The following is a 72,089-nucleotide window of genomic DNA, read 5'->3' on the forward strand; positions in this document are numbered from 1 at the left end:
TTCCCTCTTACTCTTTCTTTCTTTCCTCCCATTTTCTCCTCTTTTTCTCCCTTTTCTCACTTTCTTTTTTCTCTTTTATCCCCCCTCCCTTCTTTCCTCCCAACTTCTCTTTTTTCCTTCCTTCCTTCCTATCAAGACACCTCCAAGACATAACTGAAAGAAGATCACTAATTAGGATATGGTCTATACTGGCATACAGTATGGTTATACCCCTGGCACACAAACAAGTTTCATGTTAATACAGTTTTACTGATTGGATCGAGTTGAAAGAAGACTCGAGATTTGTAAATAACCATTCAATATGATGAGTTGCCATGAGGTGACCACAAAAAGGGCGGATGAAAGATCTGTTTAAAGAAACACTCTGTCAGTGTGGCATCTTTTGTACTGCTGCCCACAAGAGCACGTGCAACAGCTCAAAATAAAGCAGTCCAGTATAAGAAACTCTTGAATAAGAAGAATTTTAAGGAATTAGACCATGGCTATAAATGTAACTAAGACAATTCATTTAGTTCTTATACTGTATATGATGAGTGATGGTGGGACATGAAGATGGCAGAAGCAGCTTCAGGTTTCTTGCAATACAGTTGAATGAATAATGTACAAAGTCACCCTTGATGTGAGACTAGTTAATATACAACAGTTAAAATGCTCGCTACACTGAACACAGGACTAAGGTATGCTTGGGGGCCCATGTAGTGGGAAACACAATACAACCATGGATGAAAAAGATTTTTGTTAGCTTTTTGCCAGGAATATATTACTTTACCCTTCTAATCCCACTGGAGGCACAACAGCTTCCTTCCAACTGTCACAGAAAGAAATTCAATATTGTGTGTGTGTGTGTGTGTACGTATGTGTGTATGTGTTTGCATCTTCTGAGGGGTCACACAGGGGACTCACATCTTTTACAGATCCTGAACTACAGCCACGGTTGTATAGAAAGGTATAGACAATGTCAATGAAAAGCGGTCTTCCCAGAACGGAGAAAACCAGACAAGGGTAACATTAAATGGCATCTTGAGTAGGCACAATAAAGACATAAGGAGGAAGAAACAGTTTGTGTCGTGTTTATTGAGTACCAGTTTTGCTTTTGGAAACCAGACTAACACTGTTCACAAAAGTTCACCTCATTAGTCTAAAGGGGTGAAAAAGCTTCCTATGTTTGGGGGAATAAAGGTTTGGTGGTGGTTTCATTGTTAAGTTGTGTCCAACTCTTATGACCCTGTGGACTGTAGCCTGCCAGGCTCATCTGTCCATGGGATTCTCCAGGCAAGGATACTGGAGTGGGTTGCCATTTCCTTCTCCAGGGAATCTTCCCAACCCAGGAATCGAACCCAGGTCTCCTACACTGCAGGCAGATTCTTTGCCATCTGAGCTATGAGGGAAGCCAAAAAGAAGCCCAACATGGGGCTTGAACCCACAACTCTGAGATTAAGTCTCATGCTCTACCGACTGAGCTAGCCAGGCACACATGAGGCTTGGCTGTACAGTAAATCCCGTACTTATGAACTTTCACATTGTGAACTTTCAAAGATGTGAATGTGCCTCTTGCTCCAGCAAGGAACCAGAACCTGTACCAACAATGTCAGGCATGAGTAAAATTGCAGCTTGTCCTTCGTCTCCTATTGCTGATGATCCTTCAGCTCTACCATCTCCCACCTTCCCTCCCTCCTCCAGTCAAAAACTCTTCTTGCCTGTTCACTTGATGCCAACTGCTGTGTTCCAGCTGTTTTACTGTAGTACTAACTTTTCAAGGTACTATACTGTAAGAGTAAAAATGTTTTATTTTTTGTGTTTGTTTGTTTTATAATGTGTTATTTATGTGAAAAGTGTTATAAACCTATTACATGCATATGTGCTAAGTTGCTTCATTCCTGTCTGACTCTGTGCAACTCTATGGACTGTAGCCCGCCAGGCTCCTCTGTCCATGTGATTCTCCAGGCAAGAACATTGCATTAGTTGCCATGTCCTCCTCCAGGGCATCTTCTGGATTCAGGGATCAAACTCACATCTCTTACATCTCCTGTATTGGCAGGTGGTTTCTTTACCACTAGGGCCACCTGGGAAGCCCATAAACCTATTAAGTACTGTACTATTAATATGAAGGTGATTGTGTTAGTTGGGTATCTAGGCTGACTTTGTTGGCCTTATCAACAGATTGGAGCCTACTCATGTAGAGGAGGTACTGTAGTAGATATGTTTTTATATCTCATCCTTTCCTGCCTTCCCTCAGTTCAGTCATTTTAAAAACTACCAAAAGTTGATTTTTTTCTACTCTCTAGTTATTTTAAGGCAGCTTTGCTCTCCTCTGGCATAGAAATCAAGACTGGAATTAACAGCTCCACCTGCTTCACAGGGATGTCCGTAAGTGTGTTTATCTCATGCTTTCCCTAGTGAGGCTTTACAGTCATTTCAAACCACTGTCACTTCCCTGTCAACACTTGCTGCGCTCTGAACCCAGGCTAAGAAACAGTGCAGTTTTCAAGGGCATTCATCACACAGACACACGGGTCCTGAACTAGAGGTGAGCTGCGTATACTCCTTAGATAGATGATGCAGTTTACTCTTCTTAAAGAAAGGGCCACGCCAACAGCAGGAACCTGGGCGCCTAGGAGCTGGGTTATTTCAACAAATTAAGCTAGGGTGGGGACAGTTACTAAGACCAGGACTGGGAGTGAGTGTCAGAGAGACCAAAATGTAGAGAGAGTCAGATGGAACACCTACCGGTTCCCCAATTCTTACTCCTATAGCAACTGCTTAAGAAAATTGTGAGTAGTTAGCACAATGGAAACCCTCCAAGTTTAAAGACTTAAAAAGATGAAGAACATGAGAGTGGCTGTTCTGGAAATTCTAATATTGTCATTGAAACAAAGAAATGTCTGGGAGAACACAGATTCCCTTTGAGGTGTACAAGTACATATCTGAGGTGGGCAATAAAAAAAAAAAAAAAATCAACGTGATGGATGAAGTGAAGAGAGAAGTCAAGCCCAGTAACTTCTGGCTAAAGACTTCACCACTATCTAACTTAAATTATAATCACACGGAGCCTGCATACTATTCATAATTAACAAAACATTTGTATATACTTACAGACATAGTAGCTAATAGATAGTAAGTGAAAATCATAAATTATGTGTAAATTGGGTTGATAGTAACCTTGCACATAGTTTTGTTACATGGTTTACTTTCTTCTCTGTTTTCTTTTGATCACATTAACCTATGAATTAAAAACATCCTTTTTAGAGAAATGGCAACCCATTCCAGTATTCAGTGTCTGAAAAGTCCCATGGACAGAAGAACCTGGTTGACTACAGTCCACAGGGTTGCAAAGAATTGGACACCTCTGAGCAACTAATCATTTAGAGTAAATCAATCCAATATTTGCTATTTCTCTCCCAAAGAGAACCCTGAGTGAGTTGATTAGACAAGCATGCCCTTGACACTTTGTGCTTGGTTATTGTGGATATTCAATAAATAGTTGTTCAATAAGATCCATAGGCCAGAAGGATGAGGAAGAGTGGAGTGATCAGTTGTGTTTGATTCTTTGTGACCCCAAGGACTGTAGCCCACCAGACTCCTCTGTCCATGGGATTTTTCTGGTAAGGATACTGGAGTGGGATGCCGTTTCCTCCTCAAGAGGATCTTCCTAACCCACGATCAGACCCGCATCTCATAACTCTCCTGCATTGTCAGGCAGATTCTTTACCATTAACACCAACTGAGAAGCCCAATAAGCCAGAAGTCTACATGCTATCGGAGTTGAGAGGAGATGTAGAAGCTATAAATATTGAGAGGTGAGAAATTAACTTTTCACTAGTTGATCAAGAAATTTTCCAGAAGGTGGTGATGGCCTTTCACCTGAGCCATGCAGGAGAGGTACATATGGACATGCAAAGATGCAAACAATATTCTGGGTGGTGATCCCACAGAAGCAAAGGTGTGGAGTTGGAGTTGTAGATAAACAAGGTCCAGGGCATTGATTAGTGAAGGATAGAAACAATGGGGAATGAAGTGGAAAAGGTGAAGTCAAAAAGAATGTGAAAGTATCTAGATTTTAATATGTAGGCAATGAGCATTCAATGAAAATTTCTGAGCAGATAAGGGACAAAGTAAATGTCATGATTTAAGAAAATTTATATACCTGTGGTGCTGGAGAAGACTCCTGAGAGTCCCTTGGACAGCAAGGACATCAAACCAGTCAATCCAACAGGTAATCAACCCTGAATATTCATTGGAAGGACTGATGCTGAAGCTGAAGCTCCAATGCTTTAGCCACCTGATGTGAAGAGCTGACTCACTGGAAAAAAATGCTGATGCTGGGAAAGATTGAGGGAAGGAGCAGAAGAGGATGACAGAGGATGAGATGGTTGGATGGCATCATTGACTCAATGGACAGGAATCTAAGAAAACTCTGGGACATAGGGAAGGACAAGGAAGCCTGGAGTGCTGCAGTCCGTGGAGTTGCAAAGAGTCAGACACAATTGAGAGACTGAACAACAAGAGTATGCTCTGTCTTAGAGAAAATAGATAGTAACTTCTCCTGGTAGCTGGAAATCAAAGTTTGATTCTCATACATGCATGGTATTGATACCCACATTGCTTTTGCCATATGTTCATATGTGTGAAGGTACAAAAGAAATATAAATTATCAATATATATGTGTGCAATTTATGTGCTCAAAATAAATTATCACTCATCTGAATGTTGCTATCGAACATGTACATAAACATGTGCATACACACATGCCTCTACTGGGAAAAATTAGATGTAAACTAATATTTATTTTATATACATTTTATGCAAAGATGGGTTCAATAAAGGACAGAAATGGTAGAGACCTAACAGAAGCAGAAGATATTAAGAAGAGGTAGCAAGAATCTACAAGATCTACAAAAAAGATCTTCATGACCCAGATAATCACGATGGTGTGATCACTCACCTAGAGCCAGACATCCTGGAATGTGAAGTCAAGTGGGCCTTAGGAAGCATCACTACGAACAAAGCTAGTGGAGGTGATGGAATTCCAGTTGAGCTATTCCAAATCCTGAAAGATGATGCTGTGAAAGTGCTGCACTCAATATGCCAGCAAATTTGGAAAACTCAGCAGTAGGCACAGGACTGGAAAAGGTCAGTTTTCATTCCAATCCCAAAGAAAGGCAATGCCAAAGAATGCTCAAACTACCGCACAATTGCACTCATCTCACACGCTAGTAAAGTAATGCTCAAAATTCTCTAAGCCAGGCTTCAGCAATACGTGAACCGTGAACTTCCAGATGTTCAAGCTGGTTTTAGAAAAGGCACAGGAACCAGAGATCAAATTGCCAACATCTGCTGGATCATGGAAAAAGCAAGAGAGTTCCAGAAAAACATCTATTTCTGCTTTATTGACTATGCCAAAGCCTTTGACTGTGTGGATTCCAATAAACTGTGGAAAATTCTGAAAGAGATGGGAATACCAGACCACCTGACCTGCCTCTTGAGAAATCTGTATGCAGGTCAGGAAGCAAGAGTTAGAACTGGACACAGAACAACAGACTGGTTCCAAATAGGAAAAGGAGTACGTCAAGGCTGTATATTGTCACCCTGATTATTTAACTTATATGCAGAATATATCATGAGAAACACTAGGCTGGAGGAAGCACAAGCTGGAATCAAGATTGCCGGGAGAAGTATCAATAACCTCAGATATGCAGATGACACCACCCTTATGGCAGAAAGTGAAGAACTAAAGAGCCTCTTGATGAAAGGGAAAGAGGAGAGTGAAAAAGTTGGCTTAAAGCTCAACATTCAGAAAACGAAGATCATGGCATCTGGTCCTAACACTTCACCGCAAATCGATAGGGAAACAGTGGAAACAATGGGTGACTTTATTTTTCTGGGCTCAAAATCACTGCAGATGGTAATTGCAGCCATGAAATTAAAAGACACTTACTCCTTGGAAGGAAAGTTATGAGCAACTTATTAAAGACAGCATATTAAAAAGCAGAGGCATTCCTTTGCCAACAAAGGTCCGTCTCGCCAAGGCTATGGTTTTTCCAGTGGTCACGTATATACGTGAGAGTTGGACTATAAAGAAAGCTGATTGCCAAAGAATTGATGCTTTTGAACTGTGGTGTTAGAGAAGACTCTTGAGAATCCCTTGGACTGCAAGGAGATCCAACCAGTCCATCCTAAAGGAGATCAGTCCTGGGTGTTCATTGGAAGGACTGATGTGATTGAGAGCAGGAGTAGAAGGGGACGACAGAGGATGAGATGGCTGGATGGCATCACCAACTTAATGACATGGGTTTGGGTGGACTTTGGGAGTTGGTGATGGACAGAGAGGCCTGGTGTGCTGTGGTTCATGTGGTTGCAAAGAGTCGGACACGATTGAGTGACTGAACAGAACTGAATATTTATTTAGCATTAAGTGTCTACTACATTCCAGGTACTATTCTAGAAGCTGAGACAAAGATGAGAAAGGTCCCTGCCTTTTAAATACACCGTCTATGTGGAGAAAGACCAACAAATGTAACAGCGTGTGAAGAAAGTTCTGCAGTTGTGTAAACACAATGTTAAAAAAACAAATGGAAGGTGAACAATAAATACTCCTCTAGGAGTAATAAAGCAGGGACCTTTTAGTAATTTGTCCAACATCTTAATTTTCAAACTAGGCCTGACAGAACACTGTTTTGAAGAATCCAGTGAAAAATGCCCTGTAGGAAATCAGCAAAGCCTAGAAGACATCTTACTTTCTTCCTTTGGCTACTATTACAATTGTGTGTGTTTACATTATGCTAATTATTTTCTGCAGGTCGATGCTTCACTGTTTTCCTAACATTCACAATGGGTAGCAGGTAAGAATAGTCAGACTGATGCCCGTGCAAGACCGAATGATAGTTTGGTGATTAAGCAAAACTTTTACAGGAGGACTCACCAAAATGAATATGTGGGATCCTAAAAGTATTGATAGAAATAATGATATATATAGTAGAAATAATAAAACCTCTTCTTTAATAAATTGTCCTCTCGACTTTAGAAAGGAAAGGAACAAAATAACATCTAATTCTCATTTCCTCCTTTCTTTCAATTTCATCCTTTCATGGAACATACGTCTCAGATTAAGGCTTTTGAAGTTAGAGGAGAGCTAGGATTCATGGGAAGGAAGGCAGAAGAGTGGAGGAAAATTTCCTGGAATCTGGGTGCATCGAGATTACAGACAACCTGCTCTCACAAGAACACTCCTCCGGGGGTTTGTCCAGTAAAAAAAAAAAAAAAACTATGACCGAAGCCACCAGAAAAACAAAGGCAGGTGCAATCTGTAGAAGCAAAAACATTGGTGTAATTTAGGGCTATTTTGAAATTAGTTCATTAAGGGACCCAGCAAATCCATCCTGCTTCTAGTTGCTGCTGCTGCTGCTAAGTCACTTCAGTCGTGTCCGACTCTGTGCGACCCCATAGACGGCAGCCCACCAGACTACCCAGTCCCTGGGATTCTCCAGGCAAGAACACTGGAATGGGTTGCCATTTCCTTCTCCAATGCATGAAAGTGAAAAGTGAAAGTGAAGTCGCTCAGTCGTGTCCGACTCTTCGCGACCCCATGGACTGCAGCCTACCAGGCTCCTCCGCCCATGGGATTTTCCAGGCAAGAGTATTGGGGTGGGGTGCCATTGCCTTCTCCGTCTGCTTCTAGTTACTGAGTGGATAAAAGATGCTTGGATTCAGTGTCAAGCAGGAGAGCCTCAAAAGTAGAAAATATATCCACTTAGATGACATTGACTTGCATAATTTTGAATTGGCAGCAACACCATTATTTACTTCTTCAGCTTTCTTTTATATTTGCTGGCTCATGTGTTTTTTGTTTTTTTTTTTCCCTCAGCAAAATAGTTTTGTTATGCTTGCTTTTACTGCAGAGCTATCCAGGTCATGTCTTCAACAGATGAATAAGATTTGTGAACCAGTTATATTGTAGTGCTATTTATATTGCCAAAGTACAAAATTCTGCAACTCATCGAAGAGAGGCTCTATTGAATTAGTGCCCCAGAATAAAGCACTAATCTGATGATGCAGGAACAATATAGTTAGTGTATATTTACAGTTGTCTAATATTTTTTTTTAAAACATGTGGGAAATGACCTTATTATAATATTGTCTAAAATGATACTTTTTTTTTTTTGCAGGGATTTTATTTGTAAACTTTGATTTCTTTCCACTGAGGGAGATGGGATATTTTCAAACATCTTCTCTTGGGTTGTGACTGATTTATAGCAATAGGTAATGTGCAAACACTCTGTATTGTTATAAAAATTCCCTATAAAAAGTTAAGTTATTACCCTTTTAATTCCACAGCTTGTATAGCAAATGTAAACACTAGACAAATTTAACCAATGAGCATAAACCTTCTAACTCAGCTTTCTCTTACTATACATCATTTACTTTTGACGGCATAATCCGTGTTACATTTTAAAGTTAAAGTGCTCAAATACATTATTAACCTGAATACTGCTGTCATCTTGAATAAGCCTTTAGTCTGAGGCTTGACGAGCATGGTACTGAACAGGAATCTTCATGTTAGTGGCATTAGTATGAGCAACATAGGCTTTTTTCTTTCCTTTTTTTTTTTTTTAGCATTAACTCTCATTATACCTGGTGATCCTCAAGCAAGAACAAATCCCTCAGGTGAGAAGACATCAGAGAGAAAAACCCAGAAATCCATATCAAGTTTATTTCACTTTATAACTCTCTGTTCAGATGGCACAGTATACAAGCCAGGGTATAAAACTGTAAGAGGGAACTGCTGATGTTTTTAGAGGAGATAGGAAGCAGCTATTTATTTTCATTGACGTACTCTTTGGGGAGGCTGTCTTGGATAATAAGAGCCTTTGGAGTGCAATGACGCCATCAGAACAACTTAATGGAAGAGGAAAAGAAAATGAAGCCAAGGCAAGAAAGGAAGAAAAGAGAGAAGAGGACAGGAGGGAAGAAAAGAAAAGAAACTCAGGGGAATAAGAAGGAATCCCTGTTTTGCTCCATGGAGTAAAGCAAAGCCTTTCAGTGGTTTTGCTTTACTTTACAACCCCCATCCCAGCCACTCCCACCCTACAACCCCTGCCACCAGCACTGGGGCAATGAACTGAGAAAACACGGCTTGCTTAGAAACTGTTTTTATTTTTCTTAAGAAATTTTAAGTCTCTGTCAGTTGAGTAGATTAAGAATGTTGGAGCTCATGTATACAGAGAAATCCAACGAGGAATTCCACTTGACAAGCTTGGCTCAGTAAATTCTATGAAATAAGAGAACTCCATGTCAGGGGATTATGGGTGATACAGCTAGGATAGATTATATGATAGACACGATTTCGGGTAGATAATCAACAAACCTTTTTGGAAAGGGCCATGTGTATCTGGTCAGTATCTCCAGGAATGACATTTAAGAAGTACCTGGTTGCACGTTCACCACTGAGCTTTTCTAATTTATACCTGCCAAGTTGATTTCCTTAACAATCATAAAGCATAATTCCCTCCAATCAGAACCCTGGTCAATTTACTCTAGTTTATAATTGTCCTAATCATCTGCTGAAATCCTAGGTGGGCAGGATTAGAGGCTTGGCTCGGTCTCCTTCCAGGGCAAAAGTCTTCAAGAAGTGCTTCATGGAACCCAAGTTCTGTGAAAAGTTAATAGATGTCTCGTAAAGAGAGGTCATGTGTTTAAGTTATCTTGGAAGGACTTGGGTTAATCAATGACAAGCAAGGGTTTTACTGTGGGACTTCTCAGAAACTTTCACAAGTATTCCTATTTTCTCAGCTGGGGATAGATGATGGAGAATTTTCAAAGTGATTTTTTTTTTTCATGAAGCATCACATTTTCCACAGAAGATTAACTGTAGAGCACCATTTCAGGTGGCTCCATGCTGGTGTTGCTTGGGCTTCCCTGGTGGCTCAGAGGTTAAAGCGTCTGCCTGCAATGTAGGAGACCTGGGTTCGATCCCTGGGTCTGGAAGATCCCCTGGAGAAGGAAATGACAACCCACTCCAGTATTCTTGCCTGGAGAATCCCATGGACGGAGGAGCCTCGTGGGCTATAGTCCACGGGGTCGCAAAGAGTCAGACACGACTGAGCGACTTTACTTTCACTTTACTTTCAAGGAAATTTGCAAGAAATTCACAAATCTTGTCAATATTCTAGACAAGTGCTGTGTGATAGAACTTTCTGCCATGCTGAAAATATTCTGGGTTGTCAAATATGATAGCCATAGTTATGGAATACTTGAATGTTGTCAGTATGGCTAAGAAACTAATTCTTAATTTTTCTTAATAAATAAAAGTAAATACATATATTTAACTTTACTTATTTAAAAATTTTATTGGAGTATAGTTGATTTACAATATTGTGTTAGTTTTAGGTGCACAGTGAAGTGAATCAGTTACACATATACATATATGAACTCTTTCTTAGATTCTTTCCCAGATAGGTCATTACAGAGTAATGAGTAGAGTTCCCTGTAGTAGACAGTAGGTCCTTATTAGTTATCCATTCCCTTGTAGCTCAGCTGATAAAGAATCCGCCTGCAATGTGGGAGACCTGGGTTCGATCCCCGGGTCAGGAAGGAAAGGGCAACCCACTCCCGAACTCTTGCCTGGAGAATTCCATGGACAGAGGAGCAGGACAGGCTGCAGTCCATGGAATCGCAAACAATTGGACACAACTGTGTAACTTTCAACTTTATACATAGTAGTTTATGTATATCAATCCCAATCTCCCAGTTTATCACTCCCCTTACCTGTTGGTAACCATGAATTTGTTTTCTACATCTGTGATTCTACTTCTGTTTTATAAATAAGTTCATTTGTACCTTCTTTTTTTAGATTCTACATATAAAATATATTTACTTGTATTAATTTAAATTCAAACAGCATATGTCTGATGGCTACTGTACTGGACAGCACAGGTCTAGAGAACGACACATACCAGCCAAAGGGGGCTTAGCAAGACATGCAGGTTTCCATGAGGCCCTAAGCCTTGCAGTGGTCAGTGATCTGCCAGGCTGGGAAGTGGACTTTTTGCTGACACAGCATGGAAATCCAAACTTTTTCAAGCATAAAGTGATTTTTCAAGCATAAAGTGATTTTTCCTAATCAATGTTGCTCTAAGTTATCTTTTCTTTTTTTTTTAAACAGCAATTCCCAACATGGGCATTTGTTCCTGCCTGCTTTCCTTCCCCTTTTTCCAGATGTTTTGATGCACAAATTACAGGGAATAACAGATGTTTCAACCTGCTCTGAAATCTTGAGCCAGGGATGGTCAGCATCTACCTCATCTTTTACGTACTCCATCCAAGATGAATGTGCTTCTGTGGCTGAGCTCCATGTGTTCTCCACATACCTAGCCCATTCATCAGAGAAGCCTGTTTCTACATTTTTGTGTCCTCTTCTGTCCCTGAGGCTTCCTCCCACTTGGCCACGACTTTTTTCCTGTTTGAGCCTGGGATCACAGTGCATCTGCCGGTTGGCACCAGATTAAGCTGTTACTTGCAGTCAAATGAAAGGAAAACTTGAACACTTTGGGGAACTTTTCCCAGTAAAGAGGACAACACTTCTGTTCCATTTATAAGGAGAAAAAAGGGAGTCAGGGCGGTGTTCCACTTTGGTTCCAAGCCCTGTAAATGCGGAAGGTATAAGGAAGATGATTTTCAGGGAGAATATTTTCCCTTCTCAGCTCAGGCTGTGGTCAAATAGCTTAGAAGCTTCACAACTGTTCTTTCTCTTGTTGGCTGATTGGGTTCCAGAACATTGCAAAAGATTTATTTACAATCACCCAAAGAGCCAGAATAGCCTCACCTTCATCTAGGAAATAATAGCTGTTTTGTGCTATTTCTTTCAACAACAGTGATTCATTATGTAGCGCTAGACCTTCCCTGATACTTGTAACTGTCAGGCAGATTTCCTATGGTTTGTTCACACACAATAGACCTATTTTGTCAAATTTAACCTGGAGATGTATAATTATCTGCATGTGTAGATACGAGTGAACTGGCTTATACATATATAAGAATGCAGATGTATTTATTAACACATGTTTCTACAATGATGTCATTCTAAAATGTTTCTCATGGCCATTGTCAGAGTACTCCCCTGAGGACCCTTCCCCTGGTCATCTGCACATGACAGACAGACAGAGCTTGAAAGGACTGATGGCTTCTAGTTGAAATGTACATGTTTATTCCTCTTCAGGGCATCGAAGTGAGTTGCACTGTTCTGTGGCTAAAGAAGAGAGAGAGACAATCTAGAGTTTTCAAATTTCTGATATGGAGGTTAACTAAAGGAAATGTTTTCACATACAACTGTTACTGTGAAGGTGTTAAAAAAGATACCTAGAAGTTTATCAGGGCTTCCCTGGTGGCTCAGTTGGTAAAGAATCCACTTGAAATGCAGGAGAGCACCTGCAATGCAGGAGACCTGGGCTTGATGCCTGGAAGGAAGATCTCCTGGAGAAGGAAACGGCAACCTACTCTAGTATCCTTGCCTGGAAAATCTCAGTGACAGAGGAGCCTGTTAGGTTGTTCAATTGTGAGGGTTAATTCCACACTCTCTTTTGTATGTCTTTGTTTTCTCTTCTAGGTACACGTCTGAATCCCATGAAATGCAGGAAGGGGGGTGTCAATCACCCTCCCCATGTATAGGGATTTATAGATTTCTCTTAACTCATTACATGGGTAAGCCTTGGACTCAGTATTTTTAGCCAAATTTTATTTTAGAATTTGTTTCACTTAATGTAAAAAATCAATAAGACCACCATCTTGATACTCATCTTCTTTTGAACAAAAGCAGGAACATGCATATGATATAAAATAACAATGTAAGGCACCAATTTCCTAATCATCATTTGTAAAGAAATGTTCTTCAAAGTTTAAGAAAAATGATCTGTTGGAAGCAGACCAACAAATCTGTCTTCAAGCAAAAGCCTATCTGAAAATTCCAAATCAATTTTAAACCACTTGCTTTATACCAATTTGGTTTAAACTTTATATAGTGCTCAGGGCTTCCCTGGTGGCTCAGCTGGTAAAGAATCCACCTGCAAAGAGAGAGACCTGGGTTCGATCCCTGGGTTGGGAAGATCCCCTGGAGAAGGGAATGGCTACGCACTTCAGTATTCTGGCCTGGAGAATTCCATGGACTGTACGTATAGTCCATGGGGTTGCAAAGAGTCGGACATGACTGAGTGACTTTCGCTTTCACTTATATAGTGCTCAAGGCTAACAACAAAATTTCGAATGGCTTATAGATTCCCAACAGTCCTTAAAACTTATTAAAACCATTTAGTAAATGGGAAAGCTAGCTTGCAAGACATTCTGTGGCCTGGATAACAAGACATTCTGAGTTGAAGACAGTGATTTGTCTAAAATAATTATCTAAATAAGGTCAGGTATAAATGAAAAGTCAGAGCCAGTATAGATGCCATACATAAATATAAACCAGATAATTTCTTTTCATAAACTTGAAACGCAAGATTAGTCTAGACCTATGTTTTTAAAAAATCAGCTTTAACTATAAAAATCATCTTTCCCTATTCTCTTCCTGCTCGAATGTCATCTACTACTTAGGCTGCTATTGGTAAGAAAGACATATATTATTTTCAAGATCTTTGCATTTTTGCTGGTATTCATTCACTAATTTGTTCCAGCTGATGGACTAAAGTGAATGTAGTAACCCAGAAGCATGTATAATAAAATACCTCAAGGTTTAGCTCAACTGGAAACTTGGTGAGTCAAGTGTGTAACACACAGTCAAAAGAATTAATGCAATCACAAGTTGCACCCAAGAAGGTGTCTGGAAGAAAAGTACATAAAATTCTCTGCACAGATTAGGTCAGACCTGGAAAATTGAGCTTATTTCTAGGTGACACAGTTTCAAAAGGATGCTGACAGACTGATTATACTCAAACAGAGTAACCAGAATTTTGAGAGACGTGACAATCATGACATATGCAAACTTAGGTATTATCATACACCAAAGAAATGATTCAGGGTTGGGGATTTGTGTTTCTCTGACTGGGTAAGTGTTTTCAAATATTTTAAAGGCTTATGTATATAAAAATGTCATTCTTACAGAGCGTAGAACTAGTACCAAACACGATGACCGCCAGAGAGTCAAATTTCCTTGGACTGTAAGAACTTTCTAACTATACTTTTTAAGAGCATGTGGAACAAGGTGGAATGAACTGCCATTTTCCTTGAGGAATTATAGGGGAAACTGTCCACAAATCCCCTATGAATTGCAATTACAAATGACTCGTTGGATGTGGCAAGCAATTGGCTTAGCTGTCTGGAGAGGTTCTTCCTGTCTTACATTCTTTGAAATAATCACTGAGTATCCGCTGTACTTTTTCCTTTTTAAGAAATTACTTTAGCAAACTAGTTCAACAAGGGTGAGAAAATACGTTTGTCAATGGTTCTTGTGGCTGACATTGTGAACTCAGAGTATGCCAAGACCTCTGAAAGTTCAGTGACAAAAATCAGAGATGTGTGACTACTGCTTAAACAAGCAGAGAGAAATTATGCAGAAGAAAATGCACTTCATTTATTCCCACAGTCACAGTGCAGAGAAAGAAACAGACAGGAAGAAAGAGGAGAGACACTGGAAAGCCCTGCATCTGTCGCTTTCCCTTTAGACGAGCGCTGGGTCATCACCGATATTCTGGGGACTTACAGATAATTGGGGAAATGTGTATCAGTTTGGAAGGATCCTTTAAGCTCTGCTGACTGGATTTCCACCATAGCTTTCACTATAGCCTGGGTCAGAAGCAGTCCAATAAAGGCAGTTGCCTTCTTTCAGCTGACTTTGAGTCCCTGAGTCCTGTTCTGTTGTCCCCTTCTGTCAGTGTTCATGCCTGCTGCAGCAGGAATATCATCCATAGCTCCCTGTCTGAGTCAGGGCTCTGCTGGGTTCAAGGCTGCTGTTTCCAGAGCCACTAGTCTTGCACCTACCTGCTTTCTCGACTAGGCCCCTTGCTCATTCACTGCATGGCTCCCTTCACTTTTTAAAATAGCTTTGTTGCGGTATAATTCCCAAACAAAAACCAGCAGAGACTTAAGGAATGCAATTTGATGAGGTGCCGGTTTTTTCATCCTCCGCTCTCTGTCAGCCTTGGGACATGGGTTTTATTCTAGTTTGGGGAAGTTTAACTTTTATTAATAACTTTGAAGTCTTCAACTTGTTTCTTCCCATATTCAGTCTTAACCTGAGTTCTATCCATCTTTGGCTGTACCCTAGCTTCCCTAATCCACTGTTGTTCTCAGCATGGTTGTAGCTCTTCCTGGAGACTATCAGATGCCCTAGGTTTTGTTTTGTTTTATTTTTTTTAAGTGAACAGCATCTCAACCAAATGCACTGTCCTTTCTGAATACCTAGAAGAGTTGAGGCTCATCTCTGATGACAACATACAGTGAAGGTGTGGTTGAGTGCTTCAGGAAAATGCACACTGGTTTACTCAACAAGTGTTTCATGAACAGACAGCGTGCTAAGCTATATGTGGCCTGAACGCTAAGTCACTTCAACCGTGTCCGACTCTTTGCAATCTTATGGACTGTAGCTCACCGGGCTCCTCTGTCCATGGATTTCTGCAGGCAAGGCAACTGGAGTGGATTGCCATTTCCTCCTCCAGGGGATCTTCCCAACCCAGGAACTGAACTCCTGTCTCTTACTGCACTAGCAGGCAGGTTCTTCACAACTAGAACCACCTGGGAAGCTCTATGTTAGTTACTAAGAATAGCACGTTGGATGAGGAGAGTTTTCTCTTCTTAAGGAAAATCTCACACTGGGTTCACAATAGCATGTAAGTCCTTCATTTCTCTCCACCCAGTTTACTAAAATTCTTGTGATATTGTATTGCTTTAGCTCTACGTGCACTAAACTATCCTCATTTTTCTTTTTCCTTTTATACATATCTGAGAACTCTGCCATTTCTTCTCACAATTTTAAGGATGCCTCCATTCTGACCTTCCAAGTCACTTCTAAAAATGCATTTGGAGGTTAGAAAAAACATCTTAAACTCAGATTTAAATATGGGGGTGGGCGGGTGGTAAATCACACAGAAAAAGCATTTAACAAAGCAATTTATCACTTAATTTTTGAAGACATATATGTTTCAAGAGAATTTAATTTGCATATTTCTGACTCATTTCCATTCCATTATCATAAGCTCTTTTTAAAGAGTTGCACATTTTTGCATTTTCAAAGGATGCATTTGTGTCATCTATGACTTCCTAACCTCTGCTTTCTGGAATTTGACTATCGTGAAATTCTTCTTTTGTCAAATCTCTGTGCCCCTTAGCTGAGATGGAACATTCAGCCATCTTCTGGAACTGTAAGGAAGGGGAGAATGTCAAATTCAACTGGGTTTCCCATCTGTATGAAAAGCCACACTATTGCCTTTGACATTTGGTTCTAGGGTTTTCATTAAAATTCTTGCATCATTTCAGCAGCATCTCTGAGTTCTTCACATTTACTGAGTTGTGAAAATAAAAACTATCCTCGATGCTTGGTTGGTTAGGTTATAATAGGTTGTCCAGTGGCGACACTGAGGTATTCCTTCTACATCATTTTATAACTTGTCTATTGATTCATCTCAGCATCACGCTCTTACTAATAAGCACTATTGCTGACTTGGGTCTTGGAAGGAGTCTGTCAAAACTCATGTCCCATTGTACTTTACATAAAAAATGTCCATGTTGAAATAATGAAGTGTCATAAGCTACATTTAATTCCAAGACAGCATTTTAAAACAATTGGACTGAGGTTTTTTGAGCAAGGATACCACATTGTATGAAATTAGCCCAGTGCCTGGCACAAAGATAGTGAGTCATGCTACTAAATGTTAACTTCATTGAATGTTTACTGTGTGTTAGGCATTTTCCTAAGTTCTGCACATGGACTATCTCATTTAATGCTTCCCAAACCTCCATAGTACAATTATTATCTTCAGGTTACCAAGGGAAAAACCCAAGCAGAGGGAATGCAGTTCAAGTAATACACACACACAATTATGCACATATATGAATGACACACATTTAAACAGGAGTCAACTTTGAGTTCCAGGAAAAATAGTGACCAGATCAAGAACCTGTGAACTGCATTTCTTATCTTTTTAACAACAAATACCCTTAAGTAAATGACCTTACTGCTTCCACGCCTTGGTCTTCAGCAGGAAACTAAGTGTTGAACTAGACAGAAAAATCATCTTCCATGACTATTGGTTCCGTGAAAGAGTGCACAGCTGAAGGTGTCTGAAGGCGCTCAGGCCTCTGGGTTGGGTGCTGAGCCATGACTGAGAACAGAACACAGAGCTGGGGTCTGTTCAGCCTGTTGGTCTTAAGGCTGGGTATGGCTTGTCAGCTGCTGCTTATTTTCCTTACTCAATCTTTTCTTATCAGAAGCAGAAGGCATAAAGGATGCCATCTGGGATTGCTTGTTTAGATACAGCATGGTGTTAACAAGTTTTTCTCTCTCCTCACTCTTTCTTGTTTATTGCTGCTTGCAAGGAGCAGGGATACACATGTCCAAATGCAGCCGTTGCCCAGGCTCTGTTCTTCATCATGAATCTGGGGGCCGGAGGGATGTGGGAGATACAGACTGTGAGTAAGCGGAAGGGAAGGCAAGTAGCTTGGGGGCAGGAGTGGACATTAGGTTCTGATGCACTGAGAGGAGCTCTGAGATTAGGTCGTCTTAAGCCATGAAAGAAAAGGCATGAGGTTTTATTGACACTTTTCTGGGAGTCACGATAAGATATTGCATATTCCCAGGAAATTGGAAATTGACAAAAAACATGGCACTTTTTAACCCTGTTAAGAAATTCTGTGTTTACAATTTAGCACTGTTTTAAGAACCTGGGTTTTCGAGTCACACAGGATTTGAAGCCAAGTTCCTCCACATGTTTACTAGTAGTGGATGCTGCGTGGCCACATCGAGATTCCATTTGCACCCACAGCACCTGCTATGACTATTGGCTGCCAGCTGAGGTTACAACCACCCCGCACTTTGGAGAAATGCCTTGGGCAAAAATGTGAAGGCCTCCTGAGAGCCAGGGGCTGACTCTGATATGGAGACCTCTTGCCTCAAGGTGGGATCAGCTCCAGAGTGTGCCTTGTGGTTCAGAGCTCCATGTGGGACCCGAGTAACAGTGGACTCTGAGGTTCCAGTCTTCCCCTAAATAAATGACTACTTCTGGCTCTGCTTCTAAGGGAACTGACTTGTGACATCAGGTGAATTTGGGAAATAACAGCCTCTCTGCTTCTCGTCTCTCCTCTGCTAAAACGAGACTGCTACTGTCTCTGACCTTATCACTTTGTGGTAGATAGGAAATGTTCTGGAAGCATTTAGCATAATACCTGGCACAGAGTGTAGCTCTATTAGATGGCTAGACTATTTGTTAGCTTATTTGTTATGTTGATTGGGGATTCTGGTAATGTGATGCTTTCTCAAACATTTGGAAGCACCAGAAAGAAGAGGTTCACCTCCCCTGCTATGGAATGAGCGCGCGTGTGTGTGTGTGTGTGTGTGTGCACACGCATGTGTGCACACGCACGCACACACAAGCTAAGTTGCTTCAGTCGTGTCTGACTCTTTACAACCCACCAGGCTTTGACTATAGCCTGCCAGGCTCCTCTATTCATGAGATTCTCCAGGTGAGAATACTGGAGTGGGTTGCCGTTCCCTCCTCCAGGGGATCTTCCCTACTCAGGGATGGAACCTGAGTCTCTTATGTCTCCTGCATTGGCTAGAGAGTTCTTTACCATTAGCACCACCTGGGAAGCCCAGTTCAGATTTAAACAAACACAGGAACAGACTACACCAATCACAGGAAAGACCTCGAGGTCCCAGTGCCCAGTCTCATGCTGCAGAGTGATACATCTGTGGGTTGTGTCGCTCCGTGCCTACTGGCTGTTGGCAATCGTCTGTATTTGTGCAACAGAACACTGCTCTCCTCAGACAGGGGAAAAAAAGTATATGTATATACATATATGTCTCCATACTGCTCGTGTCTAAATTAAGACATGTAAAAGCCAGTTCCTGTAAGCCAGCAGGCAAAACCAACAGCAGTGCCGGCTGTGAAAAGAGCAGACTTCCCAGACACTGGCGCCTCCCGGGACGCCTCCCCCGTCGTGCTCATGGGCCCTCTCCAAACTGAAGACGGGAAACCGCATGGCACCTTGGAGCAGATGTTCATTCAGAATACAGTGAACGGAGTGCAGGTAAAGACATAAAGTGTTCAATCCTTCTGAGAGATAGCAAAGGGCAGGGGGCGCCTGGGCATCTGTAGTCTACGGGGTCACAGAGTCTGATGCAACTTAGCAACTGAACAACAACAAGAGCAGTTGAGGAACCACAGCCTAGAAAACAGCACTGGGTGTGCCATTCAAGAGAACTAGGAAGAATCATTCTGGGGCTGATGGCAAAACCCCCTCTGCACATTGTGGTCTTGACAAACCCCACCTACTCTTTACCATCTGCTGTGAATATCTTACCTCGGGTCCTCGCCTTCTGGGCAAGAGAATTTCCGATGTGCTCATAGCCCCCAAGTGTGAGTTTCCATCTCCCAGGGAATTTCACTGATCTATAAAGACTTTCTGTGGACAGCTAGACTATCAATTACCTAAGGACTGGCGAGCTGATGATTGCCTGGCTTCTTACCATAGTGCTCAGCACACAGTATGCACTCAAGCGACACGTGGCTTGAATTGATTTACCGATCTATTTACAATTTCTGAAGGAATTAGCCCAGACAGATGTTGTAATCAGCTCAAATCAATCCATTTTGCTTGTTCAGTCCATCTCATCTTCAGTAGGAAGACAGTGAAGGACAGGGAAGCCTGGCATGCTGCAGTCCATAAAGTCACAGAGTCGGACATGACTGAGCAACTGAAGAATAACATCTTCAGCACAGCCAGTCTTGCCAGGCTGGCTTTGAAGAGAGTCTGTCATCCTGTCGTAGGGCTGACATAACAGATGACCACCAACCTATTGGTTTGAAACAAGAGAAATGTGTTCTCTCACTGTTCTGGTGGCCAGAAGTCTGAAGTCAAGGTGTCAGCAGGGCTGGTTTCTTCTGGAGCCTCTGAGGAGTCTGTTCCTGCCTCTCTCTTAGTTTCTAGAAGCTACTGGCACTCTGGCCTATAGTTGTATAACTCCAGTCTCTGCTTCGGTCTTCGCATGGCTTTTCCCTCTGTGCATCTTCTCCCTCTTTTCTTCTCTCACAGGGACACCTGTTCTTGGATTTGGGGCCTTTTCTAACACCTGATGAGCTCATTTCACTATCCTTCACAATTTTATCTGCAAAGATGTGTCTTCATAGATGTTCATCCTCACAAGTTGTACATGACTCTCTTGAAGGGCTGCCATTCCATCCAGTACCGGGTCCTAAAATTTGCAAGGTAATTACTAGGAGTGGCAGTTGCTTACTAAACCACACATGAGATATCCAGCATCAGGCGAGGACTCCTGTGGGATCAAATGGCACTTGGAATAAATGAGTCACAAAAAACTGTGAATAAATATTGAAGTTTAGCCAATTGATCCTCCCCTTCTCACCTGAGGCTACAACCAATCCAGCTTGTCAGCCAGCTCATTCAGCTTTTCATCCTGATTTTCGTTTCTTCTCAAGGCTTCCTTATTTCAAGTGGCAAGATGGAGGGCATTGGGGAAGATGTCACTGAGTGCTTTCTTTTACTCTTTGATTTAGAGGAATCCCTAATTCTACCGATTCTATGCTCCTCCCTCACACCATTCTCTGATAGTCTTCCTTTCCTGATCATATTCTTCCTTTCCTGATCATAGTCTTCCTTTCATAACATTTTGCTATTGAAGCTCTTCATAATTGCTTGGGATTAAGCTGAAATGAGGCCCCCTTCCACCTCTAACTGGCTGTCTTGTCACCTCAGTTTGCTTTAAGCGCTCATCAGAAGACCTGCTAAAGAGACACTAGTTCCTTCTCACACGGAAACAGAATTTCAAAAGAGAGCCCTTGAGAAAAGAAAATATTCTCTTCTCCTTTCCTTAGCATAAATATTCTCTTCTCCTTTTCTAAGCATATCTCCTTTTCTCAGTATATATTCTCCTCTCTTTTTCTCAGTGTATCAAGTACGTATACTCTACAATAAAAATAAGGTGTCTGAGAAATTCCGTTAAGTGTGAGGATCTAGTTTTATAAGCTTATGTAAGTGAATTGGGTCCGAAGGAAAATTATTTTTCTTAAATCAAACCTACCTGTTTATCTATCCAGCTACCATGGACAGGAAAACAAACAAAAAACAAAACAGTACATCCAAGCCTTAGACCTGGTTCGAGTCTCTTTGCTATCAATTTGACATGTTTCATGAGGGCTGAACAGACCAGAAGAAAAATCGTTGGGGAAATTCTGAAGACTAAGTTTTTTTCCCCAGAGGATTGCTGTCACCACTTGCTCAAGGTTTTATCACCTTAGAAACTCTGCCAGGATCAGACACACCCAGGCCTGAGCTGATGTACTGTATGCTCCTTCTTCCTTGTCGTGAGCAAACTTGATCATTCTAGTGTCTTAACCCTAAGCTTCTTTCTCTTTACAATCTCAAGTCTGCTGGATAAAAAACACAGACTTGATTTTCTTCTCTGTGCAACCAGAATGATCATTGCATCACCTTAGAAACAACTTCTTCATATGGGATGTTAAGGAGACAGGACCTTGGTCTTTGCTTTAAAATACTGATTGAATCAAATCTTGTTCCTCTGTCTCTGCAATGTCCCTTCTCTAGCACTTTTCCCAAGACGGCCTTAGTTTTCTCAGCCAATTTGCATTTTGCCTCTTATGGTCTATATACATTTAAAAATTTCTACCTTTGAACTGAGCAATGTCCCCTAGCAAATGTTTCACTCGATAAAACTGAGATTGCTGTTGAAAGACCTGCCTTTAGCTGAGTATCAATTTTTGCTTTAAACAACTGTTCAGAGCCAAGGAGAGGGACATCATAGAATATTTCAAAAGTAAATTTCCCTCATATTGTGGTATTTTCTTGACAGTTTAGATTCAGAGTTGTTTCTGAGATGATCAGTTCAGACAGCAACCTCTCATGTTCTGAGGACACTACAGAAAAAAGAAAAAGAAAAAACTGTTCACACAGAGTGAGTCTTTCTTTACATCAGTCTGTTGGATCACAAATGAAATCTGGAAGAGCGAATTCATACGTGTTTTCCTCAGGGCACCTGAGGGTCAGAGGACAGAATTTATTTTCTTGGTTTGCCCTAATCTGGCTGCCTCCTGTTTTCCTTAGACACCAGGCCATTAAGCATTGTGTAGCCCAGACAGATTTGAGACTCACAGAGATGAGGCTTCCTTTGGCCCATCCAGAAAGTTCTTTCAGAAATGCGTTTTGAGCCCTTTGACAAACTCTGGGCATCATAAACTCCTGCTGCTTTCCCTCTCTTCCCTCCCCCTCGGTAATCTCTCCCCTTTACGCCCTCTCTCTTACAGCGAGTTCCCTGTTTTTAGCTGAGTCACAGCAGCTGGCTGGCACCTCCAGGGTCATACTGTACGTAACACAGAATCCTCTCTGTTGGCTACCATGGTGCTTCAAAGAGGGGCTGTGGCAGCTGCTGCAAAGCATGCTGGGTCCTCCAGCCCAGCCCTCCTTTGAAGCCCTGAAGCAGGCGGCTGGCAGGAGCCTGGGGGTGCTCAGGGCTCCAGAATGCCTGGCGAACATGGCCTCACAGAATCCCAGGGCTCCTGCTGCTGCTGAGATGCTGCTCAGAAGCAAGCCCTTAAGAAATTCAGAACAAAATCCAGGCGGACAGAGGCAGAGTCATATGGCCTCTCAAAGCCAATGGCTGCCAGGAAATAGTCTTAAACCTGCCAGAGCGTTGGCACCCGGCCTTGAGCCCTGCCAGCGGCTGAACAGTGGGATGGCAGGATTGGTCACATTCTCCTTTTCCAGTCAACTGGATTGTTCCCCGGGCTCAGAAGAGTGCATATGGAAGCAGGAAGCCACCATCTATCACTTTCCCTTCCAAAAATAAATGCTGGCCCGTTTAAGTAAAAATATACCCTAACCAGGTGGAACAATACAGATTTTCATGGGAGAGAAGGCAGTCTTCTGGCTTTCAGACGCTTAAAACTGGATGGCTCCCCACTTCCAAAACGGTTGTCTGAAAGCTGAATATTTTACAAACTTTAGATCCTACAGCGCTCGGGGTGACTTATTTCTTCTTTTTTCCCACTCCCTTCCACATTATTGATTCCTATTTGATTCTTGTTCTAAGAAACAAATTTCTTTTAGAGATACTTTATAAACCAAGCATTATGCTAATGATGATGATAATAGCTAAGGCATTTCTTGCTCTTTTTGCAGCTTGGTGGGAAAAATTGATAGAATATTATTAACTTTGCTTAAATAAATATATATATATGTATGTATATACATATATTACACATATTCTTTGGCTTCAAGGTAAACTAAAGGAAGACTGTTGCTGCTGCTGCTGCTGCTGCTGCTAAGTCACTTCAGTCATGTCCGACTCTGTGTGACCCCATAGACGGCAGCCCAGCAGGCTCCGCCCTCCCTGGGAAGACCTAATTGATCCCAAATGGCAACTTTTAAATTACTAAGAAGCCCACATCACATTCAAGGCATGATTTGTAAGGAAAGTTAAACCGATTTATACAAATGCTAAGCAAAAGAGATAAAAGATAAAAAGATAAAATGAGATGAGGGTAGCAGCTGTTTTTTGTAGCTTTATGGAGACATTAATACAAACTTATAAAGGCAGAGTACTTACTGTTATTGTATATACAGGCACAAATTAAAGCAAATATTAAAATACAAGAAATGAAGTACATCATCTCAAAATATTTACATTTTCTAGTTAAAGAGACTCAGTGAAATACAACAGACAGGCTATTTCATCTCAAAAGCCAAACTTTTTAATTAGGATGGTTTTCTTCAACTGTTAATGCCAAAGAATGCCAAAGTTAAGCAAAAGTATTACTTAGAAGATGGAAAATAGCAAAGGAAAAAGTGACATTCGAAGTGAACCCCTGAGAAGTTATTAGTAATGACTTTTCTGAGATGTTAACACCTGCAAAATGTGACAGAACAGGTTCATCTCGGATTCAGTGTGTTAAAATGTTTTTAATCCTGGTTAAGCCATTTTTAATAAATAAATTATAATTGATTTACTAGAAGCCAGATGATTCATCAGTGCAACAGGTGTAAATATTTTAGAGAATTTGTGACCTGCCTGTACTTCTTTTAAAATTCTGAACTATTTTTATACTTACAAAAAAATCTATATTCTTTTTTTTTTCAATCAGAGAGAAACTGATCGTTTAGAGGCACGATTGAAATGAGAAAAATATCCCACAATTCTCCTACACAGAACAGCACCTGTTGAGAAAGAAAATGAAAATTGCATTCAAGGAAATACATAAATGTCTGCTAGCTCAGCAACTGTAACATCATCATCTGCAATGAAAAAGATGATGGAGACAAACAAGAGTTGTTGATGAAAGGAGATGAAGAGGAATTAGCTGTTTGACTGTGAGCAATGAATTGCTTAACCTGAGATTATGGGGTAGGTGAAAAATCAAAATGATTAGTCTAAAAATGTCAGAAAAGTAGACATCAAGAACTTATAGAATGTTAGGTACATAGTAGTTACTCAGCTAAAGCTTTACTATTTAAAGACAGGCCTGCTCCAGACGTCTGCAGAGCCCGGAACAAAAGTATAAATGGTGGCCCATTTGCCATGGATCCAAACGTTTCAAAGTTTTAAGAAATAGTTAAAGTAAGATACGTTCTATCTACATCCCTTGACGAATGTACTTTTCAACATCCAGAAGGCCAGGTTTGAATGTAGGATTCTTGTAAACCTTGGTGACATGTCAGCCAACATGAAGAGCTGGGCAATGGCCCTGGCTCACCCATTCTCATCCTGTCCACACATATCTTCCTTTTACACCATGACAGTCATATAAACACTTGAGCCTGTAGGTCTGACATCTGAACAGCCCACAGCAAAGGGAAGCCCAGGGCCAAACCAATGGCCTTGAAGTATTCATACTACGGTGTGGTCCATTCTCAGAAAGACAGACCCAGGGAAGAAGCCCAGGCAGTGACCATTTGGGGTAGGGTATTGTACCCAGACAGTGGTCTAGAAGATGGAGCAGGAGCTGCAGGAAGACCTGTCTTTGCTTCCCTGTGTGGGAAGAGCTACAATTGCAGATGGCATCTAGGGCAGAAGTAGCTCTGACAGGTCTAAGGGAAGTATTAAAATTATCTCAGGTAAAAACTTCCAATTACAAAATACTTAAGTCATGGAGATGTAAAAAATAAGTAAATAAAATCACCTACTCTAACTCAGACATATAATAAATATACAAAATACAGTGCATGTAAAACATGGCTTCAGGTGAGATGAATTTTGGTGTTAGAGTCTGTGATTTAATCGCTATTACAGCAACTGTTTCACTGTAAGAACAACAGAAACTGATTTTGGATATCAATTTTGTATCATACAGTGTTGCTAAACTCACTAGTTCTAGCAATCTTTTTTTTTTTTTCCTTTATTCCTTAAGAGTCAGACATGAAAAGGGCTTCCCTGGTGGCTCAGATGGTAAAGTGTCTGCCTGCAATGCAGGAGACCTGGGTTCAACTCCTGGGTTGGGAAGATCCCCTGGAGAAGGAAATGGCAACCCATTCCAGTACTCTTGCCTGGAAAATTCCTTGGACGGAGGAGCCTGGTAGTCTACAGTCCATGGGCTTGCAAAGAGTCAGACACGACTGAGCGACTTCACAGACATGAAAGAGTCAGACCTGACTAAGCAACTAACACAATGAGGATGTTCTACCATGTCTTCTGAGAATAAAGATAATTTTACTTCTTTTTTATTTGTCTTTTGTCACTGGCTAGGACTTCTGAAACAATTTGAACAGAGATGGTAAGATTGGATATTCTATGCTTTTCTTGATCTTCCGAGGAAAGCATTTCAACACTCAGTATGATGTTAGCTGTAGGATTTTTGATTATATCTTTTATCAGGTTGATGAAATTCCTTTTTATTCTTAGTTTTATTACAGTGTTTATTATGAATGGACACCGAATTCTACCAAAATTTTTTCTTCATCCCTTGAAATAATTATGCTTTTTTTCTTTATAGTCTGTTAATGTGGAATGATTTGAATTTTTGAGTGTTAAACCAGCTTTGCATTTTTGGGGGGAATAAACCCCATTGATGTATCATTCTTTCAAATTCAAAGACAGAGTCCTAAGTCTGTTGCTAAGTGTGTCCAGCTGTTTGTGACCCCATGGACTGCAGCCTGCCAGGCTCCTCTGTCCATGGGATTTCTCAGGGTTGCCATTTCCTTCTCCAGGGCATCTCCCCAGTCCAGGGATGGAACCCACGTCTCCTGCTTTGGAGGCAAAGTTTTTACCACTGAACCACCAGGGAAGCCCTTATATTATTTTTACTAGAATCAACTTGCTAAAATGTTTTAAATTATTTTTCATCTATGTTCATGAGGGATACTGGTTTGTAGGTTTCTTTCCTTGCAATATTATTAATTTTCACATATAATGCTGACCTCCCAGAATGGGTTGAGAAATATTCTCTCTTATTTTTCAATGTTAGCAAGGGTTTACATAAAACTGACATTATTTCTTTAATATTTGGCAGAATCCATCCAGGAAGTCAGTTGGACCTGAAGGTTTTTTTTTATTTTTTGTGGGAAGATATTGGACAATATATTCAACTTATTTAGTATGTATAGCTTGTGTATTTGAACAATTTGTTCATCTTAAGTTGTAAAATTTATTGACCTAAATTATTCATTATATTCTATTATCCTTCTTATACTGTAGTATTTATAATAATGTCCCCTCTTCTCATTTCTAATATTGATTATTGGTGTATTCTTTAATTTTTGATCAATCTGGCCAGAACCTTATTAATCTTACTGATCTTCTTAAATAATAGCTTTTGGTATCATTGATATTTTCTATTGGCTTCATGTTTTTAACTTCTTTGCTTTCTGATCTTTTATTGTTTATTTTTTATGTCTGTTTCCTTTTTTCTGTTTAATTTCCTCTTATTTTTCTAGTTTCTTAATATAGAGTATTAGTCATTGATTAGAAACATTTTTTCTTCTTTATTATGAGTGTTTGATGCTGTAAATTTCTCTTTAAGTATGACATTCTGTGAATTTTATATGTCATGTTCTCATTTTGATTTCATTCAGTACAAAATACTTTATAATTTCCCTTTTGATATCTTCTTTGATCTATGGGTCATGCTTCCTTTTACAGATTGTACTTTTAGACTTGTATCTAAAAAGTTTTATAGTTTTGTTTTACATTAGGTTTTTGAATTAATTTTTGTATAATATATGAGGAGGATGTTGCAGTTACTTTTTCTACAAATGGATGCCTAAGGATTTCAGTACTATTTGTTGACAAGACTATTATTTCTGTTATAATGGCCTCTGAAATTTTGTAAAATTTCATTTGGAGTATACTTTAGTGGGTTTATATCTGGACTTTCTATTTTGTTCCATTGACTTTTCTATCTATGCTTCACTTATATCACATTGTCTTATTATAGATTTATAATATCTTGATATCAGGAAGCATGAATTCACCAACTTTTTATTCCTATTCAAGATTTTCGGGGGCTATTTTGATTCCTTTTTTTCCATGTAAAATTTAAAATCTTCTTCTTGATATCTCAATAAAGCTTTTCTGGAATTTTGATTGGGATGGTGTTGAATAAATAAATCAAGTTGGCATCTTAACAATATCAAGTCTTCCAATCCATAAAACAAATACATCTCTCCACTTGTTTAGATATTTTATAAATGTAGTGATTGTTTTGTAGTGTGCAGCACAGAGATTCTGAACATATTCCTTTAGATTTTTATACGTGTTTCCGTTTTTTGGTACTATTTTAAATGGTATTCCTGACTCTGTAAGCTCTTTCAGTATGGTTCAGCCTGGTATTTCATGGTGGTTCTTTCTTAGCGTTAGGGACTTTCTTCAGATTTCTGTAGATTTTTAAATCATCTCTCTCCCTTTCCCACGTACCTCCTCCCTTTCTGTGTATCTTTCTTTTCTTCTCTACTCTGCTGTCCCCAATTTCACAGCTCTGTCCCTCCAACTCAGAATCTTGCGAGCTTTGTGTTGGTTTTCCCTCTCTGGATATTCTCTCTAGGCAGTAGGTGGGGCACATGGCACTCAACTAGTGTGTTTCCCTTCCTGTAGTAATTCTTGAGCAGCACTGTCTACTGAGCAATGTCTGAAAAATCACTGTTTCGTGTATTTTCATCTCATATCCCTGTTTCAGGTAGGAGGGTATAGCTAGTCCCCATTATCGCTGGAAACAGACCTTTCTACTGCAGCTGTTGACATGAATTATCCGGCCCGGAGGGATGGTGTGGGGAGGGAGGAGGGAGGGGTTCGGGATGGGGAACACGTGTATACCTGTGGCAGATTCATTTTGATATTTGGCAAAACTAATACAATTATGTAAAGTTTAAAAATAAAATAAAATTGGAAGAATAAAAAAAAAAAAAACAACAACAAAATAACCTTTCCACTCTGCCTCTACTTCCGGGACACTAAACTTCATTCAGTCTTCGTATATACTGAGCTACCTCCTAAAGGGCCCTTGTACATAGTCTTTCCTTTGCTCAAAACGCTTTCTCCTCAGTCTGCTCAATTCCTACTCATCCTTCAGGTTACAATGCAGTCATCACTTCAGGGGAAGTGTTCCCTGACTTCCCTAAATTGTCAACTCTTCTCTTGTATACTCTCATAACGTATCTTCATAACATTGGCCTCTTCTAATTTTATATTTATGTGTATCTATTTGATGCATGTCTGTTTCCTCCTCAAAACTGTAATAAACATAGGGAGTATGCCTGTCTTTGCCTATCATTTTATCCCATACAGTATCTGGCACATAGTAGGTGCTCATTAAATATTTGTAGGAGTGGTAAACAAACTGAGATTATGTCCATATTCATCTTTTGTGCAAAGTTTTATTATTTCCTATATTTTCTTTCATAGGTAATGCACCAATTAGTTATTATAGCTTTTCCCCCATAAATTAAAATTTTCTAGATCTCATCAAAGCAAAATTAACAAAAGGCCAAATGTTCTATCGAATTGTAACAACACTCACTATCCAGAGACAACTAATTTAAATCTCATTGTTAACTAAACTGCTGATAGGAGAATTCTGCAACCAATTAGTGCACTTAAATTGCCATTTACTCATCACAGATGCAGTAAAGCACAACTTGGCACAATCAGACAAACAGAATCTGACTCATGAGGAATATCAGATTTCCTTACTTCCATTTTGTTTTCATCTTTCTAGTTTGTTTGAAAACTCATAAAAACCGTATGATGAGTTTTCAAATAAAACTAGTGGTAATTCCATGCTGACTTTTTGCCCCCTATAGTTTGAGTTTGTACTTAAGGGCTGTGATCCTCATATCACAAACACACATCTCAAGGAAAGATTCTTGCATTGCATCTTTTATATTACAAGGTAGATGGGGAATCTGATGGCTAATTGCTTTTCAGGTGGTGCTTCTATCACTTGCATTTTTAAGTCAGTTTAAATGTTGATGTCAAAAAAAAATGACTTATTTGATAAGTTGGTGTTGTGGTTGCTTGTCAGTCGCTAAGTTGTGTCTGACTCTTTGCGACCCATGGACTGTAGCCCACCAGGCTCCTCTGTCCATGGGATTTCCCAGGCAAGAATACTGGAGTGGGTAGCCAGTTCCTTCTCCAGGGGATCTTCTCAAACCAGGGATCAAACCCATGTCTCCTGCATTGGCAGGTAGATTCTTTACCACTGAGCCACCAGGGAAGCTATTTGATAAGAGATGCTAATTCGATTGAAGCAGTTATCCTATATTTTGTGTAGTTGTAGGAAGAACACATGAATTGATTTACTTCTTCTCAGTTGTTGTTATAACTCAGAGTATATCTCTAAGGTTAGCCATTACTATTTTCCCACTTAAAATAAAGACATATTTTATTATAATCATCCTCAAATACAGCAATACTCCCAAAGCTAAAAATAAAATTTGAGATCTATTGAGAGATACATATAAAAGATTTTCCTCTCCTTTGCTTTTGTTTCACTATCTGAAAAATCTGAGAAATAATTGCTACTTACCTTCCCAGCAGAAAAATTATGAGGATTGTTAAAATAATGTATGTAAATTACTTCGCTGTCAGAAGCCCTACATACCTGTGTAATATATTACGCTGCTAAAGACTCATATTAGTAGACTTTAAATTTTATCTTAATGCTCAAATAAGTAATCCCCATATACAGCTCAATATATTGGCCCTAATTTTTCTTTTTAAGGAGACAGGTGCTGCTTTAATTAATTTGAATGGACACAGATTTAAAACTTCCCCTGTAAGAAAGCACTGTTGTCGTAATGTTACTGTTAAACATAGTTGGAAGCTTATTCTCATTTCCATGGGACTTCTCCCTGTTTTGAAGGTAGCACTTTTATTTTAATAATTCCGATTTCCTGATAGAAATGCAACAGTCCTGGTGATGTATAATCGTAATGTAAAGTGTCTGGGTTTTGGGAGTCAAGCATTTCTGGATTCACAGACACTAACTGTGTGACCCAGAGCACATTCCTCTCCCCCTCTGTGAGCGTATGTCCTTTTGGTGTCAAATGGGTCATAATCCTGTAGGGTTTCCTGAGGATTAGTGACCTTCACATAAAAAATGGAGTTCTAATAGGCTATTCAATGAGTGGTCACTATCATTATTATTGTGTATTTTGTACCAATAATAAACACTGCACTGTGTATGCAATAGTGTGACCTGCCATTAATAATTAAGAAAAAACTTACACAGGCATACCTCGCTTCAGTGTTCTTTGCTTTATTGTGCTTCGTGGATACTGTGTTTTTTACAAATTTAAGGTTTGTGGAAACCCTACATTAAGTCTATCAGCACCATTTTCCCAACAGCATTTCTTACTTTGTGTGCCTGTGTCAAATCTTGGTATCTCTCACAGTATTTCAAACCGTGCACCAGCAATAAAGATTAGTACTCACTGAAGGTTCAGCTGATGGTTAAAATTTTTGAGCAATAAAGTACTTTCAAGGTAAGGTATATACGTTACTTTCTAGACTACACTGAATAGACTACAGTAGAGTGAAACATAACTTTTATATACACTGGGAAAGCAAAAAATTAGATTTTATTACCATGGTCTGGAACAGAGCCTTCAGTATCTCCCAGGTCTGTCTGTCGTAGCTATGTTTGGTCACCATGCAATTTAAAATTGTTTCACTTAAGTCTTTTTTTTTTTTTTTAATTTTATTTTATTTTTAAACTTTACAAATTGTCTTAGTTTTGCCAAATATCAAAATGAATCCGCCACAGGTATATATGTGTTCCCCATCCTGAACCCTCCTCCCTCCTCCCTCCCCATACCATCCCTCTGGGTCGTCCCAGTGCACTAGCCCCAAGCATCCAGTATCGTGCATCGAACCTGGACTGGCAACTCATTTCATACATGATATTATACATGTTTCAATGCCATTCTCCCAAATCTTCCCACCCTCTCCCTCTGCAACAGAGTCCATAAGACTGTTCTATATTGTTGTCGTTTTATTCCCATTTTGCAGATATGGAAACTGAGGCTAAATGAACTAAAGTAATTTTCTCCAGGAAGAACCAGGATTTGAATTTAGATCTGATGGATTTCAAAGTATGAGCTGCTGCTGCTGCTGCTAAGTCGCTTCAGTTGTGTCCGACTCTGTGCGACCCCATATACGGCAGCCCACCAGGCTCCCCCGTCCCTGGGATTCTCCAGGCAAGAACACTGGAGTGGGTTGCCATTTCCTTCTCCAATACATGAAAGTGAGAAGTGAAAGTAAAGTCGCTCAGTCGTGTCTGACTCTTAGCAACCCCATGGACTGCAGCCTACCAGGCTCCTCCGCCCATGAGATTTTCCAGGCAAGAGTACTAGAGTGGGGTGCCATCGCCTTCTCTGCAAAGTATGAGCAACAAGCCTTAATTCTGAAATTGAAGTGTTTATCTATTGTTTAAGTTACTTTTTCAAAAAATGCTACAGATGGCGATCTGTATTTTGTATTTATTTTATTCCATGTCTAGGGTATTTTGATTGTTTGTTTCTTTTTGCATTGTTTTAACAGCTTTTGAGGTAGGAAACAATTTTGGAGTTTAGTTAAATAGGAAAACGTAGGATAGCTTTCAAATCTGCTTATGTGTATATGTGTTTTTTCTATAATTTTGAGCATTTATTCATTATTATATGTTATCACCAAAGTTGTAGTGAGGGGAAATGGAGTGGTTGCCTATATCCCAAAAATATTTCCCTAGGAAGTACAATGTGATTAATTTACGTAGGAAGGGTTAGAGAAGTAGTTGGAGAAGAGTTGGAGAAATCAGTGTTTACACGCTTATGACCACATAAATAGTTACCACCCCTTTTTACTTCTCAAAGTCTCCTCTTTAGAATTAGGTCATGAGTCAGACACGACCGAAATTACTTAGCAGCAGCAGCAGCAGCACATACCTGATGGCTCAGCGGGTAAAGAATCTGCCTGCAAAGCAGGAGACACAGGTTCGATCCCTGGGTCTGGAAGATCCCTTAAAGATGGAAATGACAACCTGCTCCAGTATTCTTGCTGGGGAAATCCCATGGACAGAGGAGCCTGGAGGACTACAGTCCATGGGGTCGCAAAGAATCAGACACAACTGAGCATGCACAAGCAGAACTAATATTTATGATCTTTTGCCTGTCACCTCTCCTTACAAAATCATAATTTATAATTGTCAACCACTTAACAGATAAGGCCATTGAAGCCCTACAGTCTTACTCCTAGTTTTATTATAAATGACTTTATTGATAAGTAGCAAGAGATATATAAAAGGATAAATACCACTTGGTATATTCTGTGAAGAGTTCATTAATTGTATTTTACATCTGTGTTCAGCATTAATAAGCTTACAGACTCACAAAGGATATGAAAGAAGTCTAAGAAAGACTGAACTGTTTTAATATTACTTTAAGTGAAAGCAATTCACAAACATATTTTACAAGAAATCAATTTGTTACCATAGACTTATTATAGAGGTAGTACCCCCTGCCTTCTATTTAGTCTTGTCCTGAAAGACAAAAACCACTTAACTCTTTAGGTGTTCTTCTCTGGAATATATCTCCATAGGTATTTTTTCCATAGTTTTAAGTAATACACTTATCATTTCTTGATTTATAAATTTTACTCTATTTTCCTTTCTTTTGAAAGATGGAAATTTAGATCACTTATACCAACACTTATCTTTCTGCCCATTCTTATTGTACTTATAACAATATTTTAATTAGATCAACAATCAGTGCTTACGTGCATATTATTGTTGTTTAGTTGCTCAGTTGGGTCTGACTCTTTGTGACCCCATGGACTCTAGCCCACCAGCTTCCTCTGTCCATGGGATTTCCCAGGCAAGAATACTGGAATGGGTTGCCATTTCCTCCTCCAGCTTACATGCATATGACCACATAAATACCAATTACTTCATTCATGTAGGTATTATGTTTTTAAGTCTTTTTGCACAGATGTTTGTTTTGCCAATAGTTTTTAATCACTTTTATTATTTTCTAGGTCTATTTTTCATGATTACGTATTTAATATATTTTCAAATGCACCATTATACTAGGATTTTTTCCCCCTTTTTCCTGAATTTCTCCCTACCAGACTCGAGAGTTTTTGATCATTTCAAATTGTTAATCACTTGCTTGTAAGCTTCAGAATGATGGGGACAGTGTCCACATCAATTACCTTTATGTTCCCAAAGTCTAGGATACTACTTGGCACATGGTGTATTATACACTCAGGACATAGTTGTGGAATGAATGGATAAACAGTGTGATTGGGCTTCCTTGGTGGCTCAGATGGTAAAGAATCTGCCTGCAATGCAAAAGACCCATGTTTGATCCCTGGGTTGTGAAGATCCCCTGGAGAAGGGACTGGCCACCCACTCCAGTATTCTTGCCTGGAGAATTCCATGAACAGAGGAGCTTGGCAGGCTATAGTCTATGAGATTGCAAAGAGTTGGACATGGCTAAGCAACTAACACACACACTTAAATACACATATTTTTTAAAAAGAGGGAGCTAAATATAACATTCATTACAACAAGCCCTTAAATGGTCTCAGCATCGAACAAGGGAGCAGAAAGTATTTAGAAAGAGTCCTTTCACAGTGTTTCTCTCCTCTCTGTTGTAGTCAAGGAAATTAACAAGTTCTTTATGGGATGCTTTTGTCCCATAGATTGGATAAATCCAACTGTCTCTTAGTTTTCTATGTATCTACGCAAAACGTTAAACAAAAGTTGTTAGGAAACAACTAACACACTACCAAATAGTGAATTATCTTTGAAGTTTCCTGTATTTGAACCAGATGTGGCTCATACTACTGATGGTCCCTTGTCATAAGTTTGTTCATTATTTATTTGATAGTGTTTATGGCTCTGCTGTTCCCTTGAGAGAAAAATTTTACAGTTGCATTCTAATAAAAATTGTTCTGAGTTAAAAAATTAAAAAAAAAAAGAAACAACAACAAACACAGACATTTCTATCTTTAATCCCAAACAGGCAGGCATCTCTCTCATTTCCAGGCTGAAGGGCTTTGGGAAGTACAAAGAGTAGCAAAGTGTCTGGAGGAGAGGAAACTGTCTGTCTTTGACTCCTCCACCATCCTTCTCCTTCTGCTCTTTGTCAGTGAGAACTTGTGTTCTTCAAATTCTGCTATTTCCAAAGCAAATATTTTAAGCCATTGTTGGCTATAACTCTCTTATGACAATGTAAACTCAACCAACATATAAAGCACAAATATAGATTTGTCTACATCTTATTGATAAAATGCTTGCACCATTATCCAGAATTAAGGTGCTGAGATGTGATTTATGGCTTGCCCTTGGAGAGAGCTTGCCAGGGGGCTGAGTGGTATGGAATCTGCCTGCCAATGCAGGAGACACAGGAGACATGGGTTCGATCCCTGGATCGGGAAGATACCCTGGAGGAGGAAAGGGCAACCCATTCCAGTATTCTTGCCTGGAAAATCCCATGGACAGCTGTCCATAGGGTTGCAAAGAGTCAGATACGACTCAGTAATGAGCATGCACATGGAGTGAGAAGAGAAGAAAACGTTTGGCTGAATTCAAAATAAATTGACGTGAAACACTGACACACAAGTTGACATGCCGCCATTGCCAACTAGCTTACTCCCGGATTGGTTTCCAACACACCTGCTACTGTACTTTTCTTTATTTACCTGTGGCCTCCAAAATCACTGCAGATGGTGACTGCAGCCATGAAATTAAAAGACGCTTACTCCTCACAAGGAAAGTTATGACCAACCTAGATAGCATATTGAAAATCAGAGACATTACTTTGTCAACAAAGGTCCGTCTAGTCAAGGCTATGGTTTTTCCAGTGGTCATGTATGGATGTGAGAGTTGGACTGTGAAGAAGGCTGAGCGCTGAAGAATTGATGCTTTTGAACTGTGGTGTTGGAGAAGACTCTTGAGAGTCCCTTGGACTGCAAGGAGATCCAACCAGTCCATTCTGAAGGAGATCAGCCCTGGGATTTCTTTGGAAGGAATGATGCTAAAGCTGAAACTCCAGTACTTTGGAGTACTTCTCCTCATGCGAAGAGTTGACTCATTGGAAAAGACTCTGATGCTGGGAGGGATTGGGGGCAGGAGGAGAAGGGGACGACAGAGGATGAGATGGCTGGATGAATTTAACTGATAGTACAAGGAAGCAGGGATACATCTTTGCGTGGTTTGAGGAGGCCATGGGAATTCTGGGGCGTTGCTTTACTCTTGAAAAGGAAAGCATTTTCTCTGAATCTAAAGTTTTAAATTCTTCTCCTAAGACACACTGTAATTAAACAGCTTGTGTGCCGCTTCATAAAACATATGGGAAGCCATCGCTTGTTTTATTTAGGATAGGGTGCTGCTGTGGGGAGGATCTGTCAAGTCTTTGTCTAAGGCCTTAGTTATGAACAGAAATTCATTGGCAAATGTCAGGTGACAGAAGAGAAGGTTAGTCATAAAATCAAATGCAGTGCAAATCTGAGGATGTTTAACATGTTAAATATTGTCCCCGCACATGAATTTCCAAACAACAAAGAATCAGGATGGAGAAGAGACGTGTCCTTGTTATAAAAGAAAGCTCTGAGAATGTAGCAAGTGAAACTCTCTTTTGCATTGAAAATCTACTGTGAGCTTGGGAAACTAAAGGCGCTTCTTTTTGTAACTCATCTTGGCCTCTGATGTTACTCTGGTCAATCTGCTTGTCTTTGTCATGTCTCCAGAGGCACACGGGCAAGAATATAAATGGAAGCTCAGCCCAGTTCATTCAGAGCACAGAGGCAAGCTTCAAGCTACTTTCAGAAATAACCCTGAACAGTCCCCAGTCTCCCAATAATACCCTGTATTTTAGCATCAAGACTTACTAACAAATGCTTAGAATGACAGTAAGAGGAACAGCAGTTTTTTTTTATAGCAAAAACAAAAGAATGGGAAACCCCAGAAGGTACTGAACTCTGAACTGCCATTAATGACCGTATCAAGATTCCTTCTGCAATTGTTCTCATTAACAATTTCAACGAAAACCTAGTTTTCCCCAGTCAAAATCAGGAACATTCACCTATACTGACCATGAGCATGTTTTTGGTCATGCCACAGCAGCATGTGGGATCTTTGTTCCCCAACCAAGGCTGAACCTGTACCCCTTCCCTTTGAAACACAGAGTCTTAACCACTGGATCACCAGGGAAGTCCCTGACCATGAGTATTTATGCATAGACCCCAATGCAAACTTTAAGATCTGAAAATGTAGGCAAGTGTTCAATACTTAAATTTGCCTTTTCAGAATGACCCACATCCCAAAGTCTTCATTTTAGGTGAGAGGCAAGGAGTGTTAAAGGGAATTTAGAGTTAATAATTTTAAAGGATTTTGTCTGTTTATTAAAGCTGCTTTTCCTAATAAAGAATATAGTTTCATTCATCTTCTTTGTTAGGAAAAAATGACAGAGTTTCTGAGTGTCAGAGTGTCTTCTTGTTAATGATAGAGTTTCTGAGTGTGTGTTAGTGCCATATCCTTCAAGGCTCATTCTATTTCAAGTTCGATGATAATCTCTCCTCATCTAAGAAATTCCTTCCAGTCTCTGAACCTGTTCTTTCCTCTGCCCTCAGTACTCTACCCAGAACTTTACAAGGCTCACTGCTTCCCCTCAAATTGATAAATGTTTAGGTGTTACCACTCTTAAGATACTTCCCTATCCACTCTTTGTATTCCACATCACTTTATTTCTCCTTACAGTATTTTAATTTTCTTTATAATACTTACAATGTCTAAAAGTCACATTATACTACAGATATGTCAATATTATTATTGTAAAATAATATTAATTGTCTCCTTGATTTGTTACTGTCTTTACCTATAAAATATAAATGCTTAAACAACACAGATTTTTTATTTATTCACTGCTGTGCCTCCAGTGTTTACCATATTACCACCACATAGTATCTACTCAATACATATTTGTCAAAACAGTTTTTGAATGAATACATGCATTACTGAACCAACATGATAAAGTCCAAATGCTTTGCAAGGTATATAATCTTCAACTCAAGGTTTCATTATAAACTTTTGGTCCCAACTCCCAACTTCTACATGTATGGTCTATGTTTCAGTCTTATTGAACTACTTTCTTATAAACTATACTATTTTCGAAATCTCTACCTTTGCATATGAGGCTCACTTCTTTATGAGGAGCTACCATTCAATTTCAAATGTTGCTTGCTATGTGAAAATATTTCCAGTTCTTCTGGATTGAGATCTCTCCCTATATTGCCATAGCACATTATATAAATTTCTACTATAGTATTTATCAGGTTCCAGAATAATCTTTTGCTGTGCAACCGTCTTATGTCATCTTATGTCTATGGCCTTGCAAAATGGGTGGCATATAGAAAGTACTCTGGACAAGTTTACCAAATAGGCAAATCCTATAAACTCAGCAACAATTTTCTAACAACAAATCATTCCATAAGATTCTTTAAAAAAAAATCAGTGTTATACTCTAAGGATGTTTCAGTTTTTTCCGGACTCTCTAAGCAAGTGAGAGCAAAAAAATGAGCAAACAAACAAACAAAAAATGGAAAGTTGTCGTGTAACCTGGAGAAGACTGGTAGTTGACATTTAATAATATTCAAATACTTGCAAGGAACAAAGCTAAACAACTGTATTATGTCCCCTCAAAACGGCCAATTGAGAATAGACCAGACTTCTTATGAGTGTGTTCTTTAGGTAAGCCTTTTAATAAAGCTTGCTGATTAGAGACTTATGAATTGTATTTCTAAGAAAGGGTGTGGAGTGTCATTCTCTGCCAGTTGCGAAGGATATACCAGACAGGTATCTCTTTGAGAAGTTTACATGAACTAAAGGATGTTTTGCCAGACTATAATTCTATGAAATTGAATTTTCTAAGACCAAGAAACAAGATCCACAAGAGAAATTACTATAGTTAAGAATAAACATATCCAAAAGAACTGAAAAACAATCTCATCCTACCTTTTTTGTATATGTACTATTTTATGATGGGTAAAGGTTCACATTTACTTGACATGCTTTACAGTTGGGAATCTTTGAAAGAAAAATGTGTTAAAATTATTTTTTTCTAAAGGAGAAAAGTCAAAATAGAAGTAACATTTCTATTTATAGATTTAGAGGTCAGGTCCTACATGTAGAATTAAGCTGAGAGAGAAACATTAAATATTTTTTTATTAATATTCTTTTAAAACCATTTTTCATCTATTATCAGGTGGCAGCAGAGTTACTGTGAATGTTAATATGATTTGATCCCTTGTACAGTAGAGAGACTGTCCTCTTAAAAAGGATTTACTTTCTCTGGTTTCTTGCAGACCCAAGTAGAGAGGACATCTAAAAATAAGGAAGTTTATTATAGGAAATCAACCCTAAATATTCACTGGAAGGACTAATGCAAAAGCTGAAGCTCCAGTACTTTTGGCTACCTGATGCGAAGAGCCAACTCATTGGAAAAGACCCTGGTGCTGTGAAAGATTGAAGACAGAGGGAGAAGAGGGTGACAGAGGATGAGATAGCTGTTTGGCACCACCGATTCAATGGACATGAACTTGGGCAAACTCCGAGAGATGGTAAGGGACAGGAAAGCCTGGCTTGCTGCAGTTCATGGGGTCCTGAAGGGTCAGACACGACTTGGTGGCTGAACAACAATACCTAATAGCTTTCAATGTTAAAGATACTGAGTCCAGTTTCCCCCTGTGAGTGTGTGAGACCATGGAGTAAATACCACTGATGGGGAGTTTGAGGATAAAGGTTTTCTCAACTCGCACCTTCTGTTAAGACACCAGGTGGAACTCCCACAGTACTAGCTGCCTCACTCCTTTAAATAGGCAGAGAAAGTTAGCCTCTCTGGTAGCTGGTGACCATTATAAAGAATGTCTGAGAAGAACAACCAAAGTCTGCTTCTTTGGCAGTCATTCCACACAGCTTCCTCGAGATGCTATTGGAATTCTTCCCCTTGGGAAAGAGTCCTCTCAAGCCGAGTGGAAATGGAATGAGAGTCCTTAGGGGCATGGCCTGTGGGTCTTTGGAGAACCTGGGGGAGGCTGAGGGAGATACTTCTGTGTTCCATGGCTCAGGAGGACCCACACTTGCCTTCACCCGTGGCTCTGAAGGAAGAAGACAAGGCTTGGAGAAAGAAGCTCACTCTAGAATGGAGAGTAAAGCTAATGAGAAGGAAATTAAAACTACTGAACATTTTCTCATCCACAAGGTTCAAATCTTTTCCTAACTTAGGCACATGATTGGAGTGTGTGTCCAGTTCAGTAGCAATGATTTGGCTTTCAGAGAGATGTGACACTAAAGTGTCTATTTTCAGGGAGAAGAAGGTGAACAAGGAAATGACAAGTTCACTGGATTCATGTTCACTTTTGAGAATTTAATTCTTTCAACTCTGGACAAATTCATAGATTATATTTTAGTCCACAGAGTGTTTCAACAGTTATATTCTGCTACATGAGTTTTTGTATTTCCTTATATTTACTTGTCTAGTTTGAAAACTAATCCCTATATTGCTCTATTGATCTTCAGATCTTTAGCATATTTACTTTTTTTTTCTTCTATATTTACTTCTTAACAAGCAGTTACACTTGCAAAGTGGATTGTAATTGGCCAAGACCAGCGCTTTGATATTTTTTAAGGAAAAAAATTAAGAAACAGCAGGATAAGAGGCAATCTTGGCAGACTCCTATCCTTCACTTAGAAGCCCCATTTGCAACTTTCACGTGCATCCGTTTCATGCTTAGCTACATTGTGCATAAAATACTTCGGAGTGTTTGTAGTGGTTTAGGACATGACACTTATCTTCCTTAAACATGGAGGAAGAAAGAAATGGAGAGAGGGAGGAAAAAAGAAGGGAGGGAGGAAGGAGAGAAGGGAAGAAAGAAAGGGAAAGAAATGAACTGAATGAAGAATATTCCTTCCTGAAAAAATATGTGGGCTCTTTTCTCAAATAATCTGCTGATGAAAAAAAAAGTCACCTGAAATTCAGAGTAAATGTTCAAACCTTCCAAGTTAAATTTCTAGGCATTTATGTGAAAACTTTAGGTTGTCTGGTGACAGGATGAAATGAATGAAAACAAAAGTCTCTCAGTCGTGTCTGACTGTCTGCGACCCATGGACTATACAATCCATGGAATTCTCCAGGCCAGAATACTGGAGTGGGTAGCCTTTCCTTTGTCAAGGGGATCTTCCCAACCCAGGAACTGAACCCAGGCCTCCCACGTTGCAGGCAGATTCTTTACCAGCTGAGCCACAAGGGAAGCCCAAGAGTACTGGAGTCAGTAGCCTATCCCTTTTCCAGTGGATCTTCCCAATCCAGGAATCAAACCCGGGTCTCCCACATTGCAGGCGGATTCTTTAGCAACTGAGCTATGAGGGATGCCTCTGAGTAATTTTCCCAACGTTCTACATAAATTTTATTCATAGACTCAGCTCACTAAAGAAATGGAATTTCATTCCATGAAATATTTTTAGTCTTTTTATATATTTCAGAGTTACAGAAAAATAATGATTGTGACTATGACTATATAACCAAAACATTTTGATAAAAACTGAAAATTTCAGACAGTAAATTGACCATCTTGTTTTCCTGTACCAGAGATCTGCAAATAGGAGTTTGATAGAAACTGTCATTAAGTAACTCCTCACTGAAGAGGTAACACCATCACACAAAAGGAAACACATATCAGCTATGTGGCTCTTTTTTTTTTTTTTTGTTTTTTTTTTTTTCTTTAATAGAAAATTATTTAATTAGTATACATGTGTTCCCCATCCTGAACCCTCCTCCCTCCTCCCTCCCCACACCATCCCTCTGGGTCGTCCCAGTGCACCAGCCCCAAGCATCCAGCATCGTGCATTGATGTGGCTCTTTTTAATGTTACCAATTCCATTGTTTCAGACTGTTTACTCTTCTCTTACCATTCAATCCTACTTTGCCTATTTATCTTTCCTTAGGTTTTAACTTCTTTGGTTAGCAAAGCAGCCCTCATCTTATTCTGATAGTACTAAACTACCTTTGAGTGGTAGGGATCTGGTAAGATGAAGTCTTTAATGCATATGTGCTTCTTGCAGAGACTTGGGGCAACTATTTTCATCAACAGAGATTTTGTCAAGTGATTTCAACTCTTTGATTCAACTTTCTTTGGGAGGATATATGGAGTAATAATGATGGTGTGCATGCATGCTAAGTTGCTTCAGTTGTGTCTGGTTCTTTGCAATCCTACGGACTGTAGCCCATCAGGCTCCTTGGTTCATGGGATTCTCCAGGCAAGACTCCTGATGTGGATTGCCATGCCCTCCTCCAGGGGATCTTCCTGACCCAGGGATCTAACCTGCATCCCCTACAGCTCCTGCATTGCAGGCTGATTCTTTACCTCTGAGCCACCAGGGAAGCTCAATAACGATGATAAGAACAATTATATTGATATGTTTTCAGGCAGAGTGCTTGTAGAACTACCGTCTTTTATAGCCATGAAATTAGTTCTTTTAGGAATAGGAAAACTCCAGCCTCTCACTTCCTAACATCAAATTCATATGTGGGAGTCCTCTCCTGTCTCCTTGTTATTTTCAGTTATCCCTCTTTTCACACTGAGGATGATTAACAAACACAGACATGAAAACTGGAGCAACAGCTCTTTAGTCCATGTTTTGAAATGGTATAAGAGATGGTGGGCTACATAGACATTATTGGAAAAGCTTGGGCATCTCTGGGAAGGAAGGAGGCAGCAAGTAGAGAAATTTGAATGTTCCATTTCATAAAATGTGATGTACAGTAAATAAAAATCTCCTCTTCCTCTGCAAAGCAAGATAAAGAATGTCCAATTCTCTTGATGGATCAGAGTAGAGTGTGTCAATTTCATTGTAAAACTGTGCCATTGTCGTCTGCATAAAATACGAGGAGGCAAAGATAAGTGGATGTCAAAGTATAATTTATAATCTAGACCTTCATCTGTAAAATTAAATGAAAAACAAACTCACCCAAGGGACATTTGGAAGGTATTAAGTGTTACGGGCTTCCCTGGTGGTTCAGACAGTAAAGAACCTGCCTGGGATGCAGGAGATGCCGGTTCAATCCCTGGGTCAGAAAGGTCCTCTAGAGAAAGACATGGCAACCCACTCCAGTGTTCTTGCCTGGAGGATCACATGGACTGAGGAATCCTGACAGGCTACAGTCTGCTGCTGCTGCTAAGTCGCTTCAGTCATGTCCAACTCTGTGCAACCTCATAGATGGCAGCCCACCAGGCTCCCCTGTCCCTGGGATTCTCCAGGCAAGAACACCAGAATGGGTTGCCATTTCCTTCTCCAATGCATGAAAGTGAAAAGTGAAAGTGAAGTCGCTCAGTCATGTCCGACTCCTAGCTACCCCATGGACTGCAGCCCACCAGGTTCCTCAATCCATGGGATTTTCCAGGCAAGAGTACTGGAGTGGGGTGCCATCGCCTTCTCCAACAGTGTACAGTCTACAGGGTTGCAAAGAGTCAGACATGACTGAAGTAATTAAGCTTGCAGTATTATATGGGTTGGCCCAAAAGCTTGTTCTGATTTTTCATAGCATCTTATAGAAAAACCCAAACAAACTTTTGGGCCAACCCAACAGACCCCATCCTCACATACCTTTAGAAAGAAAAAAGAAAAGAATTTACAAAATAAATGTGGCTTTTCAGATCATCTATCTCTATAACCCACAAAAGTAGAAAAGTAAGGAAAATTGAGATATCCCTCCATTGTCACTTAGGCAAGTGGTAATTTGTAATAATCATGCTATTATTTATACACCCTCTCTGAAGTAAACTCTATCTAAAGAATTCAGTTTGTTGCTCTGGTCCCACGACAAGCTTTCTAAAATAGAAAACAATGGACGTACTGTCAACACTAGAATGATATTTTAAAATATATAGAAGTATTAGAAAGAGTTTCAAGAACATCAGAATGAAGAGTTTGACTTACTGTGTGAAAAAAAAGATAAAGAATATGTGTAGCTTGGCTAAGTAAGAACTAAGTGGGAACATGACAACTGCCTGCAAATTGTTCGAAGATGTGAACACAAAGAAGTGGGGATGATGTTTGGTAGCCTTAAAGAGAAGACTCAGATTCACAAGTCAAGTTCATCTCATTCTTTTTAATCCTGTTGGGATTGAGGACTTTACAGTGTTATACCATTTAGGTAGAAATTCCCTAACAAAGAAGTGTGCAGATTTTTTTTTTGAAGGGGGAGCATATTATTAAATTTCAGATCATGTTAAAACTAGATCTGAAAGAGAAACTATGTCCATAATTGTCAGTTACATCTGCATCTAATTAGAGTGACAATTGTGTCATATTAAGGGCATAAGAATGTAACTTACACAAATTATAAGGATCCAGAGAGGATACAATGGCTTAGCACACTTAAGAAACGATATTACAGTTATGATTTAAAGAATATTAACAATGTACTTAAAGCAAAATACTTGGAAAAGAGATGAATAAAAATGAAAGTTCAAAGAGTTGTCATTAAATCTTAGCTGGATTAAACCAAAACCCTCAAGAAGGTCATGATGTCCTTAGCAAGAAATTCAGTGCCATCAAAGTAGTACTCATTTAAAATAAATAGGTTTCTATGTCTTATTATATTTAGTACTATATTTCTGTATTATGCAACTTCATATCATTTACTTGAAAGCATATTGCCATTGTGCTACCAGGGGATGTTCCAACCTGACAATCAGAGTTGGAGAAATATTTCAGTCAACATTAAGAAACATAATCACTTAGCTAAATTAAATAATATTATATCAAATGTGTAGTTGAATACATAGTTGCAATACAAAGACTTTTTTCCCTTAGGATATAATGAATACAGTAACGGAAAGAGTAGCACAATAGAGGAAAAAAGCAATGCTCATTAACTACTCTGCTGCTGACCTATTTTCAATGCAAACAAGGTAAAATTCCTTACCTAGAAATGCCTTTATAACTCCAACATATTTTTTACTTACTCTAGCTCAATATTTTCTGACTCTCACTTTGTGTTTGAAAGTTGAATAAATCATTTAACTTGTACTTCTTGTACTTTTGTTCTTGAAATAGTTTATATGTATGTAGATTTAAATCCTTCTTTGAAAAGACACTTTTAACTGACAAAGAATAACTAACTTACATTGGATATAATTACTTTTAGCCTTAAGACTTTGGCATGCCATATACTACAAAATCCATGCCAGGGAATACCAGCCACACCTACCAATGAGATGGCCTTAAGAAATATACTCATTTATTTTTCCCTCTGATACTTGATAAGCCAAAATAAATTATGACTGTGTAAAGGTATTCTGATGTCTGTATAAAAAGGTAAGTAGTATCATTCTCAATGAAATTTTAAAAATTATAGTCAACATTTCAATAAAGAGTGCCATATTGAGAGTTTTTTTATTAAAATAGTTCAGATTTAAATAATACTGAATTAATCATGGAAAATTATATAGTATTGAATATCTGTGTATTTAATAATTATTACTGACAAGAATAAGCTTACTTGTAGACATAAAGTATAAAATGATATGCAAAAATAAAACTGGGTTGGTGGATTATGGCTGATAGCTTTTATAGTTCCAAAATCCAAATTTTGGTCATATGTCCAATAAAACTATAATTTAATATATATTATTCATTCAGTAATAAAATTGTTACATGAATTTTGTTGTAGTAAACACTTCCAAAGTGAGAGAAGTAAAGCAGCTTAATTTTTCTTAGAAAAGATAACTCTTGCTTACACATCCCATTTTATGGATGTGGTATTACCATTTGTACTTGTTTACATTTTAAAGGTTCCTAAGCCTTGCCCACACACTGCTTCTACTCTGTGTCATTTATTCTTGCCCTAAATTTTAGCAGATAAAAACTTAAATATATATATATATATAAAATCATGCATAACCCTGCCAAATACTAACCTTCTTCTTTAACACAGCTGTCCTTTTCAACAGAACTCTACACATGCAGATTTCTACGTGGCTCACTGCTGACTATTTTACAGAGGTGAATGCTTATCAACTAATGCCAATAATGGGAATCAAAATAATTTTTTGAGTGACCATCAAGCCTCTATTGTTCTGCAGGTATGGCTATGTGACTATCTTTTACCAAGAGAAACACAGTTGCTCTCAAGAACAAAAGTGATTCAGACAGATTGGGCTCAAGCAGAGAACACTGTGGGTTTTCAGGTCTGGCAGAAGAGTCCACCCACCCGAAACTGTCAGGACATTCCTCTCTTTTATGGTTGCTCCCATAGCAAGGAGAGAGTCAGAGCTGGTTCTGACAATCTGGTTCTGAAATATCTCCCTCTCACGCTTCATCTCACCTCTCCTGCAATCATCCACAAGACGGATTCAAGTTGCCTCTACCTGTGAGCAAGCACAGGCAGGCAGCCTCATGCCTTTGGCATCAAGTACAGAAAGAACAAAACAAATTAAAATGCTTGAAAATGTTTTGAACTTCTGTAAAGATCTTAAAGAGTTTGCTTGAAAGACGTCATTTTTAAAGTCCTTTGTTCCTAACAGAATTTTTTTTTTCCTGTAGGAGATTGAAATGAAGGAATCATTCAGGGGAGGAAAATATTCATTTGCTAAACAATTGAGCTTCTACTATGAGCCCCAGGCACATAGACACTATAGTTACTGAAGATTCAATGACTAAAATGCTCTTTTCCTTGGGAGAAACATTTCAATGGCACTTAGTGTGGGTGGTATTGTATTTCAGCGGGATTTTTCTGTATGCTTCTAATGGTCAACAGTATAGCTGGAGATGCATTGTATAGTTTAACAGAAAGTGTTAGGAATGTCATATTTGGATCTGATACTGATTTTTGGGCAGTCCTAATCTATAGTTGGGCTTCCTCAATGGCTCAATGGTAAATAATCCACCTGCCAATGCAGGAGATGCGGATTCAATCCTTGGGTTAGAAAGATCCCCTAGAGGAGGAAATGGCAACCCATTGCAGTATTCTTGCCTGGGAAATCCAGGAGCTTGACAGGTTCCAGTCCATGGAGTTGCAAAACAGTAAGATGTGACTTAGCGACTAAACAACAAATCTATAGTCACTTCAAGGAAGAAAGAAATATTTCAGTTCAGTTCAGTTCAGTTCACTTCAGTCGCTCAGTCCTGTCCAACTCTTTGTGACCCCATGAATCACAGCACGCCAGGCCTCCCTGTCCATCACCAACTCCCAGAGTTCACTCAGACTCACATCCATCAAGTCAGTGATGCCATCCAGCCATCTCATCCTCTGTTGTCCCCTTCTCCTCCTGCCCCCAATCCCTCCCAGCATCAGAGTCTTTTCCAATGAGTCAACTCTTCGCATGAGGTGGCCAAAGTACTGGAGTTTCAGCTTTAGCATCATTCCTTCCAAAGAAATCCCAGGGCTGATCTCCTTCAGAATGGACTGGTTGGATCTCCTTGCAGTCCAAGGGACTCTCAGGAGTCTTCTCCAACACCACAGTTCAAAAGCATTACTTCTTCGGCGCTCAGCCTTCTTCACAGTCCAACTCTCACATCCATACATGACCACTGGAAAAACCATAGCCTTGACTAGACGGACCTTTGTTGGCAAAGTAATGTCTCTGCTTTTGAATATGCTATCTAGGTTGGTCATAACTTTCCTTCCAAGGAGTAAAAGTCTTTTAATTTCATGGCTGGCATCTGTTTTCCATCTATGGATGTCTGTATCCTAACATAGAAGTGTATACATACATACATATATGTTTCTATTTCAGCTAAGATCCACTGTAAATTTGTGTCTGTTTCCATCTTAATTATGATATGTTATTATATAAGATGTGGGCACTACAGAGTATGTTTTTCCTGTCCATTTCATTCCTAGAATAAAAAGAAATTTAAAAAAATTTTTTGCTAAAGCAAAAAAGCCAAATCTGCAAAAAGATATAAAAATTGAAAAATTAAAACAAAAACCCCAAACTGTGAATGTTTCAAACAAAATGTCTGTGAAGACATCTAAACACTTATGAGATGCATTGGAGATTGAGTAGCGTTGAATAAACCTTTCTTAGCCTGAAGTTAGGCAATGCAGAGAGGAATCTAAGAGGAGATCTAGGGCTCCAGTGTAAATGGTGTTGAAAGAAATAATACAAGACTTGAATCAGTTTTTACATATACCACAAAATAATCAGGAGGATCTTGCCCAATCCATCTAATCCCCTTGGCTTGGTCTTCTCTTCTGTAAAACCAATGGATCTAGACAACTCTTATGCATAGAACAAACAAACAATGAGTGTCTGCTGGTGGTCAATACTAGAGTTTAGAAAACATTTTCGTGTACACTCTTTATTTCATCTTGGTCTTATGTTGTGTATGCTTAGTCACTCAGATGTGTCTGACTCTTTTGTGACCCCATGGAGTGCAGCCCACCAGGCTCCTCTGACTATGGGGACTGTCCAGGCAAGAATACTGGAGTGGGTTGCCACACCCTCCTCCAGGGGATCTTCCCAACCCAAGGATCAAATCCAGGTCTCCCACATTGCAGGCAGATTCTTTACCATCTGAGCCTCCAGGGAAGCCCTGGCCTTATGTTCAGTTCAGTTCAGTTGCTCAATCATGTCCGACTCTTTGCGACCCCATGAATCACAGCACACCAGACCTCCCTGTCCATCATCAATTCCCAGAGTTCACTCAGACTCACATCCATCAAGTCAGTAATGTCATCCAGCCATCTCATCCTCTGTCGTCCCCTTCTCCTCCTGCCCCCAATCCCTCCCAGCATCAGAGTCTTTTCCAATGAGTCAACTCTTCGCATGAGGTGGCCAAAGTACTGGAGTTTCAGCTTTAGCATCATTCCTTCCAAAGAAATCCCAGGGCTGATCTCCTTCAGAATGGACTGGTTGGATCTCCTTGTAGTCCAAGGGACTCTCAGGAGTCTTCTCCAACACCACAGTTCAAAAGCATCACTTCTTCAGCACTCAGCCTTCTTCACAGTCCAACTCTCACATCCATACATGACCACAGGAAAAACCATAGCCTTGACTAGAAGGACCTTTGTTGGCAAAGTAATGTCTCTGCTTTTGAATATGCTGTCTAGGTTGGTCATAACTTTCCTTCCAAGGAATAAACGTCTTTTAATTTCATGGCTGCAGTCACCATCTGCAGTGATTTTGGAGCCCCCCAAAATAAAGTCTGACACTATTTCCACTGTTTCCCCATCTATTTGCCATGAAGTGATGGGACCGGATGCCATGATCTTCGTTTTCTGAATGTTGAGCTTTAAGCCAAATTTTTCACTCTCTACTTTCACTTGCATCAAGAGGCTCTTTAGTTCCTCTTCACTTTCTGCCATAAGGGTGGTGTCATCTGCATATCTGAGGTTATTGATATTTCTCCTGGCAATCTTGATTCCAGCTTGTGCTTCTTCCAGCCCAGCGTTTCTCATGATGTACTCTGCATAGAAGTTAAATAAGCTGGGTGACAATATACAGCCTTGACGGACTCCTTTTCCTATTTGGAACCAGTCTGTTGTTCCATGTCCAGTTCTAACTGTTGCTTCCTGACCTGCATATAGTTTTCTCAAGAGGCAGGTCAGGTAGTCTGGTATTCCCATCTCTTTCAGTATTTTCCACAATTTATTGTGATCCACACAGTCAAAGGCTTTGGCCTTATGTTAATCTGGTACAAAAATGATTACAATCACATTTCACACTACAAGTCAGTGGGATTTGGGGGAGTTTATTAAAAGTCTAAATGTTCTCTATCCCTGAAAGCATAAATATACAAATATCAGTGCTTTCCTTATTATCAGCAAATTTGATAGAGAATTAAGATAAGTGATATATATGGAATTGTAAATAAATTTTAAATGCTTAAGAATAAATTTGAAAAAAAATGAGAAAAAAAAATGTTCTCTAGATTCTCTTCCAGATGCTAAAAATTATCTTTAAATTTTTAACTATAAATGAGGCACAGGAGTAATGTGTACAGTAGTCATGTGGACACAATACTCTTCACACTCCTCTTCCACCTCTTTCAACTCATTTCCCACCATTTCTTTCCTGTTTTCTAATATCTTCCTTCAACTACCATATACACTATTTTCCTGTTCAGTAAATATTTTAGGCTTTGTAAGCTTTACAGTTTTTGTTACAACTACTGTTGTAGTATAATAGGATCCAAAGATACATAAACAAATGGGAGTGAATACTTTCCAGTAAGGTATTATTGAAAAAGACCCTGATGCTAGGAAAGACTGAAGGCAGGAGGAGAAGGGGACAACAGAGGATGAGATGATTGGATGGCATCACTGACTCTATGGACATCAGTCTGAGCAAGCTCTGGGAGTTGGTGATAGACAGGGAAGCCTGGCGTGCTACAGTCCATGGGGTCACAAAGAGTCAGACATGACTGAGCAACTGAAGTGCACTGACTGAAGGTATTGTTTACAAAGAGAGTGGACCGTATTTGGTCTGTAAGCCATGGTTTGCTAATATCTGACATAAGCTGACTTTAAACATTTTTTTAATTGGTAATAATTCCAAAGTCCATGCAAGACATAAAGATTAAAATAGTTCTGCTGCTGCTGCTGCTGCTAAGTCGCTTCAGTCATGTCCGACTCTGTGCAACCCCCCAGATGGCAGCCCACCAGGCTCCAGGATCCCGCTGTCCCCGGGATTCTCCAGGCAAGAACACCAGAGTGGATTGCCATTTCCTTCTCCATAAAATAGTTCAGAATAACTCTTTTTTTGGTGTTCAGTCACTAAGTCATGTCTAACTCTTTGCAATCCCATGGGTTGCAGCACTCCAGGCTTCCCTCTCCTTCACTATCTCCCAGAGTTTGCTCACACTCATGTCCATTGATGCTATCTACCATTTCATCCTCTGTCGCCCTCTTTTCCTCCTGCTCTTGGTCTTTCCCAGCTTCAGAGTCATTTCCAATGAGTCTGCTCTTCGCATCAGGTGGCCAAAGTATTGCATTACAGGCAGATTCTTTAACACCTGAGGCATCAGGGAAGCGTCAAACCCTCTAAAGTCATGCATTTTAAGTTTTATGTGGGCATAGGGCTATCCAATAAATTTATAATATGATCCTTTACAATAACAAAAAGCATTATAATATTTTAGCTGGTGTTACCTTTATATTTGTACTTGTGAATGAAACTATTCACATTTGTTCACATTTATCTTACAAAGCATGTTAGGCTCTTGAAAAAGGACTGAAGGTTGTTCTTTTTTTTTTTTTTTGGCATGGTGGAACTGAGGTCTTATATTTGGATATTAGATAGAAATTCTATATTTTCTTAATTAAATTAAATCTTGTATCTGGAGTTACAGTAAGTTACTAAGGCAGGAAATAAAATTAATTAATTATTGACCCCTCAGCTATTAGATAATCAAGGATATATACTGAATGCCATCTATCTTATTTATTAGGTATGATGATTGATATCTTAAAGTTTTTTTTTCTGGCATCATATTGGTATGAAGCTCTTCTAGCCAAATGTGAAGGTACTTGGAGTTTTTTCTTTGTTACTAATCTTTTAAGTAAAATATACCAGGAAAACAGTCCACAGATGTATTTGAGCAATTATCCTTCTGTTTTGCACTTTGAATAGATGTGATACTAATGATCAAGTACAGGGTTTGTAACATCTCCGCAAACACCATCTCTCCTTGTTATGTCATCATGTTTGCATCATCTCTCGTCTTCTGCAGTAAATGCTTGTTAAAAACTCTAAAGGGATAACAAAGGGACAGGGATCATATTCAACTTCCCACTTTACAGAAAGAGGAAACTTGGACAAAATATGTAAAATAATTCTTTTCAGACTTTGAAACACAAGCAGTACAGGACTTCAATCTCTGAAAGAAAGGGAAAAATGAGGTAGAACTTAATCATTTTTTTCAACTTTAAACTTTTTATTTTGTTTTAAGGTAAAATCAATTAACAATGTTGTGGTAGTTTCAGGTGAACAGTGAAGGAACTCAGCCATATATATACATGTATCCATTCTCCTCCAAACCCCTCTCCCATTCAGGCTGGCATATAACATGGAGTAGATTTCCATGTGCTATACAATGGGTCCTTGTTGGTTATCTATTTTGAATATAGCAGTGTGTACATAACCTTCCTAAACTCCCTAACTATCCCTTCTCCCCTGGCAACCATAAGTTCATTTTCTAAGTCTGTGAGTTTCTTTCCATTTTGTAAGTAAGCTGATTTGTATCATTTCTTTTTAGATTCCACATATAACGGAGGTTATACAATATTTCTCTTTCAAAATGAAGTAAAACTTAAGATCACATTATCCTGACTGGAGACACATTCCAGGTTGTGGAACAAGAAATTGGAATCCTAAGTAGAAATTAGCAGTCGTGCTGAGTTGAGAAGAAGTCTGGAAACTGAGAAGAAATCATCAAGTCTAAGCTAGTGGAAAGTTGTGTGGCATAGTTTTAGGGAGGAGGGAATTATGAAAAAATTTTTCTATAATCTCTGGAATACAAACATGCATATATGTGTGGCTGAAATCCATAAGACAATATAACTGTCATTCTGTGAGTTGAACTGTTCTCAGATAACATGCAGGACTGAGAATCATTTAAGTCCCCATCAGTCAGAATGGAAATTTCTTCATGGTCAATTGGAAAATTTATTGGAAACTGTAGAAGGGTTGGTTCTTGTAGTAAGACTAAAATGTCCTAAAAGTAAATTCTACTTGAGACCCACACAAACAAAGCTTAGAAATTAAAATGAGCCTCAGAAGATCAAGCCAAAATGAGAGTACTTAACACTTTGTCACAACAAAGCTGTTCGGAAAAGAAACCTTAAAAATTCATAGTGCTCAGCATCCAATGAAAGATTATCAGCCACTCTAGAAGAAGGAGAATTTGACCTATAACAGGGTGGCAAAAATCAGTCATTAGAAGCAGATAAAAATAATAGCAAAGAAAAAATTAGTAGACAAAAGCATTGAACAGCTATTGTAATCATATGATAGTATTTAAAGGAAAACAGCTAGTAAATGGAAATATGGAGGCTGTATATAGCATTAAGATGAATGTCTAAGGGAGAAAATTACAATAGCTCAAGTGAGATATTTGCTGAATATGGGGTGTTTTAATTGAAATATAGTTGAGTTACTATATTGCATTACATTCAGGTGTACAGCAAAGTGATTCAGTTATATGTATCTTTTCAGAATCTTTTTTATTATAGATTATTACAAGATATTGGATATAGTTCTCTGTGCTATAAAATATTGTGAAACAATACAGCATTATTCTCCTCACAAAGAATCAGGAAAATGTAAAGTGTCCTGAAAGGAAGAGAAAAATAAATAAGGCCATATGCAAGATGAATTAGATGTTGGAATTATCAGAGGACTTTAAAGCAGCTGATAAAACTTTTTCAGTTAGATGAAAAAAGTATGTTGGTAATAAATGAAATACTAAAAACTCAGTGCAGAGCAACAGAAGATGTAGAAAAAAAAAAGTGCCCAGTGGAAATTTTAGAAATGAAATATATTCTGTCTTAAACTAAAAATTCATAGGATGGCCTTAATGAGATAACAAAAGTGCTAAAGAGTCTTGTCAGTAAACTTGACAAGAGATCATTATAAGTTATGTAATTTGAAATAAAAGAAGAAAAATATTAAAAAAGTAAGCAGGGTTTAAAGTGTCAGTGGAATAATAGCAAAAGTTATACATGTGCTTAACTGGAGTCTTAGAAAGACGAGAAAGTAAAGAGCAGAAAAAATAGTCAAATATACAATGACCAAAAACATCCAAAATTTAATGGCAGACATATATTTACAACATCAAAAAACTTAGCGTACCCCAAAAAGGATGAATAAAAGGAAGCCAATTTATACACATCATACTGACCCTGATTAAAATTAAAGATTAAAAAAAATTCTTAGAAGAATCCTGGGAAAAAAACAAATATAAGAGGAAAAATGATTCAAATGACTGAAGACTTCTCATTTGAAACTATGTAAGTCAGTCCATCTTAAAGGAGATCAGCCCTGGGTGTTCTTTGGAAGGAATGATGCTAAAGCTGAAACTCCAGTACTTTGGCCACCTCATGTGAAGAGTTGACTCATTGGAAAAGACTCTGATGCTGGGAGGGATTGGGGGCAGGAGGAAAAGGGGATGACAGAGGATGAGATGGTTGTATGGCATCACTGGCTCGATGGATGTGAGTCTGAGTGAACTCCGAGAGTTGGTGATGGGCAAGGAGGCCTGGCGTGCTGCAATTCATGGGGTCGCAAAGAGTCGGACACGACTGAGTGACTGAACTGAAACTGAAACTGAAGTCAGAAGACAGACCAGCTTTCTTTTTTTGACAGAAAAAAAAAAATCTGTCAACTCAGAAATGTTTAGCTTCCAAAATATCCATCAATAATTAAGGCAAAATAAGCACATTTTCAAATAATAGAAAATTAAACAAGTTGTCAATAGCAGATTGACAGTAGAAGAGATAATAAAAGATCTTTAGTCTGAGGAAAATGAAAAGAAGGAACTTTTGATCTTCATAGAAGAAGAAAATGCTTCAGGGGTGGCAAATCTATGTAAATATTAAGAAACATGTTCATTCTAATATTATTTAAATTTCATAGAATTACTTAAAGTAAATTTTATATTTTCTGTTGGGAGTTGTGACTGTGGCTCAGATCATGAACTCCTTAATGCCAAATTCGGACTTAAATTGAAGAAAGTGAGGAAAACCACTAGACCATTCAGGTAGACCTAAATCAAATCCCTTATGATTATACAGTGGAAGTGAGAAATACATTTAAGGGACTAGATCTGATAGACAGAATGCCTGATGAACTATGGATGGAGGTTTGTTACATTGTACAGGAGACAGGGATCAAGACCATCCCCATGGAAAGGAAATGAAAAAAAGTAAAATGGCTGTCTGAGGAGGCCTTACAAATAGTTGTGAAAAGAAGAGAAGCAAAAAGCGAAGGAGAAAAGAAATCAGCGATCAATGCAAAGAAATAGAGGAAAACAACAGAATGGGAAAGACTAGAGCTCTCTTCAAGAAAATTAGAGATACCAAGGGAACATTTCATGCAAAAATGGGCTTGATAAAGGACAGAAATGGTATGGACCTAACAGAAGCAGAAGATATTAAGAAGAGGTGGCAAGAATACACAGAAGACTATACAAAAAAGATCTTCACGACCAAGATAATCACGATGGTGTGATCACTCACCTAGAGCCGGACATCCTGGAATGTGAAGTCAAGTGGGCCTTAGAAAGCATCACTACAAACAAAGCTAGTGGAGGTGATGGAATTCCAGTTGAGGTATTTCAAATCCTGAAAGATGATGCTGTGAAAGTGCTGCACTCAATATGCCAGCAGATTTGGAAAACTCAGCAGTGGCCACAGGACTGGAAAAGGTCAGTTTTCATTCCAATCCCAAAGAAAGGCAATGCCAAAGAATGCTCAAACTACCACACAATTGAACTCATCTCACACACTAGTAAAGTAATGCTCAAAATTCTCCAAGCCAGGCATCAGCAATACGTGAACCATGAAATTCCAAATGTCCAAGCTGGTTTTATAAAAGGTTGAGGAACCAGAGATCAAATTGCCAACATCCGCTGGATCATCAACAAAGCAAGAGAGTTCCAGAAAAAACATCTATTTCTGCTTTATTGACTATGCCAAAGCCTTTAACTATGTGGATGACAATAAACCGTGGAAAATTCTGAAAGAGATGGGAATACCAGACCACCTGACCTGCCTCTTGAGAAACCTATATGGAGGTCATGAAACAACAGTTAGAACTGGACATGGAACAACATGCTGGTTCCAAATAGGAAAAGGAGTACATCAAGGCTGTATATTGTCACCCAGCTTATTTAACTTCTATGCAGAGTACATCATGAGAAATGCTGGGCTGGAAGAAGCACAAGCTGGAATCAAGATTGCCGGCCTCAGATATGCAGATGACACCACCCTTATGGCAGAAAGTGAAGAGGAACTCAAAAGCCTCTTGATGAAAGTGCAAGAGGAGAGTGAAAAAGTTGGCTTAAAGCTCAACATTCAGAAAATGAAGATCATGGCATCTGGTCCCATCACTTCATGGGAAATAGATGGGGAAACAGTGGAAACAGTGTCAGACTTTATTTTCTTGGGTTCCAAAATCACAGCAGATGGTGATTGCAGCCATGAAATTAAAAGACGTTTACTCCTTGGAAGGAAAGTTATGACCAACCTAGATAGCATACTGAAAAGCAGAGATATTACTTTGCCAACAAAGGTCTGTCTAGTCAAGGCTATGGTTTTTCCAGTGGTCATGTAAGGATGCAAGAGTTGGACTGTGAAGAAAGCTGAGCGCTAAAGAATTGATGGTTTTGAACTGTGGTGTTGGAGAATACTCTTGAGAGTCCCTTGGACTGCAAGGAGATCCAACCAGTCCATCCTAAAGGAGATCAGTCCTGGGTGTTCTTTGGAAGGACTGATGCTGAAGCTGAAACTCCAATACTTTGGCCACCTCATGGGAAGAGCTGACTCATTGGAAAAGACTCTGATGCTGGGAGGGATTGGGGGCAGGAGGACAAGGGGACGACAGAGGATGAGATGGCTGGATGGCATCAGCGACTCGATGGACATGAGTTTGAGTGAACTCCAGGAGTTGGTGATAGACAGGGAGGCCTGGCGTGCTGTGATTCATGGGGTTGCAAAGAGTGGGACATGACCGAGCAACTGAACTCAACTGAACTTAATATATTAAACTTGTTACATTTGACAACCTTAGGACAAAAGGTTTCAAGTGGAGGGAATAAACAAATTCCCTACATTTTATTTGGGGTGATAAAATACTTATTGCAATTAGACCGTGAAAATTTAAAGTTGTATATTTTAATCCCTGGAGCCACTGGTAGAAAGATACAAAGCAATATGGGTAAAAAAAGAGGAATTGATAAGTTAGAGTGGAATTTTCAAAAATATTTTCAGTTCAGTTCAGTTCAGTTCAGTCGCTCAGTCATGTCCGACTCTTTGCAACCCCATGAATCACAGCACGCCAGGCCTCCCTGTCCATCACCAACTCCCGGAGTTCACCCAAACTCATGTCCATCAAGTCAGTGATGCCATATCCAGCCATCTCATCCTCTGTTGTCTCCTTCTCCTCCTGCCCCCAATGCCTCCCAGCATCAGAGTCTTTTCCAATGAGTCAACTCTTCACATGAGGTGGCCAAAGTACTGGAATTTCAGCTTTAGCATCATTCCTTCCAAAGAACACCCAGGACTGATCTCTTTCAGAATGGACTGGTTGGATCTCCTTGCAGTCCAAGGGACTCTCAAGAGTCTTCTCCAACATCACAGTTCATCTAAATCATCTCAAATAAGACATGAGAAAGTAAACAGCGTACCGAAGCATAGAGGAACAAACAGAAAATTATTAGTAAAATAATTGACCAGTATCTGACTATATCAAAAACTATATTAAATGTTAATAGAGTACAATTATTACACTTTAAGGCAGGGATGATCAAAATGGATAAAAAACAGAATCAACTATCAAAGACAGTGACATTTTTCAAGTAACCCTTATTTTACATATTAATAACCCATAAGCACAAGAGTAAAAGTGAAGTGAAATGAAAGTCGCTCAGTCGTGTTAGACTCTTTGCGACCACATGGACTATACAGTCCCTGGAATTCTCCAGGCCAGAGTACTGGAGTGGGTAGCCTTTCCCTTCTCCAGGGGATCTTCCCAACCCAGGGACGCACGAGGGTGATGCTGCTGGCAATGCTCCAAAGAAGCTGTGAAATGCTTCCTTTCAGTGAAAAGGGGAAAGTTCCCAATTTCCTTTGCCTGTCTGTAGTTTTGTGGCTCAGATGGTAAAGAATCTGCCTGCAAGAAGGGAGACCTAGGTTCAATCCTTGGGTCAGGAAGATCCCCTGGAGAAGAGAATGGATACCCACTCCAGTATTCTTGCCTGAAGAATCCCATGGGCAGAGGAGCCTGGTGGGCTATATAGTCCATGGGACTGCAAAAAGTTGGATACAACTGAGCAACTAATTTTCATTTTTTCTCACTTTCATTCCTGTATGTATGTATTTATGAACGTATGACCATTTGCCTGTATGTATTCCTACCAGACCAGGGGCGTCCCAAGTGCCTCCATGGTAAAGAATCTGCCTGTCAATGAAGGAGACCAGGTATAAGAAAAGAGTTTGATCCCTGGGTTGGTAAGGTACCCTGGAGGAAGAAATGGCAACCCACTCCAGCACTGTGGCTTGGAAAATCCCATGGACAAGAAAGCCTGGAGGAGTGCAGTCCATGGGGTCGCAAAGAGTCGGACACGACTTAGTGACTGAGCATACACACACAGTTAATAATATAATTAGTTGTTTTCCTACCCTGCCTCCACACAGTATATTATAAATCCACGATGGAAAGCAATCATTTCACTACCAATGGCAAAATGAGGGACTGGCACTTCACAGTCATTCACTATGCTTTCTGGATAAATAAACGCATTGTATCGGTGAATGGACTTTAACCATCCGCTGCTACATACAACATGAGCTTTTTGAGGGCAGGGCACTGATTTGATTTTGGTCTACAGGTCTTAGTAAATGACGTATAAACCTGTTCAACAAAAGTTTAAGAATACAAATTGAAAATGGTAAAAATTGTGACCAAAGGACAGAGATAGGAAATAGTGGCAGGGTTGACAATGGGGTGAAAAACCTATGACTATCACGGATAATTCTCCTTTCGCAGCTAAAACACATAAAGTCCAGAAATTAAGACTCACAAAACCAAACAGTATTTTTGAAGGGGATATATTATGGAGGTAAGGAAAGGGTGGTGAGGTATGACAAGGAAGTCAATTGAGCAAAAGCAAAGAAGTGGTTGAATCTGGGTGGATGAAAGATAAACTACCTACTCCTCTAAATTTTTTCCTGGACGTACAGTACTATACCTCACCTGAACACAGATGGTGAGAGGACAGATGAGAAGTGCTATCTGAACCACAATAGCAGAAAGGAATCATGCCTGTCAAGAATCACATCTACTTCTAACCCAACCTTAGTCCTTTGAGGACCAACACTCTTGAGGGACAACACTTGTGTAGGACACATGCTTTCATGAACAGCATCTTAGCTACACAGCAGCCCCAAGCAGTGTTTCATTTCCTCCCTCATTCTTGGGTAGATATTAATACTAGTTTTATAGTCTGAAGTGGAGTGTTGAGCCAACAGAGGAGCTCTTTTCAGTGTAGACATTAAGTAGAAAATAATCCTTTGGGCAAAAGGGGTTCAAAGCATCTACGTCATTGCCTACACTGTAGAGGATTAGTATACAGCAATGAAGGAGGGGATCTCTGATCTCATAGAGAGAAAGAGAAGCAAGTATCCATCAGTGGGCTTGTTTTCAAAATGATTTGCAGAATACTAAACTTTCTATGGATGTCACTTGTTGAAGATTTAGAATTTTTTTAAGCAAGTGCATGAGCTAAAACCAAAACTTACACACGAGGCCTTGAAACAAGAAGCAGTCATCATAACATAGACCAAATGGCATGGAACAGAAACTTGGTAGGACATGCACACGAAGACCACAGTGGAGCCAGAACATGCTTGGCCATACTTGCTGAAGGTTGTCAGGGCTCCTTTTATTAGAGTCCTGGAGACTCAGACTCTTGTGTAGTTCAATGTGATTCTTCCTATTCAAGAACAATTTACTTCAATATTTTTTATAGGTAAAAATATATAGTGATCATAAATGCCCAAGTGGTAGACTTAAATTGATAATACATTATTTGTTCATAATTATATAGCAAAGATAACCAAAAATGCTATTGATACACTAATACAATTTTGAAAAATTCTGAAGAAGCCAGCCTCTAGACCATTAACTAGTTTTTTGGGAGTGGTATAAATTACCAAAAATCTATATAAACACTTGAAATGCAACTATCACAAGTAAGGGTAATTTTAAGATACAAAACTATCTCAATGTAAGAAAATGAGATATTGGGCTACTAAGGACAGATCTTTATAAAAATATCCAAAGGATACATCGCCTGATGGTACATCACCATATGCTTCCCCAGAGATTACAACCAGACTCTGCTCCTACAGATGGGAAAACCAGGTTAAGAAAAACCCAAAACTAAAAGCCAAAAAAATAAGCAAAACAAACCAGAAACATCACATTGTCTGCACATTATATGGATAAGGCTCATTACTACTCAGATGTGCTGTGTGTTCTGCAACCATAATGTTTTCTAGTCTGGTAGGGTTTTTTCCTCCTCTTTGTTCAGAAGATTTGTCTTTCCTGTACAATATAAAGCAGAGCCGATCAGATGGCCAGTGCAGTTTCTTTGAAATGTAGCCAAGTGAAGGTTGAGGCACGTCCATGCCCTTGTCTGGTGGCTCTTTTAAATCTTCATGCTATACACTTTAAAGACTGAGGCTGACGAAATAGCCTCCAGGACTGAGGGTACTTTGTACATAATATGTCAGATGTCTGGGAGGGGTAGCTGATTGTTTACCTTTGAATTGCTTTCCCTCTGAGGAAAGTGTGAGTTACCATTACAGCATTCCATGGGGTGGGGAGCGGTGGTGCCTATGCAGTCATCCTGCAGGGTAACCCTTCCCAGGAATGGAACAGCATCTCTTTAACACAGCTAGTAAATCTGAAAGTTAGGTCTTGAAGGATCCTAGTTTCATAACTTTAACAAATCATATACTTGGATTACTCCAGAACAAGTCAAAGCATACGCAATGCTGGTATCACCAGCTCATTCTCCTGTCTTAAAAGGTGGTTTACACTACTGAAAAAGAATTAAATATCCAGATAAATATCCAGTAGGATAGATGAAGACAGGAAAAAAAAATCAATGAACAAATGTGTTGTATCATATCGAGGCCTGTGACAGAGTGAAAGAAAGAGTGGAGAAGAATAAAAATGTGGTTTACAAGCATTCTATATTCCTAAGATGACCAAAAAAATTTTTCCTTAGAATTTTCCCTATATGACAGCTATCAATCTCACTGAAGTTCAGATTACAGTGTGTGTGTGCATGCTAAATTGCTTCAGTAATGTCTGACTCTTTGCAGCCCTATGGACTGTAACCTGCCAGACTCCTCTATCCATGGGATTCTCCGAGCAAGAATACTGGAGTGGGTTGCCACACCCTCCTCCAGCGTATCTTCCTGACCCAGGGTTTGAACCTGTGTCTCTTATGTCTCCTGCACTGGCAGGCAGGTTCTTTACCACTAACACCAACTGGGAACCCTTCATATTACAGTACTAGTCAACAACTAAGAGACTTTTTTCCACTCCCAGTGTGACTATTTTATACATATTCTGTCTTTAGCTGGATTTAACTTTCTGGGATTTTTATTTTAGGTCACAGAGACGAGCAATGTGAAAATCTTCCTTTGTTTGTTGTATGCACAAACCAACTAAATCAATGTTTTCATATTAACTATTTGCATAATTAAGGTGATTGGCTCTATCTACCTTTATCTCATAATCAATACTTTCCCTATTATGTTCAAACACTGGATCTGTTTAAGCATATCTAATCCAAACCACATTGATTTCAACATGCTGGCAATATCTTCCCCTCTGCTAATGAAATTTCAAAAGTCATTTTAAGCACTTATAGAGTGAAGCATAGTATGAATACCTAAAAGTGTGAACATGAATATAATAATTAGAATATCTGGTCTCTGTTTGCTTCACATTATAGCTGAATAACATGAAAGTAAGACTTATTACCCAAGTTCATTGCTTATTATTTTCTTATCTCAATATAATCCTTTAGAAGGAATCCTGAATATTGCTTATTACATCTTAAACAATCACTGAGTTGTCACAATCTCTTCAAACCACCCCAAATGGAGGGACTGGCAGGGATACAAATAATGAAGGGACATTTTTTCTAATAGCTTCACCCTAAATTTACCCATCCTCTTTCTTTTCAAGAAAAGAAAGAAAACTTGTCAAGTTTTACTTTTTATCGCTTCAATGGAAAATGAAAAGTCTAATTAATGACTGAATATCATTGGCACTCAACATACGGTGATACATTGGGTTGGCCAAAAAGTTTGGGTTTTATGCAAGGCATCATGGAAAAATACAAAATGAACTTTTTGGTCAATCCAATACATTACAGTCTTTGCAAGTCTAAGAGTAATTTCCACAGAAAAGGGCTAGATGCAGCTCCTTTTGCAGACTTCTGCACCCTGTCCTTATGGCCATAATAACACTTACTACATTGTATTCTCTAAGTTCTTGCTCTTTGCTGGTTTTACTTTCCTGTTTCCTCTACTAGACCAGAGCTCCTGGAAGCAAGATCCATGTTCTATGTATGAATCTTTGTATTTCAGTGTCTATTGACCATATTAACAATGCCTGCTAATAAATATATATTGAATGACTAAGCTCTTAAAGAAGATGGTCAATGAATAAAAGAAAACAAAGTACTGACTAGTGTAGAGTAAAAATAATTGCTAAAGGCAATTAACAGAAACACTTTACAGATAGATATCTGGCATTGTTGGAGGGCATCCATTAAGTTAACTGAAATACATTATAAATATGTCTAAAATTACATTTTTAAACATATACTCATTCTTGCTTTAAATTCCAATTTGTGAAATGTTAAATTTCTACAAACTTTGCATAGACTTAATGAGATGAAGCCAACTAAGAGCCAGAAGGGTTTGAAAATGCTCAGTGAAAGGAAAAAAAATTTTCCCAGGGTAACCACAGTGCACCCGAAGAAACTGATTATGTATCAGAAGATAGAGGGGATTCAGGATGAGGATACCTATTATTTGTGTTAGGAAAACAGGATGTATAACAGCTGAGTAGTAGACTTGCTGTTTGACTTACTAGATATGTATTACTGGAATTATTTTATAATAGCTTGAATTTCTCTTCATTATGCTAATTTTAGCCCAAGACCCTGAAATTTCACTCTTGAAGGAAAATATTCAGAAGAATTATCTTAAATAATCAACATGTTAATTGATTATTAACATGGTCCCATGGTGAAAGCTTTGCCTTCTATCGCTGGGGGAGCAGTTCCATTCCTGATCAAGAAGCTAAGATCTCATATGCCTTGCAGTCAGAAAAATCAAAACACAAAGGGAAGCAATATTGTAACAAATTCAATAAAAACTTTAGAAATGGTCCACATTAAAAAAATCTTTTAAAAAATGCTTTAATGTTCTAAAATTTTGTTTTAGCCCTTCAGGGACCCCATGCTGAGGGCTTAAAAATTTTTATTGCAAAAGCAACATGCTCATGTAAATGCTTCTCTAACCCTTCACTTAATTTCTTTCTTTTTTTTTTTTAACCAAGATGGAAACAAGGATTTTATATTTATTTATTTATTTATTTTTGCCCTTCACTTATTTTCTTATAAGACCCATGCTGTCCAACAAATCCTCTTTTTCTGTGTGTGTGTATTCATCGTTCAGTCATGTTGGACTCTTTGTGACCTCATGGACTATAGCCCACCAGACTTGTCTGTCCATGGGATTATCCAGGAAAGAATACTAGAGTGGGTAGCCATTCCATTCTCCAGGGAATCTTTCCACTCCAGGGATCAAACCCAGGTCTTCTACACCGCAGGCAGATTTTTAACCATCTGAGCCACCAGCAAAGCCTCCTCTTCATCTTTGTGATTTCAGAATTACTGGCTCACATCATGTTCCCTTGATCATGCATTTTCTTTTCTCTGATCTGTGATGACCGTTCTTCATCCTTTGCTCCAAACGGTCTTGCTGTGCCTGGGAGAGCAGAGACTCTCTCCTGGTACAAGGAGCCCTTTCTTGGATGTTTCAAAACCTTTGATATGACAAACAGATTCCTGTAACATGTAACTGCACAAGACTTTTTTTTTACCCATACGTCTGTTTTCTTTCCATTCCAGACACTTGTTATCTAAATAATGACACAGTACCTTGATTATGGGTGTGTATACATGGATACGGTGTCAAGAGTCTGGATTTTTGCTTGAAAAAAGTCCATGAAAAAAGAACAATATACAAACAAATTTTTTAAAATATTTCATTTGTTTAGGGATAATAATAGCCTGGGCTTCCCTAGTGGCTCAAAGGGTAAAGAATCTGCCTTAATGAAGACAATCACAAGAGCAAAAAACAAGTGGTTAAATTACACAATAGTCATTTAAATAAGATCCTAATTTGTTGTTTATGTTTATTATCAATGTTAATATTATTGATATTTTTACCACACTGATAATTTAGTGTAGAGATATCATTTGGAAGTAACAAAAGTATATATGAAATGTTATTTTCTTGTGAATGGATACCCTGGTACTAAACTTTTGTGTCTAGTTGAGAGTCAGATTCCTGTCACTTTAATCAGCGATCTTTCAAAAGTAATAATATAAATGTGCCATTCATAAAAACCAAATACAAAACTTTTAGATAACAAAGCAGATAAATTCAATCGTGAATATTTGCATTACAAAAGGATGAAACTTCACACACACACAAGATATGCCGCTGAGTTGCCTTAAAAACCCTTCCCAGCATTTTAAAAATAGGATTGGATTTATTTTAAAACCAATTAACTTTTGAGGAACACATCTTTCTGCAAAATGAGGCAAATCTGTATATTTCCACACTTTATAATTTACCAAGCCACTGACTTGTACACAGTTGGCCTATTTGGATTTAAGGGGAATAGTCATAAATGCTACTGCAGATATTTTTCAGAGGTTTGAAAGAACGCATTTCTGTAAGGCGGAGTTCAAGAAATGCAAAAGTCACCAGATCTTTAAAGAGAACTTCAAAACCATGTCAAGACTTCATAAAATTCCATCAAATAAGACATGAAAGTACATTACCTAGAAAAATATTATTTCTTGGTTAGTTGTGTATGACAGTGCAAGAGATCAGCGAACAGCAAAGGTCTTTTTTCCTCTTTCTGACAGATAGGGAGACAGTAAAGAAAAATTAAAGAAGGTTGCCTGAAGCAGCACCCAAAGCAATAACTTTTATGTCTCCCTTCGTGTCATCCTGGAAGCTGGATTAACTTATCTCCTTAAACACACTGCTGAATAAAAAGAAAAAACTGCAGCAATTAAGAAATAGTATTGGCTGACTATTAGGAGAATGAGACCAAATTTCATTGATTATTATCTTATGTAACTTATTCCTTTGGAGAAGGGAAGGGTAGGGAAGGAGCAGGGAATGCTAATGGGAGGGGGAAACAGTCCATGATATTCAAGTGCTATGTCCAGAGCCTCATAAAAATTGAAATTAAAGAACAAATCTTAGAAAGGAAGCATATTGGATAAAGACTAGCAATTGTGCCATTTGGTCAGATAAATGGCAAATTTAGAGCTGGAGAAGCCTCTGATTTACGGCCTATAAATCTTTCTACAAAATATTTCATATCTGTTTAATTCTCCCCATCTCTACTACCAGCACTGGGTTTAAGCCTCTGTCATCCGTCACATGGATTATTTAGAGCATGGTCTCTCCGGAGCCACATTTGTCTCTTCCTACTTTCCTCATAGTGATTACATCACCTCCCAATTCCCAACTTTTGGACAAATTCCTGCTGTAGTGACAATATAACCCTAAACAACAACTTGGCCTGGGAGGCCCTGTAAGCCTGGTTTGTATCTGCTTCTCTATATCACTTCCTTACCACTGGGCACTACACTTTGTACTAAGGAAGATCAAAATTCCCCTCACATCCCTTTCATCGGTATGAATACTTAAGTTACAGGTGACAGAAAGCTTTGCTCAAAATGGCTGAAAACAAGTAATAGGGCTAATTAAGAGTGTTTTAAAAAAGGAATTTCCGTGTTCACTGCAGCACTGTACAATAACCAAGATACGAAAGCAACCTAAATGTCCACTGACAGAAGAATGGATAAAGAAGATGTGGCACATATATACAATGAAATATATATTACTCAGCCATAAAAAAAGAACAAAATAAAGCCATTTGCAGCAACATGAATGGACCTAGAGATTGTCATACTGAATGAAGTAAGTTTGACACAGAAAGACAAATATCATATGATATCACTTATATGTGGAATCTAAAAAAGGGGTACAGATGAACTTATTTACAAAACAGAGTCATAGATATAGAAAACAAACTTACAGTCACTAGGGATTAAAAGGGAGAGGGATAAATTGGGAGACTGAGACTGACATACACACGCTACTATTTATAAAATAGATAACTAATAAGGACCTACTGTAGAGCACAGGGAACTCTCCTCAGTACTCTGCAGTGGCCTATATGGAAAAGAAGCTGAAAAGAGAGTGAATATATATGTATGGATAACTGATTCACTTTGCTATACATCCAAAACTAACACAACATTGTAAATCAAGTACTCCAATAAAACATTTTAAAAAAGGAATTTGTGTTTCTAAAATGACAGAAAGTACCCATATAGTCTTTAGGAGGGCTGCTGCCTGTTTGAATGTTTGTGGTCCCTTACCTCTCCTGAGTTACATGTAGAAATGCCCAGTGTGATAGAATTAGGAGATGGAAACTTTGGGAGGTGATTAAATTTGTGATTTTGACAATATTGCTTATGAGTTATAGCAAATTTACCATTGTGATGGATAATGTCGATAACTGGGGGGACATTTCGTTTGTGTGTGAGCAGGGGCTTAAGGGAAGTCTCTATACCAGTCTCTCAATTTGGTTTTAGACTAAAAGTGCTTGAAAAGCACTTTTTAAAAAATCAACAAATTTATGGCTTTTATGAGGAAACTTATTTTTCATTTTGTATGAAATTCAGTAGGTAAAGAAATCAGTTTTTCAGGCCTGCAACTATTGTACAAAATGCAGAGTATCTCTGTGAACACAAGTTTGTAGAAACTTAGGTTCTATAAATTGCCAGATGCTGAGCCTTTTGTTATGAAGAATCTGTTTTTATTTTTGTTATTGCTTTCCCCTGCAATGAATACCTAAAGAAAAGTATATACATTTAGCTAAATAAGACAAATAGAAATGATTCAAGCTCCTCCATCCATGGGATTCTCCATGCAAGATTGCTGGAGTGGGTTGCCAGTCCCTTCGTCAAAGGATCTTCTTCTCTACCCAGGGATCAAACCCAAGTCTCCTGTGTCTCCTGTATTAGCAGGCAGATTCTTTACCACTGAGCCACCTGGGAAGCCCTATTTCCCAGGACATTAGGAGATAAACTAGGAGATAAAATGACCCCAGTTGACAAGTGATGAGTCATCATTCTCAGTAATTAAAAATTAAAAAAAAAAAGTCTCATTAATATCAGTACAAGTGCTTCTTTCTGGGTGGCAGTACCACTGGCCTTAACCATGGCTTTGACTGCTTGATTAACATGTGAGAGCAGCAGGCAAACTTTGCAAGTCACTGATCCAGGTGAGATGGTTGCTGAAAGGCAATATTTCCATTCATTTATTTGCTCTGAGTCAGTTCTTTATTGATCTTACTAAAATCTTTTATTGCAAGTCTTAATCAGAATTAGCCCTCATGCTTCTAGGTCTTCAGGAATAACAGTGGCCAGTATGATAGTATTGCATATACCCTTTTATAGGGTTTATCTCATAATGAAGACTATGCAGGCTTTGAATAGGAGATATGTATGTATACACTTAGAATTACAGAAATTTCATCTTATTCAATTAAAGGGAAAAAAGAAAGTATAAGATAATATGCATAACTGTATTTGTGGTTTTGGATTTGTTATTTCTGAAATAACACATAAGAAATGGTTAACACTGGTTATTTTAAGGGCATATTTATCTGAGGGTGAGGTGAAATAAATGGGGGCATTTACGTTTCACCCCACAATTTCTACACTATTTGAAGTTTTAAAACTGTAACCATGAATATTTTTACAATAAAAATGATAATGTTAAACAGATTAATAAGAGCTGCCTACAGTGAATTCATTTAAAGATGAATTTAAAAATTCCAAAGTGAATTCCTAATGAAAAATGAAAGAAAAATATCTCGACATGCTCCATGCTGCTTCAATTCTTCATCAGGGAGTGGCTGACCACCCTGAGACACTGCTTGGTGCTTTAGGCCAACGCCAGTCACCCCATCCTCCATGTGTGTGTGTGTGTGTGTGTGTGTGTGTGTGTTACTCACTCAGTCATGTTCGAGACCCTTTGAGACCCTATGGACTAGCTCGCCAGGCTCCTCTGTCCTTGGAACATTCTAGACAATATTGCTGTGGGTTGCCATTCCCTTTTCCATGGATTGAACCTGTGTTTCCCACACTGCAGGCAGATTCTTTACCATCTGAGCCACCAGGGAAGCCCCATTGTTATGATATGACTACTCATCCTTACATTTCTTCATAGGGTATTAATTAGAACACCTCTCCCCTGCCATGAATCTTCCTTTTGGCCTTGTGGAACTCATGATCCATCATCAATAAACCACTTTAACCTATTTATTTTACGGACATTCTCTTTTTCGTGTTGCTTTAAGTGACACATGGCTGTGCACTGAAGATGTTCCATTCACTACTTTCCTCTTAACTATGGTTGGATTTTTGTCCCTCAAGCTTCCCTGTGCATGGGTGTCCTTGCTCCTTCACATTACCACTTCCAAGCTCTTTTTCTTTCTTCTTCCTTCAAAACTTCTTTGAAGTATGTTACTATGGACCTCTTCTAGGTCATCCTCATTCATTGATTAGTTTCATTAGCATCCAGCTCACTGATTCTTCCAGCACTGCTGCTGCTAGGACTATAATTGGTGACTTGCATGTTCACAGTCTCTGACCCACCCATCTCTCTGACCTCTTTAATTAGTGACCCTTAAGCTCCAATGATCTGAGCCACCCACTCAAGTTGCCCTTCCCTTTTCCGAATGATACTAAAAACTGGAGCAAATCCAAAATCTCTAAGTCAAATATCCTATCCTTTGGCTTCATTACTACTCATTCTATCTCTGTTTCTCCAGTCTTTCTCGAGCAGGGCTGAAACCTTATTGATACTCAATCTACGGACTGTGCCATGTTCTCACTGCATCACTCTCCTCACATCTTCATTCCCCAATTTACCAGCTTAAATTCAGCCATTCAGCATGTAACATCTCTTTGCAAATAACCTTGATTTGCTTTCAACACTCTCCTCTCATCTAATCTGGAAAAGATCCAAGCCTAAGTATTTATATGCTAAATCTAACTATCTCTGTTCTCATTACTGTATCAGACAAGCTAAATACTGCAAGACCTGAAACAAGTATCTGTACAGATCGCTGTCACTTTGCAAGTTGCTGCACTGTCTGGAGATCTGACTACATTTAACTCTCTTCATTTGCTTTCACGTTTTCAATCTAGGGTGACTATTGCACCTTTCTCTATTTAACTCTCCCATGCCTGGTTCACTGTCAGGTGCTAACTTCATTGCGTATTTCACAGAAGAAAATAGAAGCACTTTATCTTCCCACTATTGACTCTATCATCATTTTGCATCAGATGGAATCCACATAGTCTACATCCTTATTAAAATGAAAGAAAAGTCCTCTCTCTTTTTAAAACCTTGACTTCTACCTTGTCTTCCCAAGAAATTTGTTCCTATAATGGAACGCTTACTTTCTCTCTGACACTATCAATTCTCTTTCTGAACTGTCTCATTCAGTTTGACATACAGGACTTCCCTGGGGGTCCAGTGGTTAAGACTCTTCACTTCCAATGCAGGGGGTGTGGGTTTGATCCCTGGTTGGGGCACTAAGATCCTACATGCTGCAGAGCATGGCCAAAATTAAAAAAAAAAAAAAAAAAGCTGACATACAAACATGTTTTAATATTTTGAATCTTAAAACACAAAATAAAAATCTTCCTTGACCCACTAACTCCTTTGTTTAATATCCATTCTTTCTATAACTCTTCATAATGGGATTCCTCCAAATAGTTGTCTACATTTATCATCTTACTTTTTCTCCCCTTCCATTTTTTTTCTTCAATCAACAACAACCTAGTGTTTTCTCTCATTACTTTTCTGGTCTTACAGTGGTCGCCAAAGACCAGTAGTGGCACCATCTAGAGATAACACATGAGGTTTTCTTGTTGTGGTGGTTGCTTTGGTTTTGTTTGTTTTAATACTGAAAATCCCAGAGTTTCCCTTATTCCTGAATTTCTTGGGTCCTAAATACTTAAAACACTCTCCATTCCATGGACTACTCAGAAAATCTCTAAATTAAACACTTCTCATGGCTGTCGCTTGCAACCAATGAACTTGATCATAATCATATGCTAATTTCTACACAAGTGGGTCATAATTTATATTCTCTGATCTATTCCTTAGATCCACCCATCTACTCCCAAACTGATTTTATCTAATTTATACTATTAAAAAATTTTGTTTGCTGGAGAGAAAATGCCCAAATAAAATTCGGTCTTCCCAGAAATTGCATTCCAGTGAAAGTAAACAAAAATGCTGGAGAGAAAATGCTTCTTTTTAAAACATTTCCTCCCAAAATTATTTTTATTCTTTTTGCCTAATTTTCCAGATGAATTTCAAATTTCAAGTTCCAAAAAATAGTATTGAACATCATTGGCAGTTTGATTAGAATTTCAAGTAATTTAAAATAATCTATACATTACTTTTGGAAGAATTGACATATTTACATAAGTCGTATCATGTATATATCACCTGTTTGTCTTCCCAGAGATTCTGATATTTTTTCATGCCCTTTATTAAAGTGTTTTTTTCCTTAGAGTTGTGTTTCCTTCAGCATTTGCTATGTTTAGTTCTTGTAGCGTGGTTCTCTTGTTGCTATTGTAAATGGGAGATTTCCCACAACTCAGCATATAGTAGGAACTGTCTGAAAAAGTAGAGAGAAGTTGGCTGAGTCTTTGAAGACTCTTGGGTTAAAGAGAAGGTAAGCATGGGAAAAGTAACTTGAGATTTCCCAGCAGTCCAGGGTTTAAGACTCTGCATTGCTAGCACAGGGGGGCGTGTTTTCGATCCCTGATTGGGAAACTAAGATTCCACATGCCAGTTGGCATGGCCATAAAGAAATAATTTTAAAATTTTTGAAAGAAAAGGATATGTGGCCTGGGCATGAGAAAGACACTGAAAGCAGACTGGTAGAAGGATCTAGGAAGCTCTTTGTCAATATCAGGTGTGCCATGTAATTTGTACTCAATTCTCATTGCCCTGAAAATGACTTTTTAGGGCCAGTTTCTATATATGAATATTTTCGTATATTAAATGTTGAAGTCCATAATGAAAATTCAGTCGACAGATTGTACTGTAGTTCTTGAATATATTGCAAGCCTGTTGCTATAATTTTGCTGATTTACTACTTAAAGTATGACTGAAGTTGTTATCTTTGAGTAATGAAGTGTTATGTGATTTGGGTGTTTTTAGAAAGGGACTTTTTCCCTCCCAGTTAGATCATTTGGAGCATTCTAGCTACTGGCTGCCAAAATAGTGAGACTATAGTCATGGAACTTAGCACCACAGGCTTCCATCTATGGCCATGTTTCCAGATAAATCTTTTCTCTCAGATATTGCCTTTTATCTTGGTGCAAAAGACTTAAAAAAGATTTGTTTTCCTTTCCATACTAATCTCAGAGAATATCTTGAGTATGTTTTACTGAGAAGTTTAACACCTGTCTTTTTCCCACCTGATTCTGAGGTTTTCCCACAATGTTCAAGGCAACTCTCTGTCTGTGGTAACCACTGTCTAGGCTATAAAGACTTCAGATACAGAGATGATATTCAATGCCATTTGATAGCCCTAGGGTCTAATACAGTATGATACTCAAAAGACACACGGGGAATACATACATATATATGTGTATATATTTGAATATATACATATATATATATATGGATGCATATTTTAAAGTATAACTTCTTAATGAGCTAAATGTTTTTACAGGTATTTGACAAACATATGTTGGTCACTTACCATGGGTCAGGTACTATATTAGGTGCTTTAGATAAGAGCAGTGAACAGGACAAATAAAATTCTGTCTTCCCAGAAATTGCATTCCAGTGAAAGTAAACAATAAAATCCTGAACAATTATATAAGTAAGATAATTTCAGAATGAGGTAATAGATCAGGGATGAGGGCCAAGTTCAAATCCCCAGGTAACGTGCAGAAGATAAAGGAGGATGGGAAGTGAGGGCTGCCATTGAGACAGGTGGTGATCCAACTGGCTGTGGTGACATGGGAAGACGAGAGGAAAGGATTTCAGGAAAGAATAGTCAAATACATCACATGCTGCTGAGAAAGATCAAGTGAGTAAAGGGTAAAAATGTTCATTGACTTGGGCAAAATGTAGGCCGTTGGCTCTATTCATTGTCTTTTGTCATGGAGGGTCAGCTCTTAGGATTCGAATTCCAGACAAACACAAACTGACTTGAACTGGTGATTTGACCATCCATTTGACTCAGCAGATGGAATTATTGGGTTGGCCATAAAATT

The sequence above is a fragment of the Bos mutus genome, chromosome 14 (assembly GCF_027580195.1).
Source record: "Bos mutus isolate GX-2022 chromosome 14, NWIPB_WYAK_1.1, whole genome shotgun sequence".
In the NCBI taxonomy this organism is placed as follows: domain Eukaryota; kingdom Metazoa; phylum Chordata; class Mammalia; order Artiodactyla; family Bovidae; genus Bos; species Bos mutus.